Raw genomic sequence first — 72,089 nt, 5'->3', positions numbered from 1 at the left:
CTATGAGGAGGAAAATCCCTCACTAGCTGATATTTCAAATATTGCTAATTAAGGAGCTGAAAAATGCATGGCTTTTGAACATAGGGCCCTTTGGATGAATAATCAAATTGAATTCACATCAAGCTGGGAAAGTAGGCACCTACTGCATGTATCTTTAAATCCTGCCTGCCATGGGAATGAAGATTTTCACAGCTCTTTTCAAAGCAGGAAATGTGATTTGGATGCTCTGAGTAACTCAATTGCTCACTCACAAAACCAGGCTGTAGGAATAAAAAAATCCAGTTCTGCTGTGTAAGTGTCACCCATCTATTTTTTTCACATACAATAATACAAGGACTAAATTTTACGGGCCTATGGACCATTTTAGATGTCCATCCATCCATCCATTATTAATGGTGCTATTGTTCAAGTGAAAGTACCTTATATGTGTAACCCTTCTGCCAGTCAGCGTTGGCAGCAGCCAGGGCCAGGTTCAGTATCTAGGGGTTCCTTTTCAACAATACAACACAAAACCGGCTCGAGCCCCCACCCAGTGACCTGGGACAATTCCACACCACCCCCTGGGCGCCTCTGGGAGGCAATACTTCCCCTCTCGCAAGCACAGAGTCTGAGTGTAGCAAAACACTTTTAATAAAAGGGGGGAAATAACTCGTCATTAATTTGGGAAAACACCGCAAGCAGGGTTCATAAACAAACCATGAGCAAAAGACCCACCCCCTAGTAAGTTGGACAGTGTCCTTTTCCCCTCAGGGTTTTAAGTCCAGCAACCCAAAGTCCCTTTAACGTGCCCGTCTCTTCTCTGCACCCCACTCACAGCTGCCGTCCTTGGGCAGTGCAGCTGCAGAGTTCAGCTTCCACCCTGGGGGGAGGGGGAGGGGGAGGTTTCAACCAGTTTGACTGGTACTGAAATCAGGCTTACCAGCCTGTAATTGCTGGGATCATCTCTTTTCACAACTTTCTCCTCATTCATCCCACAGATGTCTCCAGCACATCCATAATGATAGGGAACCAAAGTTTATCCATCCAGCACTGGCATCCAAAAGTTAACAAATAAATACCAGGAGTAAAGCTAATGAATAAAGATCCCGGCCCCGACTGACAGGGTACTTATGTATATGTGTAACTTTACACATGTAACTAGTCTCATTAAAGTCAGTGGAACTACTCACCAATTCTGAACTTTTGGCTGTTGTACAGCGCCTAGCACAATGGGTCCCCACCTTGGCCGAGGCTTTTCGGCACCTCCAAAATATAAATACCACCAATAACTTCAAAGCGTGTGTGATTTGGCATTGCTGTTTACACCCTAGTGGGACAGTCCGACTGAATGTGGGTCAGCATAACAATCTTTCTGTAGGTTAGTTTGAACCATCATTATATCCCTGCTCTGGAATTCTATAGGGTGCTTCAATGAATAGTTACAATCATGTGAAATTTCTAGAGGGGTCTCCAGATTTCCTCTCTATTTAATCCCCTGAGAGTTCTCCAGGAGTGTAACACCTGGGCCTGTTCTCATGGGTTGATACTGATTCTCTTGTTAGACTCAGTTTGAGTTTCTATCTCCCCATCTTTCCCTCCCCGCTGAGCCCACTGAATGTGCCATTTAAAACAATCCGATCTGGCTTCCATCACCTTTGCTGCCCTTGCAAAGTCTCCAACGACTTCTTTCCAGGCTGATCTCAAAGCCTCCACTTCAAGCCTCCTCCTTCCCCAGGTTCCGGAGATGCTGGTGGTTCACCTCCTCCCTCCCAGCTAGTGACACAGGAAATAAGCCAGGCTTCATGCTTCTCGTCTCATCTCCCAGCAGCCTGTGTCTTTGTATGTAGCTGGTCCGGGCTTAGCAAAACGGGCTCCAGCACCACTGAGTGCTATTATAATGCAAACATTAAACGAACCCTGCTCCGTAGGCCTGGCGATGTTAGAATGTGATGGGTCTCCCTGGAGTGCGAGCTCCTGCCGGGCTTCCATGGGATGAGGCGTTCCTCCGGCGGAGTTTTCAGTGCGACAGTTTGGAGAATCTGTCTGTACCACTTATGAATTCTGGTTGATATTGTGAAGTTGTTACTACGAACGTTCCTGTAGCATTGAATGCCTCTATGTGTGGGCTGATAGGACGTGTAGCCACCAGACTCTGGTAATGGAGAGTAGGTAACCTTCATGCCTGTACTCTGACCACGCAGCGGATATACTAAGGAGTTTGGCTGAAACTGGAAGAACCCATTTTTTCCCACCTTGCTGCAGGGAGCTTGTGAAGGGGAGAGATTAGAAAACCCAAAATGCAGACCCAAAACACCAAGGTGTTCATGCTTGCCCTTAAACCCACAGCAGGTGTGTGGGAAAGAGGAAGATAGCAGGATGTTCTGGAAAGGAGAGGGGGAAAAGATGGGCATGCTTTCATAGCAGCAGGGGCCGCATTTAGCTGTTGGACGAGCCAAGGTCCAAGCAAGCTGATCTGGTGAGGGGGAGAGAGAAATGGTCTGTGGTTGAGAAGCCGAACCATGCCCTGCAGGAGAAGGACCCTGGCTGCCCCCAGAGTAATACCTGGGCAGGGGTCCAGGAAAACTCTGGAGTTATGAGGAAACTGAGGCAGGGAAATGCACAGAGAATTGATTTTCTTTGTCTAGATCTGTGTATTTATCGTGCTATTAAGGAAAGAGCAGTGGTGTGTGAGACTCCTGTGCAAAGCGTGTCGGACTGTGTGCTCTGTGTTACACCTGTCCTGGGCCCTTGAGAAGTTACCCTGTGGGCCCAGAGCACCCCATGGCTGGGTTCTGGGAGAGGGGGCGGTTAAGCTACAGGACAGCCTGAGGGCTCAGCACAGGTGCCAGGAGCTGGAAAGTTGGACTGCGAGTTCCCGGCTCTTTGGAAGGGGAGCTGGGCGGAGGATCTGCACCCCGAGAGTGTGCCTAGAGACCCTGAGCCAGGAGCAGGGCCTGGACTCGGGAGTCTGAACAGAGTCTTAAAGAACATGGGATCCAGTGTTTGGATCCCAATCTGGTGAGTGCCCAGCTAGGTCTGTGACAACAGCAGTCCCACTTTGCTTAGGGTAGATCCACCATAAGACCCTTGGTGCTAAGGGCATTTCACCAACACGTTTTACAAGGGGGGTTTTGAGAACCCAGAACAGCGGGACGCATAACTCGGGTGTAGAGCCATCTCAGTGTATCTGATCCTGCCCTACTGAAGTCAATGGGAGCTTTACCCTCAACTTCAGTGGATGCCGGATTAATCCTTGTAGGAAGGCTGGCAGGTGACGATGATGTAATGAAAAGTTGCGTTATAAAATAGTTACATTGCAAATACAGTTTTCAGAGACAGTGTCTCCATGGTCAGTTTAGCCAACTTCCAACCACTGACGGGAGCACAACATGGGTGGAGTGCTCTATAAAAATAATTTCTTTTCTTTCTCAATTTAAACTTTGCTAGCTAGGACTTTTGCAGTCAGACTGTACAATAGTGTGTGCGCTTGTTTAAACATATATATATATATATATGTTAATAATGAAAAAGATGATTTAGAATAAAACTCACCCATGTGGATCAAAACTGTGGCTTAAGCCTGGAGTAGACTGAAGCAGAACTGTTAATTTCCATGTTGATTGGATTGAGTCACTGCGACTAAAACACAAACAGAATAACAGGACTGTTCTTTGTGGCAGAGGCTTCACATGTATCTCTGAAGTTACTGGAGTATCAAAGCACCATTTATATTTTTAAATTTAAAAGCAAACAGATTTATACCCTGAACACATCAAAGTCTGTAACTATTCACATTTAGTCTGATAGCTCTCTTTTTCTTCCCCTAATTAAATAGGGACCAATATTCCTACCGATTAGCAATTGTTTCTACTTAGAGTGCAGTGAGGATAGGTACAACTTGTTGCACAGCTCATTATACACAACAGTCTAGTTAATGACCTTAGAACAAACTATGAAATAAATTGTATTCAAATGCAGTAAAGGGCTTCAGAATAATTTTGACAATTGCTGTATTTTACAAAAAGTAAAATTAAAAAATCATTAGTGTTTATACCTAAAGGGGCACTCACAGCGTGCTTTCAGATTTCCATTATTTGTTATACGCTGAGGCTTGAAAAACTAAAATGTCTTTCCGTAATGGTCTTGGTCTTTTCCATTTGACAAATATTGATTTTTTTTTAAAAAACACCCTCTGTTCTCCTACAGCCAAGAAAGCAAATTCATGTTTCAAGTACTGGATAAATTCAGGCTGTAGGACAAATGTACCACTCGCAGATGATCACCCTAAGTCAGTGGTGGGCAACCTGCGGCCCGCAGGTGGCACGCGACCCATCAGGGAAATCCGCTGGAAGGCCGTGAGACAGTGTTTACATTGACTGTTCCTGCGGCCCGCAGCTCCCAGTGGCTGAGAACGGCGAACTGAGGCCACTGGGAGCTGCAGGTGGCCGTGCCTGCGGACAGTCAGTGTAAACATGGTCTTGTGGCCGGACAGCGGATTACCCTGACGGACCGCAGGTTGCCCACCACTGCCCTCAGTGGTCTGCAGAGCATCCCACCCTATTAATAGAAGTATCTCCCCACAGTTCTTAACATCCCCTGTGGATCTGGTCCTTGGCCCTTGAAAGATCCTTTCATATTAAAGGGCTTCCTTGTGTTTCTCACTTGTGCTGTAGTGCACAGACTCCCATATGTCTTGTTAACAACACATGGATGAGAATTAACACATCTGACATTAGCAGGCAGCGGGTTTAAAACAAACCAAAGGGGGGAGGGATAGCTCAGTGGTTTGAGCATTGGCCTGCTAAACCCAGGGTTGTGAATTCAATCCCTGAGGGGGCCATTGAGGGATCTGGGGCAAAAAACTGTCTGGGGATTGGTCCTGCTTTGAGCAGGGGGTTGGACTAGATTCCTCCTGAGATCCCTTCTAACCCTGACATTCTATGATTCTATGACAAGTAAAGAGGGTCTGCTCCTTCTTTCCCAAGGTAAGCAGTCTCTGACAACCCCTAGGGTGAAATATCCTTTGCCTTCTGTGGCACAGACACACCACAGCAGGGGCAGATCCAGAATTAATCATTATTAAAGTGCACTTCCACATTTGTCCCATGCCTATTATTCAGAGGTTGCCTCATGCCCTGAAGTATGATGGTTTATACCCCTTCCAATTTCTTGCTTTGTTGTTAATCTTTGCTAAGGTAACCCCGGAAGTTCCCATTTTCCATATACATGTTGAATTCTCGGTGAATCCTGCTAGGCCCTGGGCTTTATTGATATCTTGCAGTAATGAGAGCCACAGGCTAGTTGTGCTGTGGATGAACAAGTGTGCCCTGCCATCTGTTTGATAATTGCTCCATACCATTGTCACAGAACGCTCCCTTGTTTTTGGTCTATGAGACAGGATGTGTACAAGTCAAGTCCACAATCTCCCTTCACGGCACTGTTTGGTATTCGGTTTACCTATGTCAGGTCCCCCCTTTATCATCGCCTGTGCAAGGTAAACAGTCCTAATCTGGTCAATGACTCTACCTATAGACATCTCGCCAGGCCTCTAATCATTTCCATCCCCCCTCGCCCGCCCATATTTCTGCTCTGCGCTCTTCGAGACAGTGACCAGAGCTGAACACAGTATTCGGGGTAGGGGGGAGGGTTAAAAAAAATTTTCAGTACCGTTTCATCCCATTCCTTATGCACCCTAAGAGTGTGTGTTTGTTTGTTTTTGACCGCTGCTGCACATTGAGTCTTTGAGCACTCCCAGTGATGTACAGGTCCTTTTCCTGAGTTGGTAGGGTTAATTTCTGAACCCAGTAAGGAGGATGAACTGTTCAAATTATTCCCGCCACATGCATCACTTTGAATTTATCAAACCACTTTTCATTTACTGTCTTGTTACCCATTCAATCGCCTTCAGTCTCTTCTGGTCTTGAATAACCTAAATAATGTGTGGTCTGCAACTTTGTTCCTTCATGATTCACCTTCTTTTCCAATCTATATTAAACAACGCTGATGCTAACTTGCAGCCTGGAGACACTCCACTGTTAACCTTGCATCATGATGAACATTGACCATGTATCTGACTCCCTGTATCTTGTCTCTTTCACAGTTCCTGATCCATGAACTACTTTGCTTCTCCCTCCAGTATAACTTCTGAGGAAACTTGTCAGTCTGGTAGAAAGTCCAAGTAAGTTCTGTCGTGTGGTTCCCTTCCCCTTGTCCCTGGTTGGAAGGGGGCTTTGGTATTTCAGTTATGAGTTGGTCATTACATTACCAAGAAAAAAGCAGCCGCTGTGTTATCTGTAAAAAGCAACAGAGGGTCCTGTGGCACCTTTAAGACTAACAGAAGTATTGGGAGCATAAGCTTTCGTGGGTAAGAACCTCACTTCTTCAGATGCAAGTCATCTGAAGAATGACTTGTGTTATCTGCTTTGCAGTAAAATTGAGAACTAGTGTTAATGTCTTTGGCTTGGTCCCCATGGTCTAGCCAAGCTACGCTAGTCACAGCCTTGGAGGGCGGAGGGAAATGATGCCTTTACGTAGCCTTTGATACTTGCCAAACACGGGTCTTGCTGGGGCCAGCTTTTTCTCATGGCTGCTCTTAGTTGCAGCCGGCTGCCTATGTCGGTTCAGCTAGCCAGGGATCACCCTTGGAGAACAACAGCATTCCAGCCACACGCCATGTCCCCTGTGCCAGGCTGTAATGGGAGGACAGAGCCACCCTGCCAGCACTGCCATGCCCAGGGTCACCCTCTGCACCAGGAAAAATACAAAGCGGTGTGTATTCTGATGTAAGCTCTGTACCGCTTGTGGTGCCAGGAGAGCAGCATGCACGTCCTGAGCCAGCCTGGGTACTGGCCTTGAATGAACTGGAAGCAGGTGATGGATGTACACACAACGCGGGCTCCCAAGGCTCCGGCGGAGGGGAATAGCATGTCCAGTAACATGGAGAGGCTCAAACTGATTTTTCAGATGGATTTTGCTGTAGACATGAATATCCTGCAGATTTGTATTCCCCTGCATGACACGGTGGTGGGAACCTGGTAGAAAATAGCTGAGACAGCTGGATCTTTTTATAGCAGGTAGTTTTTCTTGGTAGAGTGTGTTGAACGTTTCTGACCCATAGGGTCAGAAATTAATTGATTCCAAGGCCAAAATGGACCATGTTGATCATCAAGTCTGACCTCCTGTATAACAGGCTACAGACCTGCCCCTCAATACTTCCTGGGGCAGAGCTTTTAGAAAAAACATCCAATTTTGGTTTAAAAAAATTGATGGAGAATCCACCAGCTGATGGGGAATCCACTGTGACCTTTGTTAAATTGTTCCAATGGTTAATTACTCTCCTTGTTAAAATGTACATGTTATTTCCAGCCTGAATTTGTCTAGCTTCAACTTCCAGCCATCAGACTGTATTACACAGCAAAGGTTACACGGTAGGTTCCTACAAGTCTGATTTCCATCCAGTGTTGATACATGGGGGCCTAATCCTGAACTCTTGCCCTGTTACCCTCACACCTGGGGGATTCACACTGGTGTGCATGCAATACCAGCTCTGGATAGTTACTAGCTTCAGTGGGATTATTTCTCCACGAGACCCATGCTGAAAGGAAAGTACATCATTCAGCCCCTTGGTTTTGAAAACCCTCCCCCACTATCTCTGAAAGCTCTGACTCATTTGACAGAAAAAACCCACAGGGTGGTTTCCTGCTGTTAATAAGACAATGAGCCACAAGTTCTGTCCAAGGTTCCCTGTTTTCCAGAGCACACTGGTGTCTGTTCCATTCCCATTCGTTCCATAGGTAGGTCCCAGGGATCCTAATCCCGGCAAAACCCAACAGTTACCATTGTCGTCCCGGCCTGTCAACTGCCCTGGCCACATCACGCCCTATTGAGATCCTCCCACTGGCCCTCATGGAAGGAAGCCGGGTGGTGAAGCCATTGTGGGTGGCTAGTGAGCAGACTATGGGGGCCGGGGGCAGGGTGTTGCTTTTTGGGCCCTTCCCCCCATGCCAGCCACAGACTGCCCAACTCTGAATCCTTGCTAGTAAAAGTCTGGGTTCAGGACCTGGCTTGTCCAGAAGCTGGGTCCCACCCAGGCTTGGGGAGCAGCGACAAGGGGACTCTGTGCACAGAGCTGCTGCAGTAGGCTCACCAGTGGGCTAAAGGGTTTTGTTGTTAATTGCTGGGCAAAGAGCTGCAGCCGGTAGCACAGTGGTTTGGGTGGCAGCTCGGCTGCACCCCCAGGCTGGGTGTAGAAGGGCCAGTCACCCACTAACACGACTTCCTTTGGACTTTTGTCCTGATCTCTGCTGGTGTTACTGGGGGTGTCATGGGGGGAGCCTCTCCAGCATCCTTTCAGACTGTTCCCAGACCAGATCAGTTCAGCACAAGGGACACACACTACACATGGGGTGACACACAATGAGCACAGGGGAAACACAAATGCACCTGGGGGACACACAATCACATTTGAATAATCAAGATTTTTGGTTAGCTGAAATTCAGATAAAGGGATGACACCTGGGCATGGCATGACCGTGCACAAAGGGGAAATAAACTGAAGTGAACCCCAAAACGTGCCCCGTCTGGACTAGCAGTCTGTGTGCCAGGCAGAATCAGCAATGGCCCAGCTTTGGCATGCGTGCCGTAGCTGCCAATCCCTGCTGACTAGGCAGAGTAGTGGCGTTCTCTCCATGCTGTTTGTTTCCCCGCATTGAGTGCTGAAATCCGCCGTGTCCTGTGCATCCTGCACCCTTTGGCCTGCCATGAGTTGGACATGGCCTTATCAGCCCGCCCAGCTCTGGTTATATAATTGAATACCACTCTCCTCGGTCTTTCGAGCGATCAGACTTTCCCAAGTCGTAAAGGGCCATGCCATGTGATGGGTGCGCTGACCCCTAGGCACCACTACCCTTGTGGGGGCAGACTGACCCATCACAGGGAGCACTTGCACTGGTCACACCTCTTCCACCTTAGATGTTCCCCTTTCCACATGTGTAGATGTTCACCTGCCTGTCGCTGCAGGCTCAGCAAGACAAGGGCCACTGGCGAGTAGCGCTGCCAGGGACACAGGATGGGCCTCTACTTTCCCAGGGAACCTTACGGGCAGCCAAAGTCACAACTGGGATGAGCATGTGCAGCACCTGGGGGGAGGGGGGGGAGGAGCATTGGGCCTGCTACGCTCAGCCAGGAGCTTGGCCAGAGCCACCAGCTCCTCACTGCTCTGCGCTCTCACGAGCCACTAACAAACTGGCTTGTTCCTTCTTTTGCTCTCGGTAATCTCACCTGGGCCTACTGGGAACGTGCCTCCACTCTTCTGCCCTTGCTGGCCTGGGGCAGAGAGCAGGCCTGGGCACTCTGCGTGGGCAGAGGGGAGCAGGCCCTGGCACCCTCTACCTGCTCTGACCTTGCTGGATCATTCTGCTCCTTTCTTAGGTCAGTGGCTTGTGCCTTGGATCATCTCTCCTGGTTTTCCCCATCCAGTGTCTAGGCTGGAAAAGCCGATCATCCTCGCAGGGCAGCTGCTGCAGCCCCTGTGTCTGCAGGGCGACTGATCACCCACAACGACCAGCGCGGCACCCGAACCCACCCAGACTCACCGTGGGGCTGAATTCTGCCCAAATCAGGAGTCCCAGAAACACCTGATGAACCCAAACTGGAGCTGTTCCTACCCCCCTCCCCACCCCTTGGGGGGACAGGGCCTCTGCACTCATCTGTCCCTGGTCTTCATGGAGTACTCAGGAGTGTCGCCGCTGTCCCCAAGCCTCCGGGAACAGGAAAGGAGGAGCCCTTCTCCCCTACCACTGGCTCATGGTCACGGCAAAGGCAGAGCCATTAGTATTGGGCAGCGAGTGACCCCTGGGACTCGCTACATGGGCCCAGCCCTCTGTCTTGGCCAGCGGATGCCCTGGTACCATTCTTCTCCACTGTTCCTGGGGCCAGGTTCTGTGATGTCAGTGCTCACTCAGGTGACACATGGTACATGTAACTATAGCTGCTTCCTTCAATTCCCATGCTGGTGCTTTCCAGGACTGACTGCCCGCCTCCTCACAGCTCCCTGGCTTGGCTCTTTCTGGAGCATGGCATTAACATTGGCTACATGATTTTTTTTTAAATGCATCCTTCTGTTTTTTTAAGCAAAAGGTGAAGCCACTTAGCAGAAATTATCTTTAGTCTTCCCTCAAGATTCATCTCCTCGATTTTCAAAGCTTTGCACAGAACTTTAGCTGTGTGACTCCCATTAAAGTCAGCTCCAGCTGCGTGGCTAAAACTCCAGGTAGAACTTTGAAATGTGGGCATGTGTGTTCAGGAAAGCGTACCAGAAGAGTTCTACAAATCATTCTTTTCCGTAAGATACTGCATTGGCATGAATGCTTAATGCAGTCTGTAAAAGGAAATAAACTGCAAAACGTAGGTTGAAGGTGTAATTTTGTGGTGTATTACAGCTAGAAGTTGCAGTGCATTCTTTATCAAAAACAGATTGACACTGCTTCCGAAAATTAGTTAAAAATTACTCTTACACTGAGATTTACACTTTAAAGTGTTTCTTGAGGCACAAGAACAAATCTTGTTACAGAAGTTGTGCACTGCTGTTGTCTCATGTAGAAACCTGCATTCACTTTCTTTGGGCTATTAACTGTGACTGGTGAACTTTTGCATTAACACATAACAAATGAATCATTTTGGGGCTTGCGATGAGGTATGTACCCCACACTGGCCCTGAAAGGGTTAATGTGGGCCTGAGGGGCCAGTTAGGGTACCTGGCTACACCTGGAGGGACAGCCAGACCTAACTGAACAAGAAGCCCAGCTGGGCCAGACGAGGTTGGATTAAAAAGCCAGGAAGTGCACAGCAGAAGGGGACTGCAGAGAGAGAGTCTGCAGTCTCTCTCTAGGAGCAGAGAGGAGGGGAAGGGAAAACACAGGAGCGAGAATCAGCCCTGGGGTTCTAGCCATGGAAGAAGGGTCAGCCCCAGAGGAGGCCTGGGAGGGCCAGGTAGGAAGAGGCCCAGGGAAACAGCAGCAAGAGGTCGGCCTGTGCAGACCTTGGTTGCTTGTTACAGGGTCCCTGGGCTGGAAGCCACTGTAGTGGCTGGGGCTGGGTTCCACCAGCAGGAGCTCTGGAGATGCCAACCGGACAGCTGGTTTGCAGCGACTGTGTTTCCCCAGAAGGAAAGGACTGTAGTGACCTGGCAGAGGGCTGAGTCATGAAGAAGAAGCACCTTGAGTCCTGGAGCGAGAGGGGCCATTGTGCAAGGAAGGGGTCATCAGACCTGAGTGGAGCTAATCCCAGATGTTGCCACAAGGAGGCACCGCTAGCGGTGAGTGAACCCTGTGGCAGGGCTATACTTGCCTACAGGAGCTCTTATTGTGTTTAGTCATTTCATATTCGCTTGTCCAACAATTACTCACTTTCATGACCTCAGTGGGACCACTGGTGTGAGCATCTGTGTGACAGTTGCACACTCAGACCCTTAATAAACCACCTCCATGTGCTGCTTTATTCATGAAAACTGAAAATAACCAGTAAAATCCCAAATATTGTCTGTTCTGTCAGGAGCATTTCTCTTAGGTTGATTAGGCAATTTTTTAGATTCATATGTTTGTAGGTGCCCTCAGGCTTCAGTTTAGGACCCTATTCTGTTGTATCCTTGTCCCTGTCTGCATCACTATTTAAGCTGATAGCAATGCTCATTGTTCTAAGTGTTTGCACCCCTAATTAGTCCACTATCTACCTCAAAATTTCATCAATGGCGCCCTGAGAACACTTATTCATATGAATGACTGTTCACAGAATTCAAATGAAATGCACTTGGCTTTTTCCAGGCCACCCGTTTTTCACAGAACCGACAGCTCCTGATGGTATCTGAATGTACTGAACAGCCAGCATTTCGGGGCAGCGACAAACCAAAGGGGATGTGGGGTTGGAAGTATATACCCAAACTTCTGCTCCAGATAGCTGGTTGGTAAATCTTCAATAGAAAGTAACTGATAAATACTTTAGTGCCTTTCCTGAAGCTGTCTGAAGAGAGTCACTAGGAATGTATACACCGAGAAGACCTGAGATTAGGGTTGTTTAATGGTTTGAGTTGCCCACCATAGTAAATTGTGCCCAACCTGAATTTTAAAAATGGTGGTTGCTGAGCTCAGACCCCGCAAGGTGGTCAAATGGAAGAAATGAGGCAGTTCTGTTGAGCTACTGACACAAATGACCTCCTTTATAATACAGGCCATAGGACTTCACCCAGCAATCCCTGCAATGGAGGGAATTATTCTTCCCTACTCTACGTGAACACTATCAAACCCTATAACTTGTGGCTGCACTATATACGATATATGCAATGTACCATGTCACACTGCGAGCCTGGAATAGTTTGTACCGCAAGCGTTGTTTACTCTCATTCATGATGCTGTCAAATACAAAGGTATGAAGAATATTGTTACGTATATTATTATTTTGAATTTCACTTAGTTTACTTAATAAATGAAGAGAAGTATCCTAGATCTCTCTACTAAAGAAAAAACTGGCAGGTGGGGTGAATGTCTGGGTGAACTTTAGGATCTCAGCTTCAACTCATTCCTCTTATTCTCCCCTCTCATCTTGCCATTCTTCCTCTGCAACATTTCAGAGATCCAGCCCTTCCTCTCTATCCCAGCCCTTGCCCTACCTTGAATGTCCCACAGCTTGATTAGTGGCATCTGCTCCTCTCAGGTGACACCTGAACCCCCTCCTGAAGTCTGTACAAAGCCAATCAATTCAATGACCTTCCCTCTGACCATGCCACCCACTTTCTCCATTGCACCAGCTTAAAGTTCCTAACCTTGCTCATGATGCATCAACAACTCCAGCTCTCTCTAACTGTCAATATGCATGTAACACACCCATCCCGCCAACCCATGTCATGGGACGCCTTTCTCACATGGAGTCTGCTTTGCTTCCAGACCTTCCCTCTGGAATTAATGGATCCTTGCCACTATGTCTCCAGGACTAGGGAGAGAATTGTCTGCCATGTTCACACATCTTGGTTGGTTATTTGCATGATCCAGTGTGTAAGTGTAAGAGGTCGGACTCACCCCTGCGGCGCCTCCTGCTGGTCGTCCAGGGAATTAGCTCTCCAGCCTCTGGTGCGCCCTCCGCAGGCCGGTGATCCACCTGTCCTCTCCTTCTCGGCTCCCGTGTCCCTCCCAGGACCCCGGTGCCCCTTGCTCGGGGTGCTGCCCCCGGCAGTACCCGCACGCTAGGTCTCCCCTCCCAGGGGAACCCCCACCCACTATCCCCACCTTGCCTCAGCACTAGGCCACTGCCAGTCACCAACTAGCCCCCGCTCCCTGGGGCAGACTGCAGTATAGGCCACTCATCACTGGCAAGGAGGGTTTGGACTTGCTGCCTTGGCCTAGCCCTGGGCTGCCCTCTGCAACCCCCAGTACCCCTTGGCCTTCCACTAGGCCGCAGCCTGGGGCTATCCAGGCTGGAGCTCCCCAGCTCCTCAGCCTTTCCCCAGCCCTGCTCCACTCAGGTACGCTATCTCTAGCCCCTGCAGCCAGGCCCTTCTCTCTCTGCACTCAGAGAGAGACTCTTGGCCTCTGGCTCACAGCCTTTTTAATATAGGGCCAGCTAAGGCCTGACTGGGGTGTGGCCCAGCTGTAGCTGCTTCCCAATCAGCCCAGTTTAGCAGCTCCCAGCCACAACCTTCCACCAGGGCTGTTTTAAGCCCTTCAGGGCAGGAGCGGGGTAACCACCCCGCTACAGTAAGGGAAATAGCTTCAGTGGGTTGGCATTACTTCTGCCCTCTTGGGGAAAAATACACACATCTCCTTAGAATTTAAACAGGCTGATTTTGGTGTGTGACACAAATACTCTCAGCTCCTTCTATGGGGGTTGTTTAACTGTGTGTGTGCGTGCGCACGCATGCATTTGATGGACTTTCAAATCTATATCTATTTTTTGTATTTCTAAAGTGTTTAGGTACCACAATGACAGGTCCTTTAGACATATCTTAAATGATAGAGAGATAACAACATTTAGGTTTCAGAGTCTTCCAACGGCTAGGCTTAATTACAATTAGTTACATAATTCAGAAGCCATAGGTACGGATACATCAATTATGAGTATGAAGGGACAGGAGGTATATCTCCTGTCAGAGAGACAACTCCATTTTTGGAGACTGCCAGAGCAAAGGGTCTGTGATTAACCACTAAAGTGCATAGATTGCGCTGCTTTTGGTGCTTATTCCCTTCATATTTAAGACCTAATTCAGGATAATGTCCAGTGTTCCCTCTAATTTTTCCCATGCATGTGCGGAATTAATTTTGTTGTGGGCACCAATATAGAATCATAGAATCATAGAATATCAGGGTTGGAAGGGACCTCAGGAGGTCATCTAGTCCAACCCCCTGCTCAAAGCAGGACCAATTCCCAACTAAATCATCCCAGCCAGGGCTTTGTCAAGCCGGGCCTTAAAAACCTCCAAGGAAGGAGACTCCACCACCTCCCTAGGTAACGCATTCCAGTGCTTCACCACCCTCCTAGTGAAATAGTGTTTCCTAATATCCAGCCTAGACCTCCCCCGCTGCAACTTGAGACCATTGCTCCTTGTTCTGTCATCTGCCACCATTGAGAACAGCCGAGTTCCATCCTCTTTGGAACCCCCCTTCAGGTAGTTGAAAGCTGCTATCAAATCCCCCCTCATTCTTCTCTTCTGGAGACTAAACAATCCCAGTTCCCTCAGCCTCTCCTCATAAGTCATGCGCTCCAGACCCCTAATCATTTTTGTTGCCCTCCGCTGGACTCTTTCCAATTTTTCCACATCCTTCTTGTAGTGTGGGGCCCAAAACTGGACACAGTACTCCAGATGAGGCCTCACCAATGTCGAATAAAGGGGAACGATCACGTCCCTCGATCTGCTGGCAATGCCCCTACTTATACAGCCCAAAATGCCGTTAGCCTTCTTGGCAACAAGAGCACACTGTTGACTCATATCCAGCTTCCCTAGGTCCTTTTCTGCAGAACTGCTACCTAGCCATTCTGTCCCTAGTCTGTAGCTGTGCATGGGATTCTTCCGTCCTAAGTGCAGGACTCTGCACTTGTCCTTGTTGAACCTCATCAGGTTTCTTTTGGCCCAATCCTCTAATTTGTCTAGGTCCCTCTGTATCCGATCCCTACCCTCTAGTGTATCTACCACACCTCCTAGTTTAGTGTCATCGGCAAACTTGCTGAGAGTGCAGTCCACACCATCCTCCAGATCATTAATAAATATATTAAGCAAAACTGGCCCCAGGACCGACCCTTGGGGCACTCCGCTTGAAACTGGCTGCCAACTAGACATGGAGCCATTGATCACTACCCGTTGAGCCCGACGATCTAGCCAGCTTTCTATCCACCTTACAGTCCATTCATCCAGCCCATACTTCTTTAAGTTGGCAGCAAGAATACTGTGGGAGACCGTATCAAAAGCTTTGCTAAAGTCAAGGAATAACACATCCACTGCTTTCCCCTCATCCACAGAGCCAGTTATCTCATCATAGAAGGCAATTAGGTTAGTCAGGCACGACTTGCCCTTGGTGAATCCATGCTGACTGTTCCTGATCACTTTCCTCTCCTCTAAGTGTTTCATAATTGATTCCTTGAGTACCTGCTCCATGATTTTTCCAGGGACTGAGGTGAGGCTGACTGGCCTGTAGTTCCCCGGATCCTCCTTCTTCCCTTTTTAAAAGATGGGCACTATATTAGCCTTTTTCCAGTCATCCGGGACCTCCCCCGATCGCCATGAGTTTTCAAAAATAATGGCTAATGGCTCTGCAATCTCATCCGCCAACTCCTTTAGCACCCTCGGATGCAGCGCATCCGGCCCCATGGACTTGTGCACGTCCAGTTTTTCTAAATAGTCCCGAACCACTTCTTTCTCCACAGAGGGCTGGTCACCTTCTCCTCATATTGTGCTGCCCAGTGCAGCAGTCTGGGAGCTGACCTTGTTTGTGAAGACAGAGGCAAAAAAAGTATTGAGTACATTAGCTTTTTCCACATCCTCGGTCACTAGGTTGCCTCCCTCATTCAGTAAGGGGCCCACACTTTCCTTGACTTTCTTCTTGTTGCTAACATACCTGAAGAAACCCTTCTTGTTACTCTTAACATCTCTTGCTAGCTGCAACTCCAAGTGAGATTTGGCCTTCCTGTTTTCACTCCTGCATGCCTGAGCAATATTTTTATACTCCTCCCTGGTCATTTGTCCAATCTTCCACTTCTTGTAAGCTTCTTCTTTGCATTTAAGATCAGCAAGGATTTCACTGTTTAGCCAAGCTGGTCGCCTGCCATATTTACTATTCTTTCTACACATCGGGATGGTTTGTTCCTGCAACCACAATAAGGATTATTTAAAATACAGCCAGCTCTCCTGGACCCCTTTGCCCTTCATGTTATTCTCCCAGGGGATCCTGCCCATCTGTTCCCTGAGGGAGTCAAAGTCTGCTTTTCTGAAGTCCAGGGTCCGTATTCTGCTGCTCTCTTTTCTTCCTTGTGTCAGGATCCTGAACTCGACCATCTCATGGTCACTGCCTCCCAGGTTCCCATCCACTTTTGCTTCCCCTACTAATTCTTCCCTGTTTGTGAGCAGCAGGTCAAGAAAAGCTCTGCCCCTAGTTGGTTCCTCCAGCACTTGCACCAGGAAATTGTCCCCTACACTTTCCAAAAACTTCCTGGATTGTCTGTGCACCGCTGTATTGCTCTCCCAGCAGATATCAGGGTGATTAAAGTCTCCCATGAGAACCAGGGCCTGCGATATAGCAACTTCTGTGTCACATATCACCTCCATATTGGTGCCCATAACAAAATTCATGTGACAGGGCGGAGCCGAGGGCTTCGGAGTATGGGAGGGGGCTCAGGGCTGGGGCAGAGGTGTGAGCTCTGGGGTGGGGCTGGGGATGAGAGGTTTGTGGTGCAGGCTGGCCTGGGGCTACAGCGGGGAGAGAAGAACCCCCCTCAGCTCTCTCTCCCAGCAGCAACACCTGGACTGGGGGGGAGAGGCTGGGGCTGGGTTGGGGCCAGGGCGCCTCTACCTCCTGGCCGTGGTGGGGCTGGGCTGGGTTGGGGCCAGTGGGAGAGGCGCCTCTCTCCGCCGCAACATGTCTGGGGCTGGGGGAGAGGCATCTCTCCCCGCTGCAGCCCTGAGCGCCTGTGTGGCGCTTAATAGGCTGCTGCACGGCCGCGCAGCTTAGAGGGAACTTAGATAATGTCCTACAGTCATATAATATTCACATTATGTTTTCAATATGTATCAGGTCTATTTATTTATGTGTGTGTATGAGATCAGTGATACTGCCAGTCAGGATTGCATTTTGGAAGGGATGTGCTAGGATGGAAATATACCCTATACCCATATACTGCCAGGGACTAAAAATACTTTTTGCCCGTTGGCAACGATACCAATAGTTAGTCATACACGTTCATGTTGGGGGTTTGCTGCTCCTGAATTATTTTGCAAGTTTACAAAGCCTGTTTGCAATGGGCTTGTCATTGGGGATATAGATAAGGAATTACAAAACCTCAGGGAATTTTCAATGGACATTCATTCCAAAGTCTAAAAGTGCATTCCAGACACTGATAGAAATGAAACAGAAACATGCTGGAGTGAAGATGGGAGAGGGCAGAAAGAGAGATTTAGCTGGCAGATCTGAATGGGAGAGAGGTATTGAAATCACCATTCATCTTTCATAATTGGATCCAGAGTCTGATCTCAGTTCCAGTTCTGTGAATCTGGAACGACTCCACTGAAGTTGCTGGAGATACTTTGAATCCAGCCCTTGTTCTTTATTTGATGTGGAGTACAACATCCACCCAAACAGACATGGTCAGACAGTGTTATTGTCTTGCATAGTGAATGGGTTTTCATGGCTTAACAAGAGGGCAAAGACAGATCCAGAGTGAGACTGATGGTAGGAAATGTTGGTGACAGGTTGAGGCAAGGTGAAAGAACTGAATCAGAGCTCTGTGTAGCTCGAAACCTTGTCTCTTTTGCCAATAGAAATTGATTCAATATAAGATATTACCTCACCCACCTTGTCTCTCTTACAAAATGTTGTTAATAATACAATCAGCCAAAACCAGGGAATGATTCGGCAAGTGTCAAAAACCCAGCATGAAACCCAAATGATGGGTTGTATCTAAAAGGGACAAAATTTATTTTTGCAAAATTTGAATTCCCAATGCGTTCAATCTCAGGCAAGAAGAATCAGCAGGTTTGTAAGAGAAATGAAGACAATTGATATTATATTGCCTGATGTAGAGATTTTTAACCATCTCTTCCCTCAAAGACTAGGGAACACTTGGGAAGTAATGAGCAGAGCTTTGGCACTAGTTCACAATTAGGAATACATTCATTGAAGAAATAGAACTCTCTCTCTCTTTTTGTGAATTGCCTGAACAGATCACAAAATTCTTAAAACTTTGTTATTCAAAATTATTTGCAGATTTTTTCTATGACTAATTCTTCTCTATACATCATTCAAATTGCAAATATTGCAACTGAATGTGATGTAACTATGAAGCTATCTCTTGTTATGTAATAATGACTCTTTGTGACCGTTCCCATTTTATATTCAAGTACAATTTTCAAAAATTACAGTTGTGCTGTTGGCTTGGAATGTAGGTCATCCAGTCAGGATACAGAGACGTACCAATTAACTTTTGTAACTATCCAACCCAGCCTCAGCCTGAACTGTAAATCACAAACTGGCTTTTACAGTCATACAACTCAAAATGGACTTTCAGCCACTGTTTGAGTGTTTGGGCAATCTTTTTGTCCCCCAGTATTTGTGAGGAAAGCAAGGACACTGAAATGCTTCCAGAAAGCAAACAGGAAATGATTGCAAACGTGGTACTCACTTTTGTGTTGAATTTGAAAGAACAGTTACAGAAAATTTCTCTCAATTTGCTCAGCTCTTAGAAGAATCCTAATTGTACCTCTTTATGAGTTGCAAACACTGGTAAAAGCTGAGTTTTAGGTAGCCAGACCAAAGTGCTGACAGTTGCCAAACCTTTTGTACTTTTAAATCCCATGTAGTAAGTATCTTGTGGTCAGGTTGTGGACCCTTTGCTCCTATTGGTGAGAACACACAAGAATCCCACTGACTCTGGCCCTGAGAAATCTCTAAAGAAACATTTCTCAAGTACCAAAACAATGGGGAGCAAAAGAAAAACTCTACAGTAAATAAAACAGAAGTAAGATGTTTATCTGAGGACTCCTGGTTTGTGCTTCAAACATGTCTTTTGAATTGATTGCCACAGGTTGAAGAATAAACAGCACCAGCTGTGCAGTCCGGTGTATGAGACACCATGATCTGAATTTCTAAACAATTCCTTAGTGTGTCTTTAAATGAAACTATCTTTTTATATTTAGTCTTCTAGATTTTTTAGTCATTATTAACAAAATAAAAAGTGCTGCAATTTTAGCAGATTATTCCAAGAAGCACGGATAATGAAGTAAAATATGTTTTATGTTGAGAGAAGGAAAGAAATCTTCCGTTTTAGGGCTTTTAATATAATTACTGAACATCAGCTCTTTGCATCTAGAATTTCGTTGAGGGGTTATTGAAAAAGGCAGCAGAATTAGAACCTCCCACACAACAGAGCTCTTACAATGAAACAAGCTGAGTGTCATAATGTCCTGTTAATTAAGACAGATAAAAACAGCAGCCTTCATTGTTATACTGTCAAATAAAAAAACTCCATTAAGACAGCAATAATCGTTTTCAAAGTGGCCATTTATCATCATTGCTTTCCTTTAGAAAATAATTATTTGCTGTATTTTTAAAGTCTTCAAAAGTTTCTTTCTACACTTTGGCTAAGCGAAGTTGTGCAGCAGAAACAGAACTGTCCTTTGTGTGGCAGTGCTTGGGGGATGGATCTGCAAAGCAGGGGACCACAGCTCCCATCATTCCTCTCCCCATTTCATTTTCCCTTCCCCTGGCTAGTGTAGGGCTGGGTAGAGAGCTCCTTCCCCTGCCCCACTGCTCTGCCCAAACCCGATTAGCTGGAGGTTGGAGTGCCACTCCCAGACAAGGACACGGAATTAACTACCGACCACCAATGAGCAGATGGGGACGGGAAGGGGAATTTTAGGAGACAGAACAAAGAACAGGACTGAGAAGCAGCAGCTGATGTAACTCCCAGGCCTGCTAGGGGCAGGGCTGCCCAGAGGATTCAGGGGGCCTGGGGCAAAGCAATTTCGGGAGCCCCTTCCATAAAAAAAAAGTTGCAATACTATAGAATACTATATTCTCGGGGGGCCCCTGTGGGGTCCGGGGCCTGGGGCAAATTGCCCCACTTGCCCCCACCCCCGGGCAGCCCTGGCTAGGGGGATAGCTCTGTCAGAGATCCCCAGCGAGGAGGGGGAGGAACGAGTTGTGTCCATGTCATTGTTGCTAGGCAGATGCACATTGAGCACTCCCTGCCCGGAAGTTTCTGGAATGGGGGGATACTTTGGGGCATGTGCAGTCGACTCTCTAGCTGGAGAAATAGACTCCGCTGGGGGCGAGTAGATAGGAGTAGCCTGAGCTATGAATTAATGATATTGATTACTGAAGAATTCCCAGTGATCACTCTGAAATTTGACAAGTTCCTGTCCCAAGATCAGGCCCAGAATTATTAAAATCACTGTTCAGTTGGGAACCCCAATGTGCACGGGCACAAGACTCACTTCAGGAACCCTTCTGTATTGGTAATAATTGATTCATACATTTAGCACAGTCACAAACACGCTAGCCCTGCGGGGTAGCTAGAGATAACGCAGAATGTCCATCTGCACATCCATACACTCACACCACCCCTCCCAGCACAACCTGAAATGTCAGCCACCATCTTCCTCATCACCAGTGGGCATCATCCTGGCACCTCCAAGCGCTACATCTCTCTCCCCTCCTGCACACCAGCTAGGATACAACTTGTCTAATATTTGATGCTGATGCCACTCTGCCTAATGCATATTTAGTAAGGTTTGTCCCCTCTTCTGTATTTTTAATTCCTCACCCTATTAATATTGTGGTGTCCTTCTCCTATAGGTTAATATATAAATGATCTCAACTTATTACAGTAACTCCTCACTTAACTTTGATGTTAAACAAATCCAATTTTCCCATAAGATTTAATGTAAATGCAGGGGGTTAGGTTCCAAGGAAAAATTTTGGGGGCAGACAAAAGGCATTATATCCTGTACAGTACTGTACTGTGGTGGGGAGGTGCCCCTGGCTTACCCCTGGGGCTCAGGGCTGGGGGTGCAGGGTCTGGGAGGGAGTTAGAGTGTGGGAGGGCACTCAGGGTGAGGGAGGAGGCTCAGGGCTGGGGCAGGCAGGAGGTGCTGCGCGGCTGACCCTGCTCCTCCTGAGTCCTCTGGCCCGTGCGCGCAGGGCCGCATTCCGAAAGGGGCTTTAGAGCTGCAGGCCAGGGCCCCGGGGCCCCCTTAGCCCAGGGCCCTGCAGCCCCTGCGTTTCGGGTGGCCCTGACTGCTGGGGTGGGGGCAGCTTCCCCGCTCACTCGCTCCTTCCCTCCCAGAAAGTCCTAAGCGCCATTTGGCGGCGGGGGAAGCGCTGGGAGGGAGGGAGGGAGGAAAGGAGGGGGAGGAGGCGGAGAAGAGGAACTTGTGCAATGCTCCCTTGTAAAGTCAGCCAAACGACGTTATAAGGGAGCATTGCACAACTTTAAACGAGCATGTTCCCTAATGGAGCAGTGAAGTAACTTCGAAACAACGTTAAGCGGGAGGACATTAAGTGAGGAGTTACTGTATCCTATACATCACTGCTGCCCTGACATTCTTGTGGTCAGACATCTGCAGATGTTCCTATCCCAAAACATCCCAAAGCTGGTGTTAGCTCATGTTCTAGGCTGTTTATCTATGGCAAGGTTCATAGCCCCCAAGCCTTATTCAACCTGCTGAAGCCAATGTCTTACAGGAGCCAGGCCTGGAGATTCCTTGCATTAAAGCTAAATGAAATAAATGCTAACGCTAGCTCTATGGGCTACAGGGCAGATGCCTTATGAAAGGACATGTGACTTGCCTGAGTTTGGAGAAGCTCAGTGATAGAAGCAGAAAGCAAGCTTTTCCTTAACTCTGAAGCATTTTGCAGCAGGTTGGTGATATTGCTAACTTTACAATAACACAGCCAGGACTTCCCTAGTCATAGCAAGGGGGGCTTGGGAGGGAAAACTACTTTCTTTACATTTAATTGTGTACCTTGAATGTTGTTTGACTTTAGCCAAATTCTCTGAATCTGTCTGGTTGACCAGCTCTTCTCTTGTCTCAAAGTGGCAGTAAGGGAAGAGTCATCTCTAGCTTGCTGTTCTCAGTTTTGTATCTTTCTTGGAGCAGGGTTTTCCAGTTATACATTTAATACTGATTGGGTTGTTAATTAGTTAGCTGACTAGCTAACTGAGCCATTCCACAGTCCAGCAGAGAGTCTGTGTGTTCCAGCTGGAGATTTCTGTGAGCAAGAGAAGGGAAGATGTTTTTTCAGTACTTTTGACTCAGAAGTCTGTGTGGAATTGATGACCAAAGACTCTGAGGCCTGGTCTACACTAGGAGGTTATGTCGAATTTAGCGCCGTTACATCGAATTAACTCTGCACCCGTCCACACCACGAAGCTATTTAGTTCGACATAGAGGTCTCTTAAATTCGACTTCTGTACTCCTCCCCAACGAGGGGAGTAGCGCTAAATTCGACATAGCCATGTCGAATTAGGCTAGGTGTGGATGGAAATCGACGCTAATAGCTCCGGGAGCTATCCCACAGTGCACCACTCTGTTGACGCTCTGGACAGCAGTCCGAGCTCGGATGCTCTGACCAGCCATACAGGAAAAGCCCCGGGAAAATTTGAATTCCTTTTCCTGTCTGGGCAGTTTGAATCTCATTTCCTGTTTGGACATCGTGGCGAGCTCAGCAGCACTGGCAACGATGCAGAGCTCTCCAGCAGAGATGGCCGTGCAATCTCAGAATAGAAAGAGGGCCCCAGCATGGACTGATCGGGAAGTCTTGGATCTGATCGCTGTGTGGGGCGATGAGTCCGTGCTTTCTGAGCTGCGCTCCAAAAGACGGAATGCAAAGATCTATGAGAAGATCTCTAAAGCCATGGCAGAGAGAGGATACAGCCGGGATGCAACGCAGTGCCGCGTGAAAATCAAGGAGCTGAGACAAGGCTACCAGAAGACCAAAGAGGCAAACGGACGCTCCAGATCCCAGCCCCAGACATCCCGTTTCTACGAGGCACTGCATTCCATCCTAGGTGCGGCCGCCACCACTACCCCACCACTGACCGTGGACTCTGAGGATGGGATATTGTCGACGGCCGCTTCCTCGGACATGTTAGCGGATGGGGAAGATGAGGAAGAAGATGAGGAGGACGAGGCAGTCGACAGCGCTTACAACGCTGATTTCCCCGACAGCCAGGATCTCTTCATCACCCTTACAGAGATCCCCTACCAACCGTCCCCAGCCGTTAACCCGGACACAGAATCAGGGGAAGGATCACTCAGTAAGTGTTTAAAACATCTAAACATTTATTTTTAACAGAACAGGAATATTAACAATATTAACAATGGGTTTTGCATGATTACTTTGCCCTAGGCGCTTAACGGTTCAGTCCCTGGCAGTGCAACTACTGAAAAAAATCTAACAATGTCCGGTTTAGCATGATTGTTCTGCCCAAGCCGCTCTACTGTTTAGTCCCTGCCAGTGCAGCTACAGTAAAATCCGGTCTATATGTCCGGGGATAGAGCTGAAATCCTCCATGGACATCTCCACGAAGCTCTCCTGGAGGTAATTGGAAAGCCTTTGCATCAGGTTCCTGGGGAGAGCGGCCTTATTGGGTCCTCCGTAGTAGCAAACATTTCCACGCCAGGAGACAAGCAAGTACTCCGGGATCATTGCCCTGCAGAGCATGGCGGCATACAGCCCTGGTCTTTGCAGGCTTTCCCGAAGCATCCTTTCTTTTTCCGTCTCTGAAATCCTCATCAGAGTGATGTCGCTCATGGTGACCTGCTTTGAATTAGGTAGGGGAATGTTAGTATTGGGACTGCTTGCCTGTTCCTTTACAGAACTGTAACCGGCGGTTTACAGCCACGCGGTGGAGGCGGGAGAGGGGCAGCTTACAGGGATCTTTCCCTGGGACAGCCGCGAGAGGGTGGGACAGGGGCAGAGTTCATGCTTGCCGGATTGCTGGCAGCAGGGACTGGCATTGCTTTCAATGTGAAAGGAGGCCAGTGCTACTATTAAAGTTTTAAGCAGCCACAAGTCTACGGCTTACCATGTCGGCCTGCTACACAAATTCCGGTGTCCTGCCCCGCTTCTCTGATCTGCACTGCAAGACCCCAGGCACTGAATGCGAAGGCCGAAAATTCGACCTTGTCCTGAGTGCGCATGTGATAGGTGCTGTGCATGGTCTTGTTCACAGAGAAAGACTATGTTCTTTGTTCACAACTAAATTTATCTTTCTGAGGAATTCACTCCCTTTTTCCCATTCCCACAGCTGCGACTGTCTCCCGACCTAGCCTGGCATCACACTCCCAGAGGCTAGCGCAGATTAGGCGTAGGAAGAAGAGGACACGGGAGGACATGTTCACGGAACTTATGGGCTGCTCCTGAGCCCAGGCAGCCCAGCAGACCCAGTGGAGGGATAACTTGTCCCAAATGCACCGATCACACATGGAACGGGAGGAGAGGTGGCGGCAGGAAGACCAGCAGGCGACTCAAACGCTGCTTGGACTAATGAGGGAGCAAACGGACACGCTTCGGCGCCTTGTGGATGTTCTGCAGGACCGGAGGCAGGAGGACAAAGCCCTGCTGCAGTCTATCTGTAACCGCCCTCCCCCGCCACCAAGTCCCATACCCCCCTCACCCAAAGTCCAAAGAAGGAGGGGCGGCAGAGTCCGTGAAAACTCTCACTCCACCCCTGCAGACTGCTCTAGTACTAGAAGGGGCTCTCATTCCCCAAAATTTGACAAGTCCTTTCCTTCCCGCCTCACCCAAGCCCCCGTCCAAGTTTCACCCCCCAGTTTCATGTGTAGTTGCTAATAAAAAATATGTTTCTGTTAATTACTGTTTCCATCATGTTCTTTTAGAGGAGAGTCTGTCTGAAGGGGGGGAAGGGGGTTGGTAATTGGACAGGACAGTCACCTTTACCAGGGTACAGTGGCGGGGGCAGGTTCAGCAGCAGGGCACACACACAGTGCAGTCACTAGTTACCCTGGTCAGTCTGGGAGGTGGTTTTCATGTTCTGTGGTGGGTGGGGGGTGCTCTGTGACTTTGTGGCGGGGGAGGGCAGTTAGAGATCTTATGCAGCGGTCCTTATCCTGGATCACAGAGCCACGCAGCAGGGGATCTGTAACCGTCCTCCCCCTGCCACAAAGTCACATAGCCCCCCCACACACACAGTCCCGAACAGGAGGGGTGGCAGGCTCCGTTGAAACAACCAGTCCACCACTGCGGAGCCTGTCATTCCTGGAGTTTAGAAGCGTCATTTGCATCACTACACTACACCCGCTCCCCACCACAGTCTGCGTCCCAGGTTCAACACTTTCCCGCGAAAACAGTAATAAAGAAAACAGTGTTCATTAACAAAATTCAAGTGATTTTATTTTTAAACGTGTGTTGGAAGGGGGGGAACGGGGTATGTAACTGGAGAGGATACTGAACATTTAGTGGGTAAAGAAACGGGGGCAGGTTCAGCTTCTCTGTACACAAACTTAAAAGTCACAGGTTACCCTACTCACTCAGGAACCTAGCTTTCAAAGCCTCCCGGATGCACAGCGCGTCCCGCTGGGCTCTTCTAATCGCCTGGCTGTCTGGCTGGGCGTAATCAGCAGCCAGGCTATTTGCCTCAACCTCCCACCCCGCCATAAAGGTCTCCCCCTTGCTCTCACAGAGATTGTGGAGCACACAGCAAGCTGCAATAACAATGGGAATATTAGTTTCGCTGAGATCACAGCGAGTCAGTAAGCTTCTCCATCTCCCCTTGAGACGGCCAAAAGCACACTCCACCACCATTCTGCACTTGCTCAGCCGGTAGTTGAAGAGTTCTTTTTCAGTGTCCAGGGCGCCAGTATAGGGCTTCATGAGCCAGGGCATTAGCGGGTAGGCTGGGTCCCCGAGGATGACTATAGGCATCTCCACATCCCCAAGAGTTACTTTGTGGTCCGGGAAGTAAATACCTTCCTGCAGCCGTCTAAACAGACCTGAGTTCCTGAAAACACGAGCGTCATGAACCTTGCCCGGCCATCCGAAGTTGATGTTTGTAAAACGTCCCCTATGGTCCACCAGTGCTTGCAGCACCATTGAAAAGTAGCCCTTTCGGTTGATGTACTGGCTGGCCTGGTGGTCCGGTCCCAGGATAGGGATGTGAGTTCCATCTATAGCCCCACCGCAGTTTGGGAATCCCATCTCGGCGAAGCCATCTATGATGACCTGCGCGTTTCCCAGGGTCACTACCTTTGAGAGCAGTACCTCAACGATTGCGTTGGCTACTTGCATGACAACAACCCCCACGGTAGATTTGCCCACGCCAAAGTGGTTCGCGACTGACCGGTAGCTGTCTGGCGTTGCAAGCTTCCAGAGGGCTATGGCTACTCGCTTCTGGACAGTCAGGGCTGCTCGCATCCGGGTGTCATTGCGCTTCAGGGCAGGGGACAGCAACTCACAAAGTTCCATGAAAGTCCCCTTCCGCATGCGAAAGTTTCGCAGCCACTGTGATTCATCCCAGACCTGCAGCACTATGCAGTCCCACCAGTCCGTACTTGTTTCCCGGGCCCAGAATCGCTGTTCCACAACATCAACATGACCTATTGCCACCGTGATGTCCTCGGCGCGGGGTCCCATGCTTTCTGACAGGTCTGAGCCACTCTCAGACTTCAGGCCCTCACCGCGCTGCCGTAGCCTCCTCGCCTGATTTCTCTGCATCTGCTTCTGGGAAAGGTGGATGATAAGCTGCGAGGTGTTGACAACGGCCATAACTGCAGCGATGGTCGCAGCGGGCTCCATGCTCACAGTGCTGTGGCGTCCGCGCTGTCACTGACCAGAAAAGTGCGCGAACTGATTTCCCGCCGGCGCTTTCAGGGAGGGAGGGCGGTAGTGACGGATGGATGACGACAGTTACCCAAAAGCACCCTCGAAACATTTTTTTACCCAGAAGGCATTGGCGGCTCGACCCAGAATTCCAATGGGCAGCGGGGACTGCGGGAACTGTGGGATAGCTGCCCACAGTGCACCGCTTCCAGTGTCAACGCTTTCCCCGTTAGTGTGGACTCACAAAGTCGAATTACTGTCCTTAGTGTGGACACACACGTTCGATTTTGTAATATCGATTCCACATATTCGATTTAAGTAAAATCGAACTACTCTCGTAGTGTAGACATACCCTGAGACTCAGCTGAACTCAGTCTAAGCTTTGAGAGCTCTGAGTTACTTCTCACTCTGTCTCTACGGGGACTGGCCTGTTGCGATTTGTTTTCCTTTATTTATATTAATGTATAACTATGAAGATGATGTAGGTGGATTCTGAAGCTGCCTCAATATGTTGTAGAAATTAAGCTTTTATTATTGTTTCTTTATTAAATTTTATAAAGTTGGTACTTATGAATTAAGTTAATTTCTCTTGTTCTTTTGGACTTGATTGAGAAGCTGATCCTGTGCAATTCTTGTTGAAAATCCTCAGTGATTGAATTCTGGGTCTCCAGGTGCTTTTCCTCGGGAATTGTGTTGAAGCAGTAGGAGAGGAGCAGAAAGCAAACTCTAGCCCACCCAAAGGTCACACTCAGCTGAGGCAGAGAGACACAGGGGGGCAGAGTGAGAGCTAGGAGCTGTTTGTAGGAGAGCCAGTTACTGCACTCATGCTTGTAAGAGGGGAGGTTACAGATGCACAGCTTGGAGCTGATCGGACAACTGAGACCGTGCAACAGGACCCACCATTCTGAGCTCACGCTGCAGGTCAGCATCAGAGTGCATGGGTAGGTTGGACTGATCCGAGTGGGGGGACTGCATTGGGGAGGGGCAGAGTGTGTGTGTGTGTGTGTGTCTAGCCATGGGTGCTGGGGGGGCTGTGTGCTGTAGCCTGATCAGGGAAAGGGGGGGTTCTGTGTAACCTTTGCTAGCGAACCTGATCGAGGTCTACTCCTGGCTTTGCCCGGGTTAGATAATAGGGTGTTCTCTTGTTTGTGTGGGGCTTGTCCCAGGGATTAACTCTGACCCCTACACTCCCTAGCAGGGAGGACTGGTGTTTGTGCTGAGGTGTGTGGCTGGGAGCTTGGACCCCTCCCACAGCTGACAGCAGGGAGGGGAAAGGGCCTGAACCAGGAGTGGCCCTGCTCTGTTTGGGGGTGGGAGCCGTGTGGCAGCAGGGAGCAGGAGAGAAGCCCTAGGATTAGGAACAGAATCATAGAACTGGAAGGGACTTCGAGAGTCATTGAGTCCAGTCCCTGGCACTCAAGGCAGGACTAAGTATTATCTAGACCATCCCTGACAGGTGTTTGTCCAACCTGCTCTTAAAAATCCCAAATGATAGAGATTCCACAACCTCCATAGGCAATTTATTCCAGCGCTTAACCACTCTGACAGGAAGTTTTTCCTAATGTCCAGCATAAACAGCCCTTGCTGCAATATAAGCCCATGGCTTCTTGTCCTATCCTTAGAGGTTAAGAAGAACAATTTTTCTCCCTCCTCCTTGTAACAACCTTTTATGTACTTGAAAACTGTTATCATGTCCCCTCTCAGTCTTCTCTTCTCCAGACTAAACAAATCCAATTTTTTTTCAATTTTCCCTCATAGGTCATGTTTTCTAGACCTTTAATCATTTTTGTTGCTCTTCTCTGGACTTTCTCCAATTTGTCCACATCTTTCCTGAAATATGGTGCCCAGAACTGGACACAATATTCCAGTTGAGGGCTAATCAGTGCTGAGTACAGCAGAAGAATTACTTCTTGTGTCTTGGTTACAACACTCCTTCTAATACATCCCAGAAAGATGTTTGTTTTTTTTGCAACAGTGTTACACCGTTGACTCATATTTAGTTTGTGATCCACTATAACCCCCAGATCCCTTTCTGTAGTATTCCTTCCTAGGCAGTCTTTTCCCATTTTGTATGTGTGCAACTGATTGTTCCTTCCTAAGAGGAGTACTTCACATTTGTCCTTATTGAATTTCATCCTATTTACTTCAGACCATTTCTCCAGTTTGTCCAGATCATTTTGAATTGTAATCCTATCCTCCAAAGCACTTGCAACCCCTCCCAGCTTGGTATCATCCGCAAACTTTATAAGTGTACTCTCTATGCCATTATCTAAATCATGGAACTAGCTGTGAGTGGCGGACATGAAAATTGGTTGTAGTTCTGCATGGGGGAGCAGCAGTGGCTGGGCTGGGAGCCAGTGCAAAGAGACAATAACTGAGTCTGGCTCAGAAACTTGCAAGCTCCTGTTTGCTAGAACAGAGACAGGCTCTGCACCCGAAGAGCCCTGACTCCCGGTTGAGCTGCCCCAGGGGCCCAAACAGGAGCTGCTATTGATCACTTTGAACTGTAGCTGTTTAAGCCTCTGTACCTAGGGGATCTGCAACATTTCCCTTGTCCTGCCAGCCCCAGTAAAACACCCTTCCCCTGAGCCATGTGTCCAAGTGGTCATTGGGGTCCACCAGGGCTAGTGCTTACAAGGCCTAGCTGCTGAAGCACCTACAGTGTGTGTCTCTGAGACGTGCACACTTGGCACGCTACTGGCACCCTATCAGTTTAGGTGGAGACTCACCCCAATAATTAGACCATATATGTAAAATCTTAGGTTCTTATAAAACATTACAGACCCAAGGACTCTGGGCCAGGCCCTGTGCTAGTGTAACTTGGCATTGAAGCTAATGCAGCAACACCCACTGACACCAACTGAGGATCTGGCCCAGGATTTCCCTCATTTTCCAGACTAGCATCAGAGCCCTTTCCTGACCTTGAGGAGGTGGGAGAGCCACGTCCACAGTGGAAGAAAGGTTGAGCTGATCTAGTCCTAGCCTGAAATGTGCTACCTTTGGGCCCACCACTGCAGCGGGCAGAGTCATGCTCAAGCTGGGCACACTCCTTCCCTGTTGGAAGCTGAGAACAGCCTGCTCCTTGTAGGGTCAGGCTCTTAAGAACATAAGAACGACCAGACTGGGTCAGACCAATGGTCCATCTAGCCCAGTATCCTGTCTTCCAACAGTGGCCAGTGCCAGGTGCCCCAGAGGGAATGAACAGAACAGGGAATCATCAAGTGATCCATCCCCTGTCGCTCATACCAAGCTTCTGGCAAATGGAGGTTAGGAACATCATCCCTGCCCATCCTGGCTAATAGCCATGGATGGACATATCCTACATGAACTTATCTAGTTCTTTTTTGAACCCTCTTATAATCTTAGCTTTCACAACATCCTCTAGCAAAGAGTTCCACAGGTGCGTTGTGTGAAGAAATATTTCCTTTTGTTTGTTTTAAACCTGCTGCCTATTAATTTCATTTGGTGACCCCTAGTTCTTGTGTTATAAGGAGGAGTAAATAACACTTCCTTAGTCGCTTTCTCCACAACATGCATGATTTTATAGACCTCTATTATATCCCCCTTAGTCGCCTTTTTTCCAAGCTGAAAAGTCCCAGTCTTATTAATCTCTCCTCATATGGAAGCTGTTCCATACTCCTAATAATTTTTGTTGCCATTTGTTGCTGAATATATTTTTTGGGATGGGGTGACTAGATCTGCATGCAATATTCAAGATGTGGGTGTACCATGGATTTATATAGAGGCAATACAATATTTTCTGTCTTCTTATCTATCCGTTTCCTAATGATTCCCAACATTCTGTATGATTGCCGCTGCACGTTGGGAGGATGTTTTCAGAGAACTATCCACAATGACTCCAAGGTCTCTTTCTTGAGTGGTTACAGTAATTTAAACCCCATCATTTTATATGTATAGTTGGGATTATGTTTTCCAATGTGCATTACTTTGCATTTATCAACACTGAATTTCATCTGCCATTTTGTTGCCCAGTCACCCAGTTTTGTGAGATCCCTTTGCAACTCATTGCAATCTGCCTGGGACTTAACTATCTTGAGTAGTTTTGTATCGTCTGCAAATTTTGCCACCTCACTGTTTACCCCTTTTTCCAGATCATTTATGAATATTTAAACTCAGTATTAATGGGGGATTTCAATTATGCCCATATGACTGGGTACATGTCACCTCAGGACAGGGTACAGAGATAAAGTCTCTTGACACCTTAAATGACTGCTTCTTGGAGCAGCTAGTCCTGGAACCCACAAGAGGAGAGGCAATTCTTGATTTAGTCCTAAGTGGAGCCCAGGATCTGGTCCAAGAGGTGAATAGAGCTGGACCGCTTGGTAACAGTGACCATAATATAATTAAAATTAACATCCCTGTGGTGGGGAAAACACCACACCAGCCCAACACTGTAGCATTTAATTTCAGAAAGGAGAACTACACAAAAATGAGGAGATTAGTTCTATGATTCTATGAAAAATGAGGAGATTAGTTAAACAGAAATTAAAAGGTACAGTGCCAAAAGTGAAATCCCTGCAAGCTGCATGGAAACTTTGTAAATACACAATAATAGAGGCTCAACTTAAATGTATACCCCCAAATTTAAAAACATAGAGAACCCAAAAAGTGCCACCGTGGCTAAACAACAAAGTAAAAGAAGCAGTTGAGAGGCAAAAAGGCATCCTTTAAAAAGTGGAAGTTAAATCCTGGTGAGGAAAATAGAAAGTAGCATAAACTCTGGCAAATGAAATGTAAAAATATAATTAGGAAGGCAAAAAAAGAATTTGAAGAACAGCTAGCTAAAGATTCAAAAAGTAATAGCAAAAAAAAAATTTAAGTACATCAGAAGCAGGAAACCTGCTAAACAACCAGTGGGGCCACTGGAGGATCGAGATGCGGAAGAAGCACTCAAGGACATTAAGGCCATTGCGGAGAAACTAAATTCATTCTTTGCATCGGTCTTTAAGGCTGAGGATGTGAGGGAGATTCCCAAACCCGAGCCATTCTTTGTAGGTGACAAATCCTGAGGAACTGTCCCAGATTGAGGTGTCATTAGAGGAGGTTTTGGAACAAATTGATAAATTAAATAGTAATAAGTCACCAGGAGCAGATGGTATTCACCCAAGAGTTCTAAAGGAACTCAAATGTGAAATTGCAGGACTACTAACTGAAGTCTGTAACCTATCACCTAAATCAGCTTCTGTACCAAATGACTGGAGGATAGCTAATGTGACGCCAATTTTTAAAAAAGGGCTCCAGAGATGACCCCGGAAATTACAGGCCCGGCAAACTGAAACTATAGTAAAGAACAAAATTATCAGATACATAGATGAACATGGTTTTTGTAAAGGGAAGTATGCTTCCCCAATCCACTAGAATTCTTTGAGGGAGTCAACAAGCAAGTGGACAAGGGGGATCCAGTGGATACTGTGTTCCTTTAGTGCTTGAGAGCACAAGAGATTCACCTGTGTGTGTGTGCGCATGTGCACACAGTTTCCCCCTCAGGGGCGTCAGGTATCACAGGCCAGGGGAGGCTGAGCCTCCCCAAACAGACCTGCGTGGCCCTGCCCACGCTTCACCACCAGGCCCTCTCATGCTTCCCACCGGTTATCTTCCCCCATGGCCGAGCTGGGGTAGGGGGGCCGGCCTGCGGCCTGGGACTCCAGACAGTTGGAGCCAGTGCTCCAGCGCTGGGGACCATACTGCCTGGCCCTCCGGGGCTGGGGGCCGCGTCGCTTGGCGATCTGGGACTGGAGGTGCTCAGGCAGTTGAGGGCTGGGGTGGGGGGCCGGCTGCCATGATGGGCGGAGCTCTTGGCTCTGGCAGGGAAGAGGGGGCAGCAGGGGCGGGGCCTCTGGCATAAGGGGCAGGGCTGGGGGCTAGCATCCCTGAGCCGGCAGTTCATGTGCCACTCATGTTCCCCCTCATAACGCTTTGTCGTAAACCTCATTCCAGTTCTTTAAGATTCTTCCTTCCTGTTAGAATGATCAGAATGACATCGCCAGCGAGTGCTCGTCTTAACCAATGAACTCAGAGCTCCTCAGTATGATCATACTAGTCCTTTCCCTTGTAAAAAGAAAGCTCTGCTGATTCAAATCTGCCATGACGTATCTTACTGGTGCCATCAGCCCAGCTCCCTCCCTGAATCTCCCTTCTCCTCACTCTCCATTTCATTTCTCTATAGTCTAAGCATTTTTCCGAGACACATGGGGCTAAACATAATACCAAAAAAAAAAAAAAAAAATGGAAAGCAACACACAAATAAGTTTCATCTAATTTCAGCTCTAGTTCTTTTGATTTCTGGTGCCAGGTGAAAACAGGAAATGCACAGAAGAGATATTTTCTAATCTTATGTAAAAAAGAGCTTTGCAAAGCCTCAGACTTCAGATCCTATGTTGTTTGGGTTATTTTGGTGTGTGTGTGTGTGTGTGTGTGTGTGTGTGTGTGTGTGTGTGTGTGTGTGTGTGTGAGAGAGAGAGAGAGAGATTCTGATCTGTAGGGTACCCCTAAAATACTCAGGGATTTAACGTGTTCAGCACCTCAGATTAATCAGACCTTTTATTTGAATGCCTAAAATTGGGATTTTGGTGCCTAAATTTTAGCACTCAAATTTGAAAGCTTTGGCTACAGTTACTGTTGCTCTCCCCAAAAACAAAACGAGGCCCATATATACACACTGTGGGGATCACTTCTTGGTTTGGCCAGAGGAGCTGAGAGTTTTGTGTGGTGTTAACAAATTAGACAGAACAAGAAAGTTACCATCATGTCCCATCTCAGCAAAGTGAGCTGGTGTCACCAATGGCCCCAACTTAGGAACGTTTGACATATGCCACTAATGCAAATGTCAGATGTGCAGGATATTAAATTACAGTCCAGCAGAAAATGCTCACTTTGGCCAACTTTCACTGCGGCCTCAAAAGAGAAAGTATTTCTTCTGATTCCACGTTTTGTTGAAATGAACAGGCAATGAGTGCAATGTCAATTAACTTCCTCCTCTATATTGTATAGAAAGGGGATAGATTTATTTTTGTATATGAAGAAGGCCCCAATAATAGTTACGATGTTTTGTAAGTGAAATGTAATGAGCAGTTCCTTCCAAGACATAATATTCTTTTGTAGAGGACCTTATTTCAGGTAATGCCAGAGTAGTGTATTGTCTGGGCAATCATTAAACATTAGGAGATAGAAGGAAAAGCAAATGAGGGACCATACATTTCTGACCAGCACTAAAATTACAGATGGAGGCAGAGGTAACATTGGGGAAAACCATCTGAATAGCGCGTCTCTCTGAGTTCACAAAGAAGAAAAAAAGATTAAGGAACAGTTTGTATAAGCAGGGGGAGGTTGCTGAACAGCCAATTTAACCAGAGAAAGATGTGCAAGTTTCATGCTGCCAGTACTAAAACAACCTCAGAATATCTAAATATTATAGATGACAGTTTCCTAACTCAAAAGCTGTTGCAGCCAACATGAAGGAATTCTATATTAGACCTTGTCTTGACAGACAAGGAGGTATTGATCACAGACCCAAAAATAAGTATTCGCTTAGGTACAAGGGATCATAACTTGATCACAAGGGTTATGTTCAAACAGAATAAAACCAAACCAGTAGTGCATACACCTGCTGCTTTAAAAGGGCCAGTTTCACAAAGCTGAAAACAACGATGAAGCCATGAGCTGAAGGAAGAATTTTACATAGAAATGTGAATGAGAATTGGGAATTGTTTAAGAACACTTTACTAGAGGGCGTGTACACATCCCACACCAGGGAAGGAGGGATTAAAGAGAAGCTTTGGGCTAAGGCAGCCCTGCCCCGCACCACCTGTGAGGCATACCAGTCTTGGAGGGGGAACATTAAAAACGGAGAAGCTCAGGTCAGAAAGCCCCAGCATGGGGACGTGCACAGACATAGAATCATAGAATCTCAGGGTCGGAAGGGACCTCAGGAGGTATCTAGTCCAACCCCCTGCTCAAAGCAGGACCAATTCCCAACTAAATCATCCCAGCCAGGGCTTTGTCAACCCTGACCTTAAAAACCTCTAAGAATGGAGATTCCACCACCTCCCTAGATAACCCATTCCAGTGCTTCACCACCCTCCTAGTGAAATAGTGTTTCCTAATATCCAACCTAGACCTCCCCCACTGCAACTTGAGACCATTACTTCTTGTTCTGTCATCTGCTACCACTGAGAACAGTCTAGATCCATCCTCTTTGGAACCCCCTTTTCAGGTAGTTGAAAGCAGCTATCAAATCCCCCCTCATTCTTCTCTTCTGCAGACTAAACAATCCCAGTTCCCTCAGCCTCTCCTCTTAAGTCATGTGCTCCAGACCCCTAATCATTTTTGTTGCCCTCCACTGGACTCCTTCCAATTTTTCCACATCCTTCTTGTAGTGTGGGGCCCAAAACTGGACACGGTACTCCAGATGAGGCCTCACCAATGTCGAATGGAGGGGAATGATCATGACCTTGATCTGCTGGCAATGCCCCTACTTATACAGCCCAAAATGCCGTTAGCCTTCTTGGCAACAAGGGCACACTGTTGACTCATATCCAGCTTCTTGTCCACCGTAACCTGTATGTCCTTTTCTGCAGAACTGCTGCCTAGCCATTTGGTCCCTAGTCTGTAACAGTGAATGGGGTTCTTCCGTCCTAAGTGCAGGACTCTGCACTTGTCCTTGTTGAACCTCATCAGATTTCTTTTGGCCCAATCCCCTAATTTATCTAGGTCCCTCTGTATCTTAACCCTACCCTCCAGCGTATCTACCACTCCTCCCAGTTTAGTGTCATCTGCAAACTTGCTGAGAGTGCAGTCCACGCCATCCTCCAGATCATTAATGAAGATATTATACAAAACCGGCCCCGGGACCAACCCTTGGGGCACTCCGCTTGATACCGGCTGCCAACTAGACATGGAGCCATTGATCACTACCCATTGAGCCCGACGATCCAGCCAGTTTTCTATCCACCTTATAGTCCATTCATCCAGCCCATATTTCTTTAACTTGCCGGCAAGAATACTGTGGGAGACCGTATCAAAAGCTTTGCTAAAGTCAAGGAATAACACGGCCATTGCTTTCCCCTCATTCACAGAGCAAGTTATCTCATCACAGAAGGCAATTAGGTTAGTCAGGCATGACTTGCCCTTGGTGAATCTATGCTGACTTCTCATCCTCCACTCCTAGGAAGGAACTCAGTGGAGAGCCAGCTACCTATGACAAGCACTGAGTGGTGGGATAGATGTCTGGAAGCACCTGGTAGGACAGAAGCTGGTGCTGCTCTTTTTCTGTTAATTTAGTTTCCCTTTCCTTTGTTATTGTGAGAACTAGCACTAAGGGCTTGACACTGAGGCAGATTCCTTTTCCCTCTCCCCCCACCCCATACTTAGGGTGACCAGATGTCCCGATTTTATAGGGACAGTCCGGATATTTGGGGCTTTTGTTTATATGGGCTCCTATTACCCACCACCCCCTGTCCCAATTTTTCACACTTGCTATCTGGTCACCCTACCAGGCTGGGAATACATGCCTCCTGCAGAGAAGTTGGGCTGACTTAGGAAGTAGCCAAGGGATGAAGCAAGAGGTCTGACCAGACAGACTTTTACCACTTGTTACAGTGGTCCCTGAGCTGGAACCCAGGTTAAAGAAAGGGATTGGGTTCCTTACAGCTTCACTGGGAAGACTAATAGGAAGACACCAGACACAAAGGATCAGAAGGACTAATGGGCCTGGACCAAGATCTTTGACCTAGTGTGAGGTTCTGTGTCTACTGGGTGAAAATTCTGGTCTACCTTGACAGGGGTGACACCTGGACAGATAGCTGAGTCACCAGGGAAAAGGGGATCACCAGTGGACCTGATCAGGACTAGAGAGAAAATCCCTGCAACACTGTATCTAGCTACAAGGAGGCAAACTGCCTGGTAAGTCACTTTACCACAATGCCAAAAAGCCACAATCAAAAAAGACAGGCTGCATTGGTTTCAAAACCTTGATTTAGAGGGGAAGTAAAGGTAGCTATACGTATAAAATACATAGCATATGAAAAAAGTAAAGTTGATAGTAATGAATATAAATCAGAAACTAGAAATTGTAGACAATTGATAAGGGAAGCAAAAGGCCAAAAGAAGAACTGTGTCCTTAACTTTGATGACCATAATGACAGTTTAAGTATATTAGGGACAAAAAAAGACTAACAATTGTATTGAGCCATTACTAGATAGAAATGGTGCAATCATCGGTAATAATACAGAAAAAGGAAGAAGTATTTAATAAAATATTTATATTTTCTACTTGGGAAACAAAATGTAGGGATCATTGTGATTAAACATTTTCTATACCAATAGTAAGTCAGGAGGATGTTAAACAGTAGCCACTAAAACTAGACATCTTTTAAGTCAGCAGGTCTGGATAACTTTCATCCATTTTTTTTCTTTGTGGCTGAAACTTTTTATTACGGCAAAGTTACAATAAAATGTTAATATGCTACATCAGACATTACATATTACTTATTCAGGATCAGGTTCATATTCAAAGAACTTGGCAAAAGATTCTGGCTTGCTTGCTGAGGAGCCCTCCTACAAACCCTCCAACAGAGCACTTCTTAGTAGCAAAAATGTGATGGATCTTCACTGGAGTCAAATGCCATCTATACAGTAATTTTATAAAATATTTCTTTGTGAGCTACACAAGCCAAGATATGTATCCCCGTTCCACCTAGAGACCCACTCATCTAGATCAATTTCTTTATCCAAATCCCATTTTGACCTTTTCATCTGGGTTCTTTTCCTTATCAACATCTTTTTTAAATCAAAATTGTATATATCTTAGAAAATAAACCTATTGTGCCAGCTTGCTCCTGGGTCAGCGCCTCAGACGTGGTGAAAGGTCTAGCTAGAGCTGTCTTGTATCCAGACTGCACAATAAAATATTTGACTTATAAAGATCCCATATTTTCTGTATTTATATAATTCACACATTATGACACATCTCTTGTTATGATTTCAGATCAGGACACGGAAATAGCTGTCTAAATTGAGTAATCTCAGCTTTTACCTACAATGAATAGTCACTTTGCTTCCTAGGGATACATTCCTGATTATTAATGAAACTAGTTCAAGGAGAAGGCTTGGCAACAGGAATTTAAAGAAAATTGTTCAAATCTGCTAAGGTGGTCTGGGTGAATGAGTAATTTTATTGGTGGTGACCTACATTTCTTTTTAACCCAACAGTTACTACAAATAGCTATATTTGGGCTCCAGTCCTGTTCAAGTTTTACCCAGTGTTTGGATGGTCTATGGTTAACCCAACTGATCACATCTTTTAATTGCAATGCATATTAATAAGATATAATAAATCCACCCCACTTTTCAGAATTACAGAATTTTAGAACTTCCCATTGTCTTGTATGTTTCCATATGAATTTTAATAGTGCGTCCTCCCATGTTTTTAATGTCACATCAGGGATACCAATAGGGATGCACAGAAACAAAAATAACGTTGGGAAGACATTCACCTTTACCGAGGCTACCCTACCTAGCCAAAAATAGGTCTGCCAAGTCTTCTATTATTTTATTCCACAGTGGAGAGTAATTTGCCTTAGAAAGATTTTATGCCTCTCCAAAACATTTATTCCTAAATATTTTAGAGTCCTTCGCCCACTTACATTTATGTGGCTGACAACATTTTTTTGACCCTTTAGGGAATACTAATTCCTAAAATTTCAGATTTATCATAGTTTAATTAGAAGTTTGATTCCTGCCCAAGTTCCAAAGTCAATTGCTCTATTTTTTAATGAAGCATCTGGACCCTGCAAATATAATACAATGTCAACATCCAAAGCTATTGTATGGCCTAACCCTGAAGACATTTCGATGCCCTTTCCCAACGGGCTGTTTTCGCGCATGTATTGCAAATGGCTCTTTTTCCAGAGCAAACAAGAGGAGGATATGGGCCAGCCCTGTCTGGTACCCTGGACAAATGACAAGGAGAAGATTGATGACCAGTAACCAAAATAGATGCTCACTAATCAATGTAGTGGGCCAATATGCCCATAGAGAACTCATTTCTGAAGCCAAACCTTACTAAAATCAGTCTGAGATACTCCCACTGTAGCCAGTTGAACACTTTCTCAGCAGCCATAGAAAGCAGCACACAGGAAGTGCTAGAATTAACATTACAGAGCAAATTCAGAGTTCTTCTGATAATACCAGATGACTGCCAGCCACAAACCCAGATCAGTCAGGTGAAAACATTTGGGCAAGGTGACACACAGTCTGCTTTCTACACCTTGGCATAAATTTTAGCATCCACATTAATGAAAGAATTAGGTGTGTATGATGCACAATTGGTAAATTATTTTTCTTCTTTAGGAATTATCACCATTTTTGCCTCTTTCCATGAATGTGGAATCTCATTGCCCTGCAATATACCAGTGAACAATTCAGTTAAAATAGGGCCCAACACCTTTTCTTCTATATAGTTCTGAAATTTTTCTCCCAGCTCTTGAATTCTAAGGGAATCCTATAACAAAGCTCTATTCAACTGCAATGGCCTTTGTTTTCCTACTGAGTCCCAATCTTTTCATTTAGTACATGCAGGAGCATGATCAGACCAAGTTAGAACTCCAAGATTAGTTTTTGTGACTAAATTAGCCAAGGTCCTAGACAGAAATCATATTAATCCTGACATGAATAAGATCCATGAGTAGCAGATTAATATGTATAGTGCCTGACATCTGGATTCATTTTCTGCCAGACACCATTAGTTCCTCAGTTTCTAAATGATGCAACAAATTCGCACTGGCTCCTCCCAAACGCCCTGTGTGTACATTCAACTGATCCAATCTGGGATTAAACACTTTGTTAAAATCCCCCCATGAATATTATCTCCTTCCCTGAAACTTCCTAAATCCCTAAAAACCTGATCCAAAAGAGCAGCTTTCCCTTGATTGGGAGCATAGCCCTTGTCTAAGGTGAGACATTTAATTCAAATATAGTTATATCTACAAGTTGGGCTGAAATAAGAAAAGGCAAGTGTTTGGCAAAAAGTATTGCCACCCCTCTTCTATTAGATTGCCCTGGACAGACGTAGGTACCTGTGTCGAAGAAGGGTTCAGGTATTTATCATTTTCCTTCAAGTGTGTATCCTGCAAATAGATTAATGCGGGAATAGTCTTTTTCAGGGAGCAGAATACCCTGTTCCTTTCCACTGGATCGTTCATCCCCTCACTGTTAACAGACATGACAATCATAAACTCACCCATGAGTACCAAGTCTGCTCTGACCCACTGTATCACCCTTTGGGAAAGGAAAGTGAGACCACCCGGCCAGATGCCAAGTCTCCTTGTTCCTTTTCTTTAGATAAGATATTTTAGAGAGAAACTGTATCATACACACAGGTTTCAGAGGGGCAGCCGTGTTAGTCTGTATCAGTAAAAAGAATGAGGAGTACTTGTGGCACCTTAGAGACTAACAAATTTATTTGGGCATAAGCTTTCATGGGCTAAAACCCACTCATTGGATGCATGCAGTGGAAAATACAGTAGGAAGATATATATATATGCAGAGAACACGACTAACTGGAAAAAAAATTAATTCTGAGCCCTAACATTTTTATTAATATTAATTCTGCTTCTGTTCTCTTACCTGCCATTTCCCTCCCTCCTCTCTCCCTACACATTCCCCCTTGTTGCCTGCTCCCCCTCTAGCTCTCAGAGCCCAGACTTTCCCTACAGGCACATTTGTTCCCATATATATTCTTAAGAACCAAGCCTATCTAATCTTAACAGCCATCACTATAAGGTTGGGCATGAATAAATTATTAGACCATCTTTGAGTTCACTTATTACCATTTTCCAACATAGGTGATGCTTCTCCAGCTGATATAAATTTTGGAATATTTATGATAACTCTAAAGTCAAATTTACTTCATGAGGGAAGATCTAGGTCTTCTGCTATTGTGTTATTAGCTTTGTTTTTAATATAAATCACAATATTGTATAATTTAATGTTATACAATGTATCCACATAGAATTAGTGATCCTGGAGGTACACAGCCCCGCTTCCATTTATCTATATGCCTTTGTCATTACAACAATGTGGATACAATATCCATTACTTAGAGTAATATCTTAGTCCCCATACTGATCATGTTATCTGGCCTGTTTCTTCTGCTCTCATGTCTGTCCTTTTGCCTTGATGATGCATCTTTCTGAGCTGTTCTGACTCTCTTCTCTGATCTCACCAATTCCCAGTGATTTCTTGGTGACCTGTGGGACCAATCAATGCCTTGGAACCCATTCAGACTGCTCTTGAGCTGACTGGCCCACTCCCATATCCCTATGTACCTGTTACCCTTCCTTTCCAGAAAAGGACCTGGGGATTACAGTGGACGAGAAGCTGGATATGAGTCAGCAGTGTGCCCTTGTTGCCAAGAAGGCCAATGGCACGTTGGGCTGCATTAGTAGGAGCATTGCCAGCAGATCGAGGGAAGTGATTATTCCCCTCTATTTGTCATTGGTGAGGCCATACCTGGAGTATTGCATCCAGTTTTGGGCCCCCCTCTACAGAAGGGATGTGGACAAATTGGAGAGAGTCCAGCGGAGGGCAACGAAAATGATTACGGGACTGGGGCACATGACTTATGAGGAGAGGTTGAGGGAAATGGGGTTATTTAGTTTGCCCATTAAGGACCATCAGCTATACAATTGACCCACTGAGAAAAGGCAGATACACCTTGTGACTCAGCAAGGCATGCAGGGACATGCCTATGGACAGAACTCTAAGTTTTTTTCTTGCCATGTGCTGGAATGCTTGTCTTTGGAACAAAGAAAGAAAGGCCACATGACAAGAGACTATAAAAGGCTGCTGCAGCTCCTCCATCTTGTCTTCAATCCTGCTTCTTTCCTCTGGAGGAACTTTGCTACAAACTGAAGCTCTGAACAAAGAACTGAATGACCCATCCCAGCTGGGGATGTATTCCAGAGACCTGATTTGAACCTGCAGTTTATTCCATCACTGCTACAAGCCTGAACCAAAATAATGGAGCGGCTGATACAGGACCCTATTAATAAAGAATTATATTACCATCCTTTAATTAAGCCAATCAACATGGGTTTATGGAAAATAGATCTTGTCAACGTAACTTCATATCTTTTTTTTTTTATGAGATTACAAGTTTGGTTGATAAAGGTAATAGTGTTGATGTAATGTATTTAAACTTCTGTAAGGCATGTGCTTTGGTACCGCACAGCATTTTGATTAGAAACGTATAATGATATAAAATTAACCTGCCACACATTGACTGGATTAAAAACTGGCTAATTGACAGGTCTCAAAATGTTATTGTAAAGGGGGAATGTAGCGGGGTGGTGACCCGCTCCAGCCCTGATAGGGTTGGAACCAGCCTTGGGAGAGGGCTGGCAGGCTGTGAAAGAAAGACCTGAGCTGATTGGGGAAGCAGCCACAGCTGGGCCACGCCCCAGTCAGGGCCCAGCTGGCCCTATAAAGGCTGGAAGCCAGGAGCTCAAGCAGACAGTCTCTCTCTGTGTTCAGAGAGAGAAGGGCCTGGCTACAGGGAGCTAGAGACAGGGTACCTGAGTGGAGCAGGGCTGGGGACAGGCTGAGGAGCTGGGGAGCTCCAGCCTGGAAAGCCCCAGGCTGCGGCCTAGCAGAAGGCCAAGAGGTACTGGGGGTTGCAGAGGGTAGCCCAGGGCTAGGCCAAGGCAGCAGGTCCAAACCCAGCCTTGCCAGTGATGAGTGGCTGATACTGCAGTCTGCCCAGGGCGTGGGGCTAGATGATGACTGGCAGTAGCTTTATACTGAGGCGAGGTGGGAATAGTGGGTGGGGGTTCCCCGGGGAGGGGAGACCCTAAGTCTGAGGGGTTACTGCCAGGGGGCAGCGCCCCAGATAACAGGGCACCGGGTCCGGTAGGAACATGGGGGCCAAGCGGTAGTGGATCACCTGCCTGCAGAGGGTGCTCCAAGGCTGGAAACGAGCTAATTCCCGGAAGTCACCAGCAGGAGGCGCTGCAGGGGTGAGTCCACACTGCTACAGGGAATCATTTTCAAAGGTGTGTAACTAATGTGGTCCTTCAGGGATCAATTTTGGCCCTATGCCCTTTAACATCTTTATCAATGACCTGGAAGAAAATATAAAAATCATCACTGATAAAGTTTTCAGATGGCACGCAGTATGAGTTTCAATAAGGCCAAATGTAAATGCATACATCCAGGAACAAAGACCGTAGGCAATAGTTACACAATGCTCCATCATGGGGAGCTGCGCCTGTGAAAAAAATGTGGGGGTCATGGTGGATAATCAGCTGAACATGACGGCCTAGTGCAACACTGTGGCTCTATGTGATCTTTAGAGGTATGAAGAGGGGAATCTCGAGTAGAGGTAGAGAAGCTATAGTACCTATGACAGGTTTCAGAGTAGCAGCCGTGTTAGTACATAGTACCTATGTATTTCTGTATTTCAAACTGGTGCAACTATTACTGGAATACAGTGTCAACAATCCACGACAGATGTTGATAGCAGTGAGGTTAACTACCACACAGAATAATTTACCAATAGCTCTGATGGATTCTCCATCACTGGCAATTCTTAAAGCCAGGTGGGCTGTTTTTCTAAAAGATCTGCTGTAGCTGAGAAAGGAATTATTGGGGGGAAGCCCTATGGCTTGTGTGATACAGGAGGCCACACGAGATGGTCACAATGATTCCTTCTGGCCTACTGAGATCCTGCTACACAGAGACCTTTTTATTTTGCAAACACTGGGCCTGCTGCTGCTTGTGCCATTGAAGCCAATGGAAACTGGCTTGGGTGAGCACTCTGTAGTTATTTCAGGAGCATCGCTAAGGTTTTTATCGGAGGGGGTAGAGTTAAAAATAGCAGCTATTGAATATCATTTGGGGTAGTTTTGTACTGTGACTAACTTGCTCACTTCTAATACAGTGAGAGAAATGAGCTTCTGTTCCAACTCAGTGTTTTCTTTGTTAATGCAATCCTTATGTTTGGGGGGGGGGCTAATGACCCCACTCAGCCCCCAGCTGCCTAGGTCTATGAATTATCAGTAGGTCTGATGCTAGCTGAACACTGTGGTTAGTATTACAGTCCACGCTGTTAGTGATGCTACTGAGGGACATGTGCAAACATCAGCTCTTGGAGGTTTCTAACGCAGTTACAGCAACTCTGTCTATCATGCAAACTCTGCTGAGGCCTAGCCCGCAGTGGAGGTTCACTAGCTGAGTTCAGCTGTCTTTGATATGAGTGAGCAAAAGTTCCTTTCACCTGTGAGCATGAGGTGTGCGGGAGCAGGCCCTCGGGGGAAAGGTTATTGCCCCGTAGAAATGGGGACCAGCCAGAGCTATTGTTCTGGTAGTTAGTGCACATGGCATCAGGGATGCCGTGAGAGATTAGAAAAGAGAAACTGATCAGACCATTAATGTAATAGTTACTTAATATTTTCTCTTTCCTTCACTCACACTGTATGTAGGGAGCAGCTAGGGCCTAATTACTGGAAACAACTAAATTAAGCCTTTAGCATTATCTAATTAAAGTTATCATGCTGCTGTCACCGGAACAGGGACTTGGAGCAGCCAAATTGATTTATCCTGCTTTCTACCCAACCAGTGAGGATTTACAGCCTGACATTCCTGCTCAGTGAAATGTCCCATGTTTTATATGGGACTCAGTGAATGTTGGCAGCCGGAGTTCTAGCTGTAATTGTCTTTGATAAGGTGTAACGTGGCCTGATGTCCTGCCTGGTGACTGGCCTTTGCGACAACTGTCTTTCATTGGCTTCACTTGCTTTGACTTTTTTTTTTTCACGAAACATCTGGTACCACTATCAAAATCTCTGTACAACTTGTCCAGGTTGCAAATCGCTGTTTAACAATGCCTCTCCATGCTGTTAACTTGGGTTTCCCAGGGAATCGCCGGGTCAGGAACTTACATTCAGCCTGCATAAATACCTCCTACAGTTTTAATCAAATACCGTATTCTTCACTTCCTGTCGCAGATTACGCAGAATCTTGCAATGCACTGTTAGGTCCTATGCCATTCTCAGTGTAGGAAATGGGAGTCCAGACTTTAATGGATCAGGCCCTTAAACAGAGGCCATATTCCACGCTAGAGGGGGCTGCTTTTCAGTTGCAGGTGAAGAGACCAGTACCTGCTATACACAAACTACAGCATCTCAACAAGAGCTTGTAGTATTGTAGGTGCTATTAGTAAAGCACTGAGAGATCCTGAAATGAAAGGCATGATAGAAATGCAAAATATTGTGTTCTGTTAGCAGTTGAAAGGGGTCAGAACAGTTAATGGGCTCCTCAGATGTATAAAGGTGTCACCAGGGCCACCACGTCTCCCAGCTCCGAAGCAAGCGCTGCCACTCTCAGGCTCAGTCAAGGAGGTTCATTTTCTTACCCGAGATTAACAAACAGAAAATAGTCTTAAAAAGAACAGGAGTACTTGTGGCACCTTAGAGACTAACAAATTTATTTGAGCATAAGCTTTCGTGGGCTACAGCCCACTTCTTCGGATGCATAGAATGGAACATATATTGAGGAGATATATATATACACACATACAGAGAGCAATGCCCCTCTGCCATGTTCATTGGCCAAACCGGACAGTCTCTACGCAAAAGAATTAATGGACACAAATCTGACATCAGGAATCATAATACTCAAAAACCAGTGGGAGAACACTTTAACCTGTCTGGCCATTCTATGACAGACCTGCGGGTGGCTATCTTACAACAGAAAAACTTCAAAAACAGACTCCAACGAGAGACTGCTGAGCTGGAATTGATATGCAAACTAGATACAATCAAGTTAGGATTAAATAAGGACTGGGAATGGCTGAGCCATTACAAACATTGAATCTATCTCCCCTTGTAAGTATTCTCACACTTCTTATCAAACTGTCTGTACTGGGCTAGATTGATTATCACTTCAAAAGTTTTTTTTCACTTACTTAATTGGCCTCTCAGAGTTGGTAAGACAACTCCCACCTGTTCATGCTCTCTGTATGTGTGTATATATATCTCCTCAATATATGTTCCATTCTATGCATCCGAAGAAGTGGGCTGTAGCCCACGAAAGCTTATGCTCAAATAAATTTGTTAGTCTCTAAGGTGCCACAAGTACTCCTGTTCTTTTTGCGGATACAGACTAACACGGCTGCTACTCTGAAACCAGAAAATAGTCTTAACTCAGGTGGGACCCCCGGCTTCAGGGCCGCCCCTGCCAGGGGTCTCTGCCCCCTCCCCCCCCCCCCCCCAACGCCTGGCAGCTTCCCAGCCTCAGCCCGCTCCCCTCCCCTCCTGGGGCAGCAACCCCTTGCTCCAGGGACTCCGCACAGGAGCTAGCTCCACCCCAGTGTGGCTTTCCTTCCCCAGGGCTCAGCCTGTCTCAGTCCATCCCCTCCAGCTGCCCACTAGCAGCCCTGTATAGGCCCAGGCATAGCCCATCCCTCTTTAATTGGCTGGACTGGGCTCACTTGCTCCGGTTCGGGGGCGGTGGGTTCAGTTTATCCACAGGGCCCAACTCCCCTGTGGCAGAAGCATATGGCGAGTGAAGTGTTACCACCTCTATACATGGTAGTAGCGAGGCCATTACTGGAATAGTGCATCCAGGTCTAATGTCAACGCTGCAGAAAGGATGCTGAGAGATTGTGGAGGAAAGCAACAAGAATGATTCAAGGGCTGGAAAATCTGCCTTACAGTCAAAGACTTCGAAATGTCGATGTAACGTAACAAAGAGAAGGGTAAGAGGGACTTGACCACGGTCTGCCAGTGCCAACGCAGGGAAGAGATTTCCCATAGCAGAGGTTCTTTAATCTGGCAGCAAAGGCAGAACAAAACAGACAAATTCAGGCTGGAAATAAGGTGGAAGAAATTAACCTTGGCCCAGCTTACAGAAGATGTGGTGGCTTCTCCATCATTTGAAATGTCTAAATCGAGACCAGCTGTCTCTTTGGAAAATACAATGTAGTTTAACCATAAGCTATTTGGCTTAATATGGGAATCATGTGGCATGTTAGATAATTGCAATGGTTCTATGTGACTTAAAAACTCTGAAAAATACTGTAACTACGAAGTTAATGACAGTCGTTCCTTGTTAATATTTACTATGACATAAAGGCTGCAATGGTCAGGGTCAATTTCTATTGATGTATCTGAGCTCTAACGTGCCAGACGTGCCTCCGTGTATACTCTAGCAGGGTCATGGTGGTTGTCTGTATGAACAGTCACAGACTGTACTTTTGCTGCTGCTACTCAAGATCCTCGTGCCTGAGGTCCAACTCAGTGGCAAATCATACACGTATTATAAAAAAAAAAGTGACTATACTGTCAATTCCACATTCCAGCTGCTGGGGATATTTTTTAAAGGTAGGAAATGCAGAACTTACAGCACTGCTGTATTCTCATCTGTGTCTCAGGGTGTTAGAATCACAGAATTATAGAATACTGGGTTGGAAGAGACCTCAGGAGGTCATCTAGTCCAACCCCCTGCTCAAAGCAGGACCAACCCCAAATAAATCATCCCAGCCAGGGCTTTGTCAAGCCTGACCTTAAAAACCTCTAAGGATGGAGATACCACCAACTCCATAGGTAACCCATTCCAGTGCTTCACCACCCTCCGAGTAAAATAGTTTTTCCTAATATCCAACCTAGATGTCCCACACTCCAACTTGAGAACATTGCTTCTTGTTCGGTCATCTGCCACCACTGAGAACAGCCGAGCTCCATCCTCTTTGGAACCCCCCTTCATATAGTTGAAGACTTCCATCCTAAATGCAGGACTCTGCACTTGTCCTTGTTGAACCTCATCAGATTTCTTTTGGCCCAATCCTCCAATTTGTCTAGGTCACTCTGGACCCTATCCGTACCCTCAAGCCGTTGATCACTACCCGTTGAGACCGATGATCTAGCCAGCTTTCTATCCACCTTATACTCCATTCATCCAATCCAGACTTCTTTAACTTGCTGGCAAGAATACTGTGGGAGACCATATCAAAAGCTTTGCTAAAGTCAAGGTATATCATCTCCACCGCTTTCCCCATATCTACAGAGCCAGTTATCTCATCATAGAAGGCAATAGGGTTGGTCAGGCATGAGTTGCCCTTGGTGAATCCATGTTGACTGTTCCTGATCACCTTCCGCTCCTCCAAGTGCTTCAGAATGGATTCCTTGAGGATGTGCTCCATGATTTTTCTGGGGACTGGGGTGAGGCTGACTGGTCTGTAGTCCTCAGATTCTCCTTCTTCCCTTTTTAAAAGATGGGCAATATATTTGCCTTTTTCCAGTCGTCCGGGACCTCCCCCGATCGCCATGAGTTTTCAAAGATAATGGCCAATGGCTCTGCAATCACATCAGCCAACTCCCTCAGCACCCTCAGATACATTGCATCCGGCCTCATGGACTTATGCATGTCCAGCTTTTCTAAATAGTCCTTAACCTGTTCTTTCACCACTGAGGGCTGGTCACCTCCCCACCATGCTGTGCTGCCCAGTGCAGCAGTCTGGGAGCTGACCTTGTCTGTGAAGACCGGGGCAAAAAAAAGCATTGAGTACTTCAGCTTTTTCCACATCCTCTGTTAAAAGGAACAATGAGGGACAGGAATAGTTATGCACTATACCGGCCTTAGCATAATCACATAGATCTCAGTGATAGTACTGAGGGCCTCTGGGATTTCCATTTTCTTAATGAGAACAACATCTGTCCCCTGGTGATTTTTAATGTATTTATTATTGATCTGGAAAGGTAGGTGAGCAGCAAGGTAGCAAAACTGTGTCATCTGCTAAAGTTATTTAGGTTAGTTAGGACCAGAGAGAGATCTGAGGAACTTCAGGGAGACCTAACCATGCTGGGAGAATGGGCAAACCCAATGAATTGTCAATAAATGCCGAGTAATGCACACTGGAGGAAAAAAATAAACGACTTGTACACCTTCCCAGTTCTAACTCAAGTCAAGAGAGGGACATGGGCGCAGGGGTGAAAGTAAGCTGGTACGGGCAGGTACGGTGTACTGGAAAAAAGTGGCTGCAGGTACCGGCCCATACCCAGGTGACTTTAAACGTCGTTGTGCCCCGGTCCCTTTAAATCACCGCTGGAGCCCAGCTGGCACGGGCCAGGCAGCACGCGGATGGGCTGGCCGGGGGACGCTGACCCCCCAGTCCTGCCCCTTCTGCCTGAGACCCCGCCCCTTCCAGGGGCCGGAGTTGGCCCCTGTACCGGTAAGTCTCTGCCGTTCTTTCGCCCTGCATGGGTGTCACTACAGACAGCTCAATGGCGATCACTGCACAATGTGCAGCTATGGTCAAAGTAAAAACCCAGATGTCTGGCTGCATGGGAACGGACTGGTGAATGATACGGAGAATGGAATGCCTTTTTACAGATCAGTGATGCAGCCTCCCCTTGGTGTTGTGCACAGTACTGGTGAGCCCAACTCAACAGGACAGTGCGAACTGGAGAGTGCTCAGCGAAGAGCCTGGAAAACTTCTCCTCTGAAGAGAGATTGAAAAGGCTGGGATTGGTCCCTCAGAAAGGAGATGAATAAGAGGGACATGCTAGAAGCCTATAAAGTAAGGACTGGGCCAGAAAGGGTAGCTCAGGCACTTCTGTTCTCCCTGCCTCCTGTCACAAGAACAAGGGACTGTCAATGAATTAAACGATGCCAAATGCAAACCCATCCAAGGAAATACCTTTTCACACAACACGTGATTAGACAGGATGTCACTGAGGCTAAGAGCTCAGCAAGACTCTAAAGGGACTGGAAATGCAGAAGGATAATAAGGATCCTCAGAGTTATCCTAATGCTAATAACACTTTGGAAGGGCTGTTAAACCTCCCGCCGCAGGGCCTACACTAATCACTGACTCTTGGGAGTCAGGGTGAGACCTCTGAGCAGGGCAGATCATCCCACATCTGCTACTGCATGGGTCGTACCCCTTCCCCTGCAGCAGCTGGTGCTGACTGGGGGCAGAGACAGAATGCTGCACTGCATGGGCCATGGGCCTGGTCAGTTTGGCAAGTCCTGTGGAACTAGAGGGACAGCTCTCCTGACCCTAAAGGAGCGACCAAAATGGAGAGCTGGCGGGAGGGGAGGGGTAACTGCCTCCCTTACCAGGGGAAGCTCCCGTTTGTGTTGTGACACACCCCCCCCCCCATATCCTTTCCTGTGGGTCCGTCTCTGCTGCCTGCAGCCTGGGCCCTTTGACCTCCTGCTACAGGGGCCTGCAGACACCAGCACCATCTCATAGGTGGGATATGGGGACTGTGAAGCTCCAGAAGCATGAGCCTCGCTAGAGAAATGCTTTCAGTACTGAATTAGGGGAATAGAGGGCTGGCCTGTCTGCAGGAGGCAGATGCTTGAAAGGCACCAGACTGGAGCTCTGCTTGCAGGAGAGACAAGGGCCCTGGCATTTGAGAGCAGGAGGCCCGGTATCCTGTCACAGAGCCTGACAGGAATGAAAAGCTGACGATCCCCATTACTTGCACTGGGAATGAAATGTGTGTTACCCTCACGCACAGAAATGCCGCTTGCCTCCTAACCAGAGCCAGGGAGCTGGGCCTGAGTTTCTCTTTCCTTTTAATCACTTGCTACCTTGCTTCGTTAGGTGACTTTAATGATCTGGAGGATGGCGTGGACTGCACCCTCAGCAAGTTTGCAGATGACACTAAACTGGGAGGAGTGGTAGATACGCTGGAGGGTAGGGATAGGATACAGAGAGACCTAGACAAATTAGAGGATTGGGCCAAAAGAAATCTGATGAGGTTCAACAAGGACAAGTGCAGAGTCCTGCACTTAGGATGGAAGAATCCCATGCACTGTTACAGACTAGGGACCGAATGGCTAGGCAGCAGTTCTGCAGAAAAGGACCACAGGGGTTACAGTGGACGAGAAGCTGGATATGAGTCAACAGTGTGCCCTTGTTGCCAAGAAGGCTAACGACATTTTGGGCTGTATAAGTAGGGGCATTGCCAGCAGATCGAGGGACATGATCATTTCCCTCTATTCGACACTGGTGAGGCCTCATCTGGAGTACTGTGTCCAGTTTTGGGCCCCACACTACAAGAAGGATGTGGAAAAATTGGAAAGACTCCAGTGGAGGGCAACAAAAGTGATTAGGGGGCTGGAGCACATGATTTATGAGGAGAGGCTGAGGGAACTGGGGTTATTTAGTCTGCAGAAGAGAAAAGTGAGGGTGGATTTTCTAGCTGCTTTCAACTACCTGAAGAGGGGTTCCAAAGAGGATGGAGCTTGGCTGTTCTCAGTGGTAGCAGATGACAGAACAAGGAGCAATGGTCTCAAGTTGCAGTGGGGGAGGTTTAGGTTGGATATTAGGAAACACTATTTCACTAGGAGGGTGGTGAAGCACTGGAATGGGTTACCTAGGGAGGTGGTGGAATCTCCTTCCTGAGAGGTTTTTAAGGTCAGGGTTGACAAAGCCCTGGCTGGGATGATTTAGTTGGGGATTGGTCCTGCTTTGAGCAGGGGGTTGGACTAGATGACCTCCTGAGGTCCCTTCATACCCTGATATTCTCTGATTCTATTATTCGGGGCCCAAGGAATGTGCTGTGCATGGCAGTAGCAGACACACCGGCTGCAATGTTTATAATCTTCTGTTGAACTGGCCACTTCCAAGGAACTAATTGGCATCTTCTAGCAAGCCCTGGTAGTGACCCCTGAGGTAAGATGGTAACTAGCATTTCACTGCAGCCGTCGCTTGCAGAGGTTTGCTTTTTTAAGAATTGAGGTTAGCAGGAGTTCTGAGAGACAAACGTGAGTGGAGTTTTGCATTGGAAAAGACTTGGCGCTTTTTTTGGAACCTGATAACTCAGAAATGGCCTATTCTAGACACTGCCTGCATGTTTCATTCAGGTGCTAATTGGAGCCGTTGGAGTGTTCTTCTCAGAGCTGGGTGGTTAATTTGGAATGCTTTACCTCTCAGTCAGGTCACTGGTGGAGCTCATAAACGTCAGCACTGCAATGTCAGTTCAATTCCCCACACACTTGGTTCTTTTTATGATGCTCCCAGCCCTCGTCACTGGACAGACAGCCTTCAAACTGGAAACCAGTCCTTGGGGCTGGGAACGTGCCACAGTGATCTCGGAAAATCGCATGGCTTCTCCACAGCCCACCTTCCCCTGTAGTGGAGGCCTTTCCTCTACCCCGGGCACTACCGCCTACGTGTCCGCCGTGCCCTCTCGGGAGGGTCAGGGCGGTGAAATCCCCCCCATGTTTCCCCTTAGAATCTTACTCCTGGATTCAGCAGCAGCAGCCGGAGAGGCTGTGGGTACTCACCCACTCACACTCCCCAGTCCGAATCACAGACATGGGCAGGATGAGGTGTTTCGGAGCTAAAGCTCCCATCACAGCAGGAGCCCGGAGGCTAGCCCCATTGCAGGGCATCCTGCTGGTAAGGGTGCCGGTGAGTGGGAGGAAATGCACTACCCCTTTAAGGGACAGGCTGGAGCCGATGGCCGGGGTCAGCCTGGGGAGCAGCAAGCAGCCCCCTGCCCCAGGGCTATTTAAACAAGAGCAGGAAGCTGAGCTCGAGGGGCAGGTGTGGCAGGAAGTGGTCCCCCCGGGAAAGCCAGAAATGCCTAGGAGACCAGACAGGAAGCCATCCCAGTGCAGGGGGTTGTGATCTCTCTCTCTCAGACTCCAGGAGGTTAGCCTGACCAGGCTCAAAGATCTTGTTTTGTGGACATTGGGGTATGTCTACACTGCAATTAGACACCCACGGCCGGCCCGTGCCAGGTGATTCGTGGGGCTTAAGCTAAGGGGCTGTTTAATTGTGATGTAGACGTTGGGGCTTGGGCTGGAGTCTGGGCTCTAGGACCCCACAAGGTGGGAGGATCCCAGGCCTCGGGCTGCAGCCCGAGCCAGAGTGTCTGCACCACAATTAAACAGCCCCTCGCCGAGCCCCGTGAACCTGAGCCAGCTGACATGGGCCAGCCAGAGGTGTCTAATTGCAGTGTAGACATTCTCTTTAAGTCCAGAGCTCTGGACCAGTGCACTGAGGCATGGATCTTATGATTAGGGTTGGCAAATCTTACGTTTTATTTTTTTATACAATGTGGATGGATAATGCTGATGTCTATTTGTAAGCCTCTTTTTATTATTATCTATTTAAATTTTCACAGTTATGCACAATTATGGGGGTCAACATCATATCTCAAAATATACAAAGAAATATCTTCAAAGCAAACTCTAAATTTTCAAGCAGCATTTTTCTTACTTTGCCTGTCTGTAAATTTTTATTAGTGATGGAAATATTTTTCATCAGTTTGTGTGCATGGTGAAATCAATGTTTGCTGACATTAACCGATAAAAATCAAATCCTGCCAAGTTTAGTTATGGCGGGTTTGTTGTAGTTGCTCCCCCCATGAAACCTCATTAAAGCAGCCTTACTTATTTTGATTGTGTATTTTGGCTTCCCCTGCCCCAGATCCTTTATCAGGAACATGTTGATACCCCAACTGGGGAAAATATGATGGGGGCTCAGTCAGAGTGCCACATCTACCCACAGGGCAGTGCATAGGGACAGCACACACCTTTACGCCCAGTTTCATCCATCCAGGGCTGGGCTGACCCCCCAGCCTCCTATGCACAATAATGGCTCTGTCACTGCTACACCTGGTCAAAGAATGGGTAAAAAGTCACCGATTTTTGAACTGTGGAAGTTATTCCTATGGCACAGGGTTTGCAGTGAGTCGTTTTATTTTTAACAAAAAATGTAATTGAAATTTTGGTTCAAAACATTATTGGAACTGAAACATTTGGTCTGCCAATGAGCGAGCAGCCTCATTGTGTGTTTCATGTGTTCAGTAGGTTCCAAGAGCTTTCAGGGTTTTGTGTGCCCCGGTTAACATGCAGGGACAAAGGTGATAGAGAGAGGATACTTTGTGTGATACCAAGCAAAATAGCATCTTCTTTCCCCTGGCATAAGCCGGTATAGACGGTAATGTGACACCCGTTCAGAATAATGCCTAGCATCAGAAGTAACTCTCACGCTAGTGTAAGAATAATTTGGCATCTCCTCAGAACAAGGAGTCCCATAAATACATGGCAAGCCTGCCCAGACTGTTTCCAAGTCCACTGTGAAGCGTGCTTCTGTCCAAGAGCCTTTCAGGGAACACACACATTGAATTTCTTCTTCTTGTTATTTCAATCATGGTGCTGAAGGAGTGGTTCCCATTGTGCTGCATGCTGTACAAATAAAGAGTATAGACAGCTGTGACCCTAAGAGCACCCCAATGCTGAGGCCAGGGGCTCCCTGGTACCTAGCAGTGAGACTTGGCTGGCCTGAGCAGCTCAATGGATCATGGTTGTCACAGTCGGTATCTAAAAGATGTCATATGTACACTGGTAACACACTGGTCATTAATGCTATTGTGTGGTGTGTGCACAGATGAAATAGGAAAAACTACAAATATGTGCTGCAAATATGTTCTTAAAATGTGTTTGGCAGGTAGGGCTTAAGACACCCTAGCCAAAGGAACATGGTGCAGCCTCTTGAATGTGCCTCCAATGTAATTTGAGCCAAGAGAGACCATGGAAGTACATTTACATAAAAGGTAAACGAAGCCATCAAACTAGCGAGTGTGGGGACAGCCACTTAGCTATCATGACGGAGGGATGAAAACATTCCTCTGGGCATCAGCTCCCTGGGCAGCACTGCAAGCTGAGCCCGCAGGAGGGCTTCCTGACTTTGAAAGATAAACTTTGGGGATATGAGTAGAGAGAGAGAGAGCGAGCACCATTTTGTAATTCTTCACCTGAGGAGACACAGAAACCCAGCGCTTTGGGCTCTGTGTTGTATCCTGGCTAAGGACTGGCCAGCCATGCTGGAAGAACAGCTGTGGTGAGAAAACTGCCTTGACCAGAAGGCTCTAGTTTGTTAAATTAGGTTTTAGTCTTTGTGACAGGGTGTCCCAGGCTCTTGAAGGCCCCCAACTGGAGGCCCCATGGTTCTACCATGGAAAGGAGCAATGAAGGTGGGTCCTCCCGGCCAACCTAGAGAAGCTGCATACGAGCAGCCAATCACATCCCAGCAGGCTCAGATAAAAGGAGCTGCTGGGCCTGAGCAGGGCAGTTCCTGGCTGGGACGAGAAGTGATAGGACAGAGGAACTGTCCAGGAAGGAGCCTTGGGGGAGATAGGACAGAGAGACCCCAGGGCCTGTAACCCAAAGGGAATGTGTGAAGGTGATGAGACCAAGTGGGAATATTCCACTGATGAGACAATGTATGGAAACCTGGAGGCATCTCTGTGATGCTGAAAGATCAGGTGTGAGCTCATGGCAAGGCTCCTAGGCCTCACGGATCATTGGCAAATGCATGGCTGGAACCAGTCTGGCTCTCCCGTGGGTTAGTGTTGTTAACATAGGGATTAGATTTATAGAAATGTGTTTAGTGTCTGGACTTTATAAAATGCTTGTGAGTTGCTGCCTTCATTAATCTCATTTATGATATTTGTATCCCATGTTATGAGGCAATATTTAAGTATTTGCTCTGTAACGATAAAAGTGTTTGCTCTAAAACTGGAAACCTCCACAGCCAGGAAAGTGTAGTAGGAAGAGAGCCTGAAACATAAGCCCTTGTATCAGAGGCCTGGTATGAGGCCTGAGACCTGAACTAAAGTAATGGTCAAAACTTGCAAATATAAAGCAAAGTTAAGACGTGAGCAAGAGGCAGGCCCTGCTCACAGAATTTGGCAAGCATAGGCCTGATATTGCAAAAATACATACTCCTAAGAGGTGCCAGGCACAAAACACTCACATAAACACATTCCAGAAGGGTGGTACCAGAGCACCCTGATAAACACATTCCCCAAAGATAACAGGAAAATGCTGACCCATCTTAAGGATAAGGTCAGGCTGACAGCATGATGAATATAGATGTTTCAATCAAACCTACAGGTACAAGGCAATGGGTGGCACCTTGATATGTCAGAGGGTGGCACCCTGATATGTCGAGGACTATCCGTAACTTGTTTGTATCGGTGTATAAAGATGTATCTCAGAGGGAGTGTCTTTGTCTGGCGTAGGGGATAGTGGAAAGTCCCGCCACTAACCGAGTCAGTTCATTGTCACGAACATACATGTGTTAGTGTACCTGTGACCGTTGAGCCGGGGCATTAGCACTGTGCTTCATTGGCAATAAACCTGATCACGTGCCTTCGCTACGAGCCAAGTCTGTGGATTTATTGGGTGGTTCGCTCGAGGTCTGCGGTGCCAGCTGTCTGCACAGAGCTGAGACAGCATACAGGCAAACACACACACAGCCAAATATGTGACAACAGAGAGAAGCATTAGCAAGAGTGAAATGCTAGTTTATCACGAGAAGTGTCATCTCCTTCCCAACAAAGAAGGCCTGTAGATACCAGACAAACCATTGTGGAACATCAATGAACAAAAGACGTTGGTGATTGCTCCACGCACCCCATGAAGAGGGGATATTCACACACCCTGGTCCCATCAAGGCTTGAACTCTGGGGGCAGGGAATAAAAAACTCATCAAGAAGAAATTGTTATTCCTGTGCTGCTTGGCCTTCAGGGAGAGGGCCAGACTTCTAAGCATAAGCGAGGGATCCCCAGCTGCTTAGCCTGGGTTAGCCCTAGAGGACATATAGAGCTTGAGTGAGCCCATTGCTCTGGTGCTCTGCCCTCTACGCAGGATACCCATCAAATATCAAGTCTCATTTGAGGAGCCAGTGCTCACCTTTAAGGCCCAAGTTGATGCAGGTATCCCTGGATGAATTTCTTTGGCATCTGCTATGCCAGAGGTCAGACAAAGGTATCTGTCACGTTATTGACTTGAACTGAGACCGTATAGAACATGGTTACAACCAAAGTCCTGTAGTGGCACCAAATCTTGTATAAAGGGGGTCAAATGAGGTGTCTAAGACAAGGTTATGGTTTGCTGGTTATAATTATGCTGTCTATATGTGTGTATCAATGTTGTAGTTGAAGTTATGAATATTGGCTCTATACTGTCTGTATTTCAAACTTATGCTATGCTGCTGGGAGACATCCCAGACAAGTTGGTGTTAGCTCTGCCTAGCCTACTTGATGGCCCATTAAGGACCATCAGCTATACAATTGACCCATTGAGAGTTTTCATAACCATTCATCCCCATAATGAGTAGCACTAGTGGTGATACTGGGAAACTGGAGTGTCTAAGGAAATTGCTTGTGTGACTTGTGGTTAGCCAGTGGGGTGAAACCAAAGTCCTCTTTGTCTGGCTGGTTTGGTTTGCCTTAGAGGTGGAAAAACCCCAGCCTTGGGCTGAAACTGCCCTGTTTGAGCAATTTGTCCTGCATTGGCACTCTCAGTTGGGTCCCGCCAGAACCAGCATCTTTACAGTATCATAGTGACCTCTTCTGGCCATCAAAATCTGCAGGCCTGGTTCTCTACATGCCATGACACTGCTTGGACTGGGTACCCTAATGCCCCGCTGTGCTGACAGAGTGGGGTAGAGCTGGCCAGAAAAGCTTAGGCAGAACCATTTTCTGGCAAAGGTGAAAGACTTCACACAACTGTGGTGTTTTTGCAAATATTTCATTTAGGAGAAAAACTGCAGGGGAAAAAACTTCTGACAATATCAAAATGTCTCATGAGTTTGTTCAGTGTAGCAAAACAAAGCCTATGATTGCTCCCTATACATACATCAGGGAGATATACACCAAGGAGAGTGAAGAGCTGCTAAGCTAACTGACAACGGTGACCCAAGAACAAATGGGGATAAACTGGCCACACTGAAAATTCAGGCTGGGAACTAGAAGAAGTTTCTAACCATCAGATGTGTGAGGTTCCGGAACAGCCTCCCAGCAGGAGCAGTGGAGGTGAACAACCTAACTAATTGTAAGTAGGAGCCTGATAAGTTTATGAACAGGATGACATGAGGGGATGGCCACCACCAGTGGGAGACTGGACCCAATGGCCCAGAATATCCAGCCAGTCTGTGTCCAGTGACATTTTTCAGAAAAGGACATTTTGATTTTTTTTGTTAGGAAATGGCTGTTTCAATAAAACTTAAAATGAAAAAGGCAAAACCGACACTAAATGTTCTGATCGACCTGAAACTTTTTTTTTTTTTAATTTGAGGGAGAATTTTGAAATTTACTAGTTTCATTTCTAATCAAAATGAAGCCAAATCTTGAAATCCTTCATAAAAAGGGATTTCTGTCCTCTGCTCAGCACTGGAATGGAGTGAACAGGCCTTGGTGAAACTGAGAATTAGGCCCCATGGATCCAGGAACTTTACGAGAGAACACCTCCCTCAAAGACCACCATCTCTCTGGATAGGCCCGTTCTACAAGGACAGCAGAACTGTCATCCCTTACGGGTTAGGCTTGTGAAAGTCAAGGAGGGAGCTCTTTTAGCAGCCAGTTTAGGACCCTAGACTCTCCACCCAATGGAGGTGGGAATGGTTTCAGACCTCACAACTTTGAGTGAAATGAGTTAAATGCATTTTGTTAGCTTGGCTTTCCCTGGCAACAAAAAGAGGAGGAGAGTTAGAGCGGGAAGCACTCATTCAGAAAAGCAAACCCAGCTGCATGAAGGGGAGCAGGGTGGAAACTAGCCAGGACTCTGAATGACCAGGAAACATCATCACTATCTGCACTGTAGGTGTGTCCCCATCAGACACACTGCTGTGAGCTCACTTTCCTGCAAGATTCTTAGACAACAATAAGTTTCTGCCTCTGCCACCTCCAGCAGGGAGAGGCCAAAAACTGTGTTTCCCCTGTACTGTGTGAGGTGCTCAAGGTATCCCTGTGAGGAGTGCAATGCGAAAGCATGGCTAGACAGACAGAGCTTTACAAAGGAGGAAATAAGGCATATATTTTCAATAGTGAGGGAGATTAACCATTGAACAATTTACCCAGGGTCATGGCAATTTTTAAATCACAATTGGATGTTTTTCTATCAGGTTTGCTCTAGGAATTACTGTGGGGCAGGTCTCTAGCTTGTGTCATATGGGAGGTCAGCCTAGATGGTTGCAACTGTCCCTTCTGGGCCTGGAATTGATTAATCTCTCCATGGAGAAGCTATGGAATAGCCCTGACGTTCGTATGAAACCCCGTGGAGTGGAGGCCTCCTGGGAGGATTATTTACATGTTTAAAAGATAGTATCACATTGTGGGGTGGATTCCAGACCAGAGAGGGGCTGTGCATTTGGTCACAGTGGTACTCTGAGAAATTTAAGAAGATGGAGTTCTCTTGTGAGAATATTTAAATGATGGAAAACACTGCTTTGCACCTGATGAAACACCCTTGATGGGCTGAAAGCCAACACAAATCATATATATTTTTTTTTTTAGGCAATAAAAGTCTATAGAGGTGTGTTTTGTTTTTTTTTGTTCTCTTACATTTATGAGAATACCAAGGCATGGTAATGGTCTGATGGGAGACAGGAGAGCTGTGAGCCTCTGTGGCGGGGCAATGACTCACCGGCGTGGTGCCTCCTGCTGGTTGTCCAGGGAATTAACTCTTTCCAGCCCAGAGCGCCCTTTGCCGGCTGATGGCCTCGCCTGCCGCTGGCCCCGTGTACCTCCCAGACCCTGGTGCCCTTTACCCTGGGGTTCTGCCCCAGCAGTACCCCCACGCTCTGGGTCTCCCCTCCCTGGGGAACCCCCAGCCCCCTAAACCCACCTTGCCTCAGTGGCTACTACCAGTCACCATCTAGCCCCCGCTCCCTGGGGCAGACTGCAGTCTGTAAACCACTCATCGTCGGCAAGGGGGTTAGGACCAGCTGCCTCTGCCTATCTCTGGGCTGCCCCCCTGCAGCCTTAGTACCTTTTTAGGCCCTTCTAGCAAGGCCTGCAGCCTGGGGTTTTACCCAGCTGGCATTCCCCAGCTCCCTCTGCCCTTCCCCAGAACTGCTCCACCTCAGGTACCCTGCTCAGCTCCCAGGCAGCCCAGTCCTTCTCTCTCAGGAAGCTAGAGAGAGAGAGAGTCTCTCTTTCCTTCTGGCCACCGCCCTCTTAGAAGGGCCAGCTGGGCCCTGATTGCACTGGCTACAGCCGTGGCTGCTTTCCCCATCAGCCCAGCTTTCCCTGCTGCAGCCCTGTCCCGGGCTGCTTTAACCCCTTCCGGGCCGGAGCGGGGTGACCACCCCGCTACAGCCTCTCTCATCGAAATAAACAATGAATCAGATGCTAAATATTCCTGTACTGAAAAACTTCAATCCTCCAAGAGTTGAATATTTTGGTATATGCAACAAACTTTAATACTTTTAATATTTAAAGTCAAATGTCTGTTTCTGGCTAAACAATCTAGGAAGTAATTACTGCAGAAATGAACTAGGAATCCCATCTCTGAGCTTTTCCCCTTGTGCGAAGTGGCAGCAGTCAGCTGGAAACTCTTAATGCGAATTCCTGGGTTAGAAATTTCTACCTGGCATCAAGGCTTTCTCAGCAGAGCTATTTTCATCTGGAGCCTGAGTGTAGTGAGTATCACATCATAGCACAAGCTGGTTTTATCTGGCTGGGCTTCAACCCATGTTGTGGAAGAACTTGTCAGTCTATGTTTTCCCTTTCTCATAGATTGTAAGGATCAAAGGGATCTTCGGGATCATTTATTCTAACTTTCTGCATAACACAAGCCATGGGACTTCCCTAACTTAATTCCTGATTGAATTAAAGCAGATCTTTTAGTAAAACATCCAGTCTTGATAATAAAATTGCCACTGATGGAGAATCCACCATGCCCCTTGGTTAAAAACAGCCATAGACTACAAAGAGAGAGTTGCAGTGTCTGACTCCAGCCGGACACCCTGGGTTGACTCTGTTCTTTCTTCCAGGTAAACACTTGCAGTGGCAACATTTACATGCTTTGGTTTTGCGTCTGCAACCTCCACTCATGTGACGAATGCTGCTGGATGAGGATTCTGGGGTCAGGACCTGGGAAGGTCTCTCATCCATCAGCTCTCAAGACACATGCTCATTGTTTTAGTTCTCCTTTGTATTTCTCAGGAGTGATACAAGCGCCCACTTCACCCCGCTAGAGACAATTACAATGGAAGAAGAGCAGGTTAGGCTTTCTGTAATGTCACCCAATACCTATTTTTGTCATCTGTAATTTAAAAAGACCCAAATTCATTTCTATTATATTTCTTGTTCCTATTTCTTGAACATTTTTAAAGAGCAGAGAACATGAAAAGCTGGGACTTTCAAAGGTGCCTAAGGGCCTTTAGCTATCCAGTTCCTAAGAAGACATGGGTGTTTGACTCCGCGTCTGGATTTCAACCTGCATTTTGTCACCATTCACACGAATGTGTTGGTAACAAGACAGAGTGTGTGCAACTAGCACAGTTTTCTCTGTGTGTGTCGGACATTTTAAAAACCATGTGGGAATATATTTGAATTTAATACCTGTCTTATGTCTCTGGGACTCTCCTAGAGGTATATTATTTCTATGTCATTACAATTTTCATATGACAATATTGCAAACAGTGTAGACATTACTAGCACCTGCAGGAGGAAATGTAGAAAGTAGGGTTGTCAATTAATCACAGTTAACTCACACGATTAACTAAAAAAAATTAATCACGATTTAAAAAAAATAATCACAATTAATCAGTTTTAGTCACACTGATAAACAGTAGAATACCAATTAAAATTTAAATATTTTTGTTTTTTCTATATTTTCATATATATCATATTTTGTGTTGTAATTGAACTCAGTGTATTTTTGATTACAAATATTTGCACTGTAAAAATGATAAACAAAAGAAATAGTATTTTTTTAATTCACCTCATACAAGTACTGTAGTGCAATCTCTTTGTTGTGAAAGTGCAACTTACAAATGTAGATATTTTTTGTTACATTAACTGCACTCAAAAACAAAACAATGTATAACTTCAGAGCCTACAAGTTCACTCAGTCCTACTTCTTGTTCAGCCAATCGCTAAGACAAATAAGTTTGTTTACATTCGTGGCGATCAGGGGAGGTCCCGGACGATTGGAAAAAGACAAACATAGTGCCCATCTTTAAAAAAGGGAAGAAGGAGAACCCGGGGAACTACAGACAGCCTACAGACAGCCTCACGTCAGTCCTTGGAAAAATCATGGAGCAGGTCTTCAAGGAATCCATTTTGAAGCACTTGGAGGAGAGGAAGGTGATCAGGAACAGTCAACATGGATTCACCAAGGGCAAGTCATGCCTGACCAACCTGATTGCCTTCTTGATGAGATAACTGGCTCTGTGGATATGGGGAAAGCAGTGAAGTTGATATACCTTGACTTTAGCAAAGCTTTTGATATGGTCTCCCACAGTATTCTTGCCAGCAAGTTAAAGAAGTCTGGATTGGATAAATGGACTATAAGGTGGATAGAAAGCTGGCTAGATTGTCGGGCTCAACGGGTAGTGATCAACGGCTCAATGTCTAGTTGGCAGCCGGGATCAAGCGGAGTCCCCCAGGGGTCGGTCCTGGGGCCAGTTTTGTTCAACATCTTTATTAATGATCTGGATGATGGGATGGATTGCACTCTCAGCAAGTTCGCAGATGACAGTAAGCGGGGAGGAGTGGTAGATACCCTGGAGGGCAGGGATAGGGTCCAGAGTGACCTAGACAAATTAGAGGATTGGGCCAAAAGAAATCTGATGAGGTTCAACAAGGACAAGTGCAGAGTCCTGCACTTAGGACTGAAGAATCCCATGCATAGGCATTAACTTCTCCTCTGGGTGCTGCCCCTCCCCCCCCCCATTTCTTTTGTATTTTTACAGTGCAAATACTTGGCATCAAAAATAAATATAACATGAGCTCTGTACACTTTGTAATGTGTGTTGTAATTGAAATCAATATATTAGAAAATGTAGAAAACATCCAAAATATTTAAATAAATGGTATTCTATTATTGTTTAACAGTGTGATTAATCATGTGATTAATCACAATTAATTTTTTAATCACTTGACAGCCCTAGTAGAAAGGTAAGCTCCTTGATAACTTCTTTAATACTAAGTAGGGGGATAATAGGTGTTGACTAATAGGAGTGTGTTAAAATGAATAGTTATGCACTTTGTTTGCATTATTTCAACTTGTGTTTATGAATGGGGCATTGTAGTTGATTTACAGTATGGGCTTGTGGACGGATTGGGATAAATATGCTCCCTGTAAAATTAGCCTGCTTGACATTCAAAGCACTGGAGAAAGGCCTGGTGGTTGACTGTGGTAGCAGCTGGATTAAGTGCCAACGTCAAGCTGATTGTTTTGCTTGTGTTGTGCCTCTACACTCTTACGGGGTTATGAGTTCTGACTCAGTGGCTCTGTACCAATACCAGACTGGCCGTTCTTACAGGACGTTGAAAAATTGCCTGACGCCCTTTGTGCTTGTAGCCTTACAGGGTGACTGGTTACTTGAGCCTTTGTTTGCAAATGAAAGTTTTTTGCTTTGTTTTAATTAAAAGCCACTAAGAAAAGCTCTTGCCTGAGGCAGGTGCAGTGAATTCCAAGGAGGGACTGAACAGGGCAAGGATGAAGAAAGGTCGGAGTGCTAGCCTGGGACTTGGGAAACCTGTTCTGCTACTGATTCAATCCTGTGAGACCTTGGGCAGGTCACTTAGCCTCCCCGTGCCTCAGTTCCCCATCTGTGAAATGGGTAGAACAGCCCTGCCCTGCCTCCTGGGGGTTTGTGAGGCACTCAGATACTAAGGCAACAGGGGCCATGTAGGTACCCAAGATCAGTAGAGGGCTGGCTTCTTAACCATGTCAAGAGAGTAGATGTCATTTAGTTTATGATCAAGGATCAAACTATAAGGCTCAATTGTCAAGATTTTTTTTAATTGCTCAACGTGTGACACCTTAAAGAAACCTAAATTTCAGAGGGTAGCTGCTCAGTTGGGTATTTGCAAAGCGGGGTACCTAAAAGGACTAGTCACAATATTTTAGTCTCTGGAGTCAGCACACAGGGCGCGGATCTTTTGGGTAAGAGAGAGTCATTTCTTCACAGGACATTGCATAAAACCTGCTTGCATTAGCAACGAAGGCGATGGAGTTGGTCTTGATTTATCCAAGTGCAAAAGAGAGCAGACTATGGTCACTTGAATGTAAATGCCCAAGAATTAATGCATATCTGCGTTAGTGTACTTGGCTCCAAAACAGCACATTCAAAATGTTTTACCAGCCCTTTGTGGGAAACATACACAGTAAGGTCTGTGCTTTATCTTTAAGGAATCAGTCTTGGTATGGTTTAGTCGAAGCAGATTATATTATTACTATAAAGGCTTGATTCACCTAGACCTATTTCACTTGCTTACATCGTCTTGTCTTGTCCCTTACTATGTCAGTGAAATAGTTTAATTATCTTCTGGGGTTGGGAAACTTTTCTGAGAAACAGAAAATGACCAAGTATTGGTCCTAAAATTCATCCTTTATGTACATTTGAGTTTAGCAATTGTTGCCAGAAAAATAAATACTAGTACATTAGCTTCATACCTCTGAATAGCTAATTGACTTCCTAACTGCTTTTTCTGCAGGGTAAAAGAGAGGCCTAGCATTCACTGGTATCAAAGCAACTGATTAAAAAAACATTTTCTATATTAAAGTTGACATTTAATTAGCTTAGCTCTGGTGAGCCTGCACTATCCGAAAGAGAAATTCCTCAAAAGACTGCATAAAACATTTTAATTAATGATTTTCTACTATTCTCCAGCCATTCCATAGTACTTGAGTAGCAATTATATTATTCTAAAGTGACTCTTATTGAGGAAGCAGTAAAATTGTTATGTAAAAGAGCCAGTAGAACTGTTCAGATAAATCAAATAATATATTCAGTACTTAAAAATGTCCTGCTTTATTAATGTTTTATTAATCCAGCAGGCGGGACCCAGCACCAAGTGGGATGGCTACAATCCTACATGAATCTTTCCCAGTAGATTAGCAAACAGAGATCCAAAATACACATAAGCAAGAGCAGGGAGCTGGAACTAAGTTGCCTACAGTGCAAAGACTGTAGAAGATTTGCTGTCAGAATAGTTCAGAACAAAAAAGTCTTGACATTAAGGGTTCTCTCATTAAAATCAGGCTCAGTACAGGAGGACTGGAGGGTAACAGCTGTTGTACCTACAGTATCTTTGGAGAAGTGGTGGAAATTACAGACTAGGATGCCTACCTCACTGCCCTGTTAGAAATGTGAGCTTGTCAACAAAGACGTGGATAAAGGAGAACAGGTTGATTGATATTTTTAAAAATTCAGTAACAATTTTGAAAACATTTTAATAAAGTTTTCAATAAAATAATGTATATTGAAAGGTTGTTTTTAAAAAACACTCAAACAATGGATCTGTTTCAAATGCTTCCAAATGAAAACAACTTTGCCATTTTGAATTTTTTTGTGAAAATAGGCTTCCATTTTTCACCAGCAAACATGTGTCTCGCCCACTTCCCCCCCACACACACTCTTAATTGTAGTCAGCAGTAAATAGTATCAATTGAAAACATGATCAGTTAGACCATGTGCTCACTGTAACTTTCTTTATCATCACTGCTTTTCCTCTGCAGCCTGGGCGCTGTCACTTCCTAGGGATGGTCCCGTGATACTATCTCAGGGGAACACGGTTACGTACATTGTGCAGCACATACCACAGAATTGTAGGTCTCTTTTGCACATCAAATCTGGGACAGTACATAGCAGCAAAGCTAAAAATAAATTGCCTTAGAGCCCTGGGGCCAAATGAAGCCCTTATGACAGGGCACAATTCCCGTTCAGTACAATGGGCTGGTGGGATTCCATTTGCCTGGATACATTATGGACTAGTAGAGCAAGGGACATTCTAACGACCCACAACTTTTATATTAGGGCAGGGATCGGCAACCTTTCAGAAGTGGTGTGCCGAGTCTTCATTTATTCACTCTCATTTAAGGTTTCACGTGCCAGTAATACATTTTAATGTTTATAGAAGGTCTCTTTCTATAAGTCTATAATATATAACTAAACTGTTGTTGTATGTAAAGTAAATAAGGTTTTTAAAATGTTTAAGAAGCTTCATTAAAAATTAAATTAAAATGCAGAGCTCCCCGGACTGGTGGCCAGGACCCGGGCAGTGTGAGTGCCGCTGAAAATCAGCTCACGTGCCGCCTTCAGCACCCGTGCCATAGGTTGCCTACCCCTGTATTAGAGGAACAATTGAGAGTATGGGGCTACACCTAGTAGCAGGAATGAGGACTCACGTAGTGCAATAGTAACGGTAGTCACAAAGCAGATATTGCAATTCCTATGCTTGGGAGAAAGCAGGGGTCTCCATTAACTAGGACTAATCCAATCCACCAGCCCCTCGCCTCATTATCCTCTCTTGCTAATCTGCCATCTGCCCAGTGCCTAACCTGTTAATTCCCATCGTTACCCTGCAGTCCCTCAGTAATTTCCAGTCCCAGTAGGGATAGCTCAGTGGTTTGAGCATTGGCCTACTAAACTCAGGATTGTGAGTTCAATCCTTGAGGGGGCCACTTGGGGATCTGGGGCAAAATCAGTACTTGGTCCTGCTAGTGAAGGCAGGGGGCTGGACTTGATGACCTTTCAAGGTCCCTTCCAGTTCTAGGAGATGGGATTTATTATTATTATTATAGTAACAAACCTGCTGAACATGCTGTTTAGCTTTAGTTACCTCATTAGCCCACAAATGGTGCTGCTTCCAGTTTGGCACTTCTAGGCCAAGCTGTTGCCATGACAATGGTGAATCATCTGTCAGGCTTCAAGCAGGGATGCTTCCTTCTCTCTGTAGCTCAGTCCAGAGGACTTAGAAGGATTCCAGGGGTGTTTGTGAGCAGATAAACAAAAGTCTAACACCTCCGTGAATCCTGCTGCCAAGCCAAGACCTTAAGAACGCATACAGAAATGCTCTCTCCTCGGGAATGAATTGTTTGTGTCAATGTAGGGCAAAACCAGATCTCACCCCCCTGCCTCCTGGTCTGCGGCTCAAAGCATGACCGTGTAAACCCAGGCCACTGTAACAGCACAGAGCTTCACGAGCGTGATGATGCATAAATCTTGTCAATGGAAATTCGATTTTATATGGGCGTCATTAAATATGTTTAGGACAGAAAAAGCTCTATAAGCCTCCCCATCCTCTCCTCTCTTCACTGATGAAGGGAGAGGCCTATACTACACTGAGGAGACACGTGGCCTGGCCTAGGCCTTGGACGTGGCACGTCAGCACCATTGCTTGTTCACAGGACTTCCTAGTGACGTGTGCTGAAGTGACACTGCTGACTGCAGCCATGCCTGACCCCTTCACTAACCAGCTCTTGGCAGCTGCTGCTCACCAATCCACTTGCCTTGGTGAGAAACAAAGGCAATTACTGTGCCCTTCCTCACTGCCCTCTGTGATAGGGAGGATCTGGCCTTTGCAGCTCCCTGCTGGGAGCCCTGCAGTCCTGCTATGCCCCACCCAAGAAGCAGCAAGCTGAGAGGAAAGGAGCAGCAAAGGTGGGTCCTCCAAGCATGCCTAGAGAGGACTCTTTAGAGTGCACATTTTGGAAACCACAGACACCTGGTCCTCCAATGGCTTGGCAGTTGTTTGCTGTTCTATCAGGAGCTGCCTGGCATAAGCAGGTCAGTTCCTTGCTAGGACCACTGGGGTGGGGCAGAAAGGGTGGGGAAGGCAGGGAGAGGTGGGGTGAGGCAGGAAAGGGTGGAGTGGGGCAGGGAAGGAGGGGTGGGAAGGGAAGGTCAGGGCAGGAAGGGGCAGAGTGGGGCGGCAGGGAGGGGCAGGGTACGGAGGGGCGAAGTGGGGCAGGGAAGTGTGGGGCAGGGCAGGGAAGGGAGAGAGCGGGGTGGGGCATGGCATGGCAGGGAGCTCCTCTCTGGCCAAAGGAACTTGAGGGACAGCCCGAGTTTGCTACTGGCTGCGTTTGCTTAGCTGGGTTTGCAGAGGTGAGAGGACCTAGGAACCTTCACCCTGAGGTGAGGGCAAAGCTAAAGGGCCCAGGAGGAAAAGGCCCAGGGGAGAAACAATAACAAATGTAATTGACCAGCTGGTGTGTACAGGGTCCCTGGGTCGGAACCCAGGGCAGTGGGTGGGCTGGTTTCCCCTCCTGGTCCCAAATAAAGTGGCATAAACCCCAAGAGGGGGACAGGGCTTATTTGAGAGCCTAAACAAAGGGCCGAATTTAAAGGGCCAAGAGCTGAGGCAGAAGCCCGAAATGGAGAGTGTGTTTGTTGAACTCTCTAATACTCCAGAAGGGATTCATTTGGAGTTTGTGACTTGGTCAGAGGACCAAGCCACTGAAGACTTGCTAAGATTGTCCGGCAGCCTGCAGGGGGCCTCTGGTGCCAGGAAAGGAGTGTGGTACTGCACCCCATCACTCGGAGGTGCTCAAGAAGTGATTGCTCCTTAACACCCTTGTTATGAGCATCCGTGGCTCTGTAGTGGTGATGAGGAACTACAAGTGCCAGTATACAAGGGTCTTTTCGTATTCATAGATTTAATAAATTCATGGATTCCAAGGCCAGAAGGGACCGTTTTCATCATCTAGTCTGACCTCCTGGATAACACAGAACAGAGAACTGCCCCAAAATAATTCCTAGAGCAGATCATTTAGAAAAAACATCCCATCTTGACTTAGAAATTGTCAGTGATGGAGAATCCATCATGACTATCCATAAATTGGTACAATGGTTAATTATTTTTACTGTTAAAAGTTATGCAAATATGAAAATTAATTTCAGAAATAAATTACAGCCACAACAGTCATACTTTTTTGCATTGCTTTACCTGGGTCTGCCCCATGTTTCTGCAGCTGAGCTGTTTTCATTTTAAAGAAATGCATTTGTATTTCCCCTGTACACCACCTGTCTTTCATATTTGTTTTTGAATGCCAAGTTCTGTTTTACAATGCCAGTTCCATTGCACGCCACCCTCCCCTGGGAAGTTCTGATTCCACCTAGCCAAGGGCACAGACACAATGCAAAGAACTGTGGAAGCTAAAATGTGAGGACACCAGTGAGTGACAATGGCAGGGGAACACAGACCTGACAATATTTGGAGTAAATTGATGTTCTGCATGGTGTAACTAAGAGCAGAAACCATGCAGAATTGGGAACTCAGCTCTTCCTGGGGCATGTGCAGACTATGAGGGGTGGATAGCTATTTGTGGGGAACCACGGCATTCTTGCTATTCCTGTGGATGTACGTAGCTGGATTATTTTGAGCTTGGTAGTCCAAGAGGCTGGATTTGGGTTCAATTGTTAGACACTGAATTTGGCAAATCTGAGCCCCAACATACATTTGTTCTATTGTTTGCACTCCAGGGGAACTTCGGATCTGTTAGAGATAAAGAGCCCTCATACCCCCTGCCTCCTCCTTCCACTAGCAGTGTCTGGAGGGTGGTGGAGGAGGGTTAGACTGCAGCACTGTGAGGCAGGGTCCAGAGGAGGGGGTAGAATGAGACAGGGCTGGCATGTGGCACTGTGAGGCAGGGTCCGTGGTGGGGTGGGGGTTGGAATGCAGCACTGCAAAGCAGTGAGAAGAGGTAACTCTACATTTGTTGTATTGGACCAGAGGTGCTGGAACATTTTTTTTATAGTGGGGGTGCTGAGAGGTGTTGAACCAAACTGTAAACTCTGTATATACTGTAAGGGAAAGCACCCCTAATTCCAGCACCTATTGGATCTGAAGGTATTTGTGTTCTGTTCAGCTTTGCTTAATTTGGATGAGCTAAAATTCCCTTCTGAATGCATTTCTTCTCTCAGTTGATTGCTAAAATCTTAGTGCATTTAAGATAAAGAATATTTAATGACAGTATTAAGAATGCCTCCCTTGTTTAAGGTTAATTTGAGGAAGGTGATAATTTTATTTGTAGTGTATGCAAAAGATAGGATTTGACAACAAATATCACTCCCTTGAGGAGGCAGGGAAGTCGCTACCCAAGCAATCTTAATAGCCTAACTTCCCAAAGGTTCTGGGGCAGCTTAATACAGCAAGCTAGCAATTACTGCAAATCTTTAGTCAAATACCCAGGCCTCATGGGCATTATTGTCAATAAAATAGATATTTCTACATTTGGCAATAAGTCCACTAATTTACTGGCTCAAGTTATTAAATCGGAGAGACTCATTTTTCATATAGCTGTTAAAAAGGGCTCTAGCATAGTTTAGCCTTACCAAAGGGAAACACTCAGTTATTAGTCTTCTGGAAAGTTCTTTGTGAAGTTATTTGGTATCCCTGAACAAACCTCTGAGCCCAGGAAAGTCAAGGGGAGTCCTGCCCCACAGAAATTCACCAACAATCTGGAGATGAAGTCAGGCTTGTTGTGGTGTTTTATGGACCTGTTACAGCCCTAGGATTTGTGAGATGAGGTTCGGGGATCAACGTTCCCACAGAAACCTCAATTCATTAATGTAGCTGTGTACTGGCACAGCTCACAGCGGTGGGTGAATGACCCAAGCCATACTGCCCATGGAGATTTGCAACCACCATGGCTCTATTGACTACAGAGGCGGATGAAGAGCTTATGTTGTCCTGTTTCACTGTTGAATTCTAACAGCCAAATGTCAGCCAAAGCCCAGTACCCAGCCTTGGAAGAATTGTTCCATCGACCAGGCCTGGAGATCAATCTGCTTTTCTGAAAAGGCCATGCTGATTACTAGAGCTGGTCGAAAATGTTGTGATAGAACAATCTTCCCTCAGGAAATGCTGATTCGATGGAACAGAAATGTTCTGTGGGAACATGTCGATTCCCTCACGGTTATCAATGGAACTAGGCAGCTAGCCAATCTGCGTGGTTCCTTCTAGCCAGCCTGTCCACCACTCAGCCATTGGGCTCCCAGACTGATCGGCTTCCCAACAACCCGCCTGATGGAATGCCCATTGGAATTCACAGGTCTCCCTGGCTAGCCAGCTCCCCGAGCGCCACTTACAGCTGGCCCCCAAGCTGCCCAGCTTCCTGGGTGACTAGATTCCTCTGCTGACCCACTCCCTGAGTCGCTGGCTCCCCGGGCTCCATGAAAAACCTGAATTCTGGTGATTGGCTTCCTGTGTCGGTGACTGGGCCATGGGCAGTCATGCATAGTGGTTAGAACAGGAGTCACGCCTAGTGGTTAGAGCAGGATTTGGTAGCCAGGAATCGGAGCCCAGGGTCAGAATCAGAATTGGAGGCCAAAGCCAAGGGTCAGAGCCAGAGTCAAAAGTCCAGAATTAGAGCTGAAGAATCAGCTTCCCTAGCATGAGGAAAGGCTGGGAATGAGCAGGCACAGGAGCAAATGCTCTGGGCAAATGCTTAAAGCAGCCACTGAACGGCTGCAGCTAGGCCAATGAGTTGACCTGCTGACTCTTCCAACCAGTCAGATGGCATCGCTGACCAGGCAGCCTGCTACTGGCCAGCTGCACTCGGTAGGTTGCCCAGAGACTGGTTTTGCACCAGTCCCTGCTTCCTGACAGTACTCGTCCCTCCTCCCCCGACATGAAGGCACCTCCTAGGGGCCTCAGGGTCTGGTTTTTCGGGGCACTTCTGGTGGAAGTCTCATAATAGGTCTGGGGCCAGCGCCGTATTATTGCCTAGGCCGACAAGGCCTAGGCCTAGGGCGGCAAATTTTCAGGGGCGGAAGCTCCCCTCCGCGCCCCGCCCCCCTGCTCCAGCTCACCTCCGCCTCCTCTGCAAGCGCGGCGCCCCGTCCTGTTTCTCTCCCCTCCCAGCGCTTGCGCCGCTAAACAGCTGTTTCGCGGGGCAGGGAGGGAGGGGGGAGGAGGGGGAACGCCACGCGCTGGGGGAAGAGGCGGGGCCAGGGGCGGGGATTTGGGGTAGGGATCCAATAGGGGAAGGGAGGGGCAGAGACTTTGGGGAGGGGGTTGGAATGGGGGCGGGAAATGGGCGGAGTCGGGGCGGGGCCAGGGCGGCAATTATTTCCTGGCCTAAGGGCGGCAACATTATTAATCCGCCACTGTCCGGGGCATGGGTATTCTCAAGAGAAGTAGGTGTAGGTAAAGGCACAATCTGTTTGTCAGAAAGATCCAGTGCTGGAATAGTTGGGAGGTGCCAAGAAATGTTTACAGCAATTGAAAAATTAATATTTGTATATAAAGATATTTATCATCACATTTCAATATCTTTTACTGTGG

Source organism: Emys orbicularis, chromosome 4 (assembly GCF_028017835.1).
Source record: "Emys orbicularis isolate rEmyOrb1 chromosome 4, rEmyOrb1.hap1, whole genome shotgun sequence".
NCBI classification, from domain to species: Eukaryota; Metazoa; Chordata; order Testudines; family Emydidae; genus Emys; species Emys orbicularis.
This window is presented reverse-complemented; position numbering follows the sequence as displayed.